Raw genomic sequence first — 69689 nt, 5'->3', positions numbered from 1 at the left:
CCTCGGACTCTAACCCCTCGGACTCTAACCCCTCGGACTCTAACCCCTCGGACTCTAACCCCTCGGACTCTAACCCCTCGGACTCTAACCCCTCGGACTCTAACCCTCGGACTCCCAACCTCGGACTCTAACCTCGGACTCTAACCCCTCGGACTCTAACCTCGGACTCTAACCCCTCGGACTCTAACCTCGGACTCTAACCCCTCGGACTCTAGCCTCGGACTCTAACCCCTCGGACTCTAACCCTCGGACTCTAACCCCTCGGACTCTAACCTCGGACTCTAACCCCTCGGACTCTAACCTCGGACTCTAACCCCTCGGACTCTAACCTCGGACTCTAACCCCTCGGACTCTAACCTCGGACTCTAACCCCTCGGACTCTAACCTCGGACTCTAACCCCTCGGACTCTAACCCCTCGGACTCCTAGCCTCGGACTCTAACCCCTCGGACTCTAACCTCGGACTCTAACCCCTCGGACTCTAACCCCTCGGACTCTAGCCTCGGACTCTAACCCTCGGACTCTAACCCCTCGGACTCTAACCTCGGACTCTAACCCCTCGGACTCTAACCCCTCGGACTCTAACCCCTCGGACTCTAACCCTCGGACTCTAACCCCTCGGACTCTAACCTCGGACTCTAACCCCTCGGACTCTAGCCCCTCGGACTCTAACCCTCGGACTCTAACCTCGGACTCTAACCCTCGGACTCTAACCCTCGGACTCTAACCTCGGACTCTAACCCCTCGGACTCTAACCCTCGGACTCTAACCCCTCGGACTCTAACCTCGGACTCTAACCCCTCGGACTCTAACCCCTCGGACTCTAACCCCTCGGACTCTAACCCCTCGGACTCTAACCAGTCGGACTCTAACCCCTCGGACTCCTAGCCTCGGACTCTAACCTCGGACTCTAGCCTCGGACTCTAACCCCTCGGACTCTAACCCCTCGGACTCTAACCCCTCGGACTCTAACCCCTCGGACTCTAACCCCTCGGACTCTAACCCTCGGACTCTATACACTCGGACTCTAACCCCTCGGACTCTAACCCCTCGGACTCTAACCCCTCGGACTCTAACCCCTCGGACTCTAACCCCTCGGACTCCTAACCCCTCGGACTCCAACCCCTCGCACTCTAACCCCACGGACACTAACCCCTCGGACTCTAACCCCTCGGACTCTAACCCCTCGGACTCTAACCCCTCGGACTCTAACCCCTCGGACTCTAACCCCTCGGACTCTAACCTCGGACTCTAACCCCTCGGACTCTAACCCCTAGGACTCTAACCTCGGACTCTAACCCCTCGGACTCTAACCCCTCGGACTCTAACCCCTCGGACTCTAACCCCTCGGACTCTAACCCCTCGGACTCTAACCCCTCGGACTCTAACCCCTCGGACTCTAACCCCTCGGACTCTAACCCCTCGGACTCTAACCCCTCGGACTCTAACCCCTCGGACTCTAACCCCTCGGACTCTAACCCCTCGGACTCTAACCCCTCGGACTCTAACCCCTCGGACTCTAACCCCTCGGACTCTAACCCCTCGGACTCTAACCCCTCGGACTCTAACCCCTCGGACTCTAACCCCTCGGACTCTAACCCCTCGGACTCTAACCCCTCGGACTCTAACCCCTCGGACTCTAACCCCTCGGACTCTAACCCCTCGGACTCTAACCCCTCGGACTCTAACCCCTCGGACTCTAACCCCTCGGACTCTAACCCCTCGGACTCTAACCCCTCGGACTCTAACCCCTCGGACTCTAACCCCTCGGACTCTAACACAAATACAATTCAAATACAATATTTAAAGCTTTTATTTATTCTCAAAAAAAAAAAAACATTTACAAGATAATAAATAATTACAGATATTTACATAAACAAAAACATGAACATTCATCCAAAGAGGGAAGAGTCCAAAAGTACATTACATCAAAGACACAAGATTAGATAACAAAACAACTATGGAAAAAAAAAAAAAAATTGATTATCTCTGGTGTTTTTCTCATGATTAGGGTTAGCATGATTCAGGGAGAAAATGGCAGGAAAAGATCACCAGGATGCAGGACCACAATGGATTTGGAAGACGGACAAGTGGAAAAGTTGAAGGTGAGGACCCAGGCTGAGCCAAAGGCCCAGGATGACACTGGCAGCTAAGGTGGCAACAGGTACTTTGCAACCCAAGAGGAAGTCCGTGTCACAAACAGGGTGTTGGTTAGGGTTAAGCCGGGGACACACCTAAGGATTAGCTGAAACATTCTAAGACTGAACTGAACACACATACCGATTGTTTCCTTTGACTGGAGCAAATTTATATACTCACACATGAAATTTGAACACAAAAACTGGCATACAGGAAGCCCAATCTAGTTGCAGCAGTAAACATTGAATAAATCAAAAGTAAAATACTCAGGGAAAGAAGAAAAATAATTATATGTAAAAACAGACAAGGAAATAAATGGAGTACATATATACAGACACCGAGTCAACAAAGAACTCAAGGCATAAAAACAAGGGTATAGAAGGGGGAAAAGGAATATGTGCACAGAAGAATACAAAAGGGACATGTGGACAAAGGCTCACGGTTGCACAAACAATTTCTGAAATAAAAAAGGAACACATGAAACTGGCTTAAAGTACTAGTGCAAAAATAACATAATACAAAAACCAGAGCTACAAAATATTTAAATAAATTGAAATAGATAAATGGGGGGGAAAAAGCCTTAGACACACTAAAAAAGGTACAAAAATATAAATTATGCAGACAGGTTTAACAGCAAATTAGACAGCAAATTACACCAACTATAACAGAAGTGATTCAAGACTGATTTGTCCACCAAGTCTCAGACACAAACAAGCACTGCTGGAATATAAAGCATTTGTACATACCAAAATATGCTTGAAGCTTTTTAGTGTACCTTCCTGAATGCATCTCTGCTGCCTAGATTTGTGCCACTTCCTCTCTGCAGCCCCGAGTCTAGACCGCTGCTCACGGAGAGCATCAGAGAGCCAGGGGGCAGAGGGGGTGGTACGGACTGGTCTGGTTAAAAGAGGACAGAAGTCATCTAAGCAAGATGTAAGAGTGGTGCAAAGAGTGTCAGCAGCATTGTTAGTGTCCAGTGATGAGAACTGGTTAGGGGGAGGAAGTGTGGATGAGACAAGAGGATACGTGGGATGGTGAGAGGGAGCGTAGGTTTCACCGAAAAGTAAAATGTGCTGGAGTGTGTGTTGAGTTAGGAGTCAGGTTGAGATTAAAAGTGATGAGAAAGTGGTCTGAGGTGTGTAGTGGAGTAACCAGTGTATTGTGGGTGGAGCCACAGCGTGTGTAGATGAGGTCCAATTGGTTACCTGATTTGTGGGTAGCTGAGGTGGCCACTTGCTTGAGATCAAATGAGGCAAGTAGAGTGTGGAAGTCAGCAGCCTGAGGTTTCCCTCAGGGAAGGATGAGAGTAACACATCTAACTCCTCCAAGAAGTTGTTTTTGGTGGTGTCAGTGTCCTCTGGTCAAATCATGGTCTCATTCAGACCCAAGAGAAGTGGAGGAGTGTGGTTACATCTAGATTAAAGTCAGCATCAGAACACAGACAGAAAGTGAAAGGTGTGGGTGAGGTACAGGAGAGAAGAAAATGGGATGCGAGACAGGAGTAATGAACTAAAAGGGGAAGTTAAAAAAAAAAAGAAGTAGATAAGTAAAACAAGTTAATTGACTTATCTGCAGCCTTGATCAGTGAACTTCTGCTGGTAGACCCTCAGTCTTCACAAGTTAGGTCTCCAAACAGAGAGGGTGTCACACAAAGGGCTGAACTTTATCAGTGCTAATGCTGTAAGGGCACAGTGATTAGAGGAAAGTGTATGAACAAGTTTACTAAAAAACATGAAATTACACTCAATTTTATTAAAACATGCATATATATAAAAAAATAAATAAATAAACCAAACAAGAAGAGTATAAATAAAAACTTCAATAAAAGGCTATATAAAATGATCCACCAGGTTATTTGAGTACGATGCAATGTTTCAAGTCCTATTATCGACAATGAGAGAATCCTTCAACGTCGTTTTTGGAGTCCTCCACCATGTGGGTAAAGGCCTTGATCTGTAACCTCTCTACCAGCTTGACTTAAACTGTAAGTGCTCCTACAATGAACACCATGATATGACACAAATAAAGTCCTTTCTAGAAATAAAGCAAGCAAATAGCTATCAATAGTGATCTTATTTCACAAATAACATCAGGAAATCAATCCATACTTACAGTAGAGCAGAAACTCAGTTCTCAAAGGACAGTAGAAGAGCAATTAGGTAGCTTGAGCTAAAACCATGAGGCTTCCCTCTACCAAACAAGCTAATTACTTCTATGGTGGCCAGGCTTATATGCTGGCTACCTCCAGGCACTAGCGCCCTCAAGCTGCTCCTAGTGGTACTACCATTGCTTTACCCACTACACACTAGGAAAACAACAATAATAACAGAGCTAAAATACAATAATAAAACCAGGTAATGTCTTTTCCATTACAATGTAAAGTATAAAGGTGTATAAGTTTCAGCATTCACCTGAATACACCTCATGCTGAAGTCATAAACTACAAATTGGCTGCAGTTAGGGCACAGGAGATCCAGCTTTTCCAAGACATCCAGCTGATCTGAGATTACAGCACAAGTTAAGGTTGATCTTAACTGCACTAAAAGCTAGTTAGTTGCATTGAAGATTATACCTCCAGGAAACATTTTGCCCCTTCCTTTCCAGTTTTTTGTGTGAGGTCTGGAATGAAGTGAAGAGTGGATATGTCATTGCATCCTCTGATAATAGATGAGCAGAGAGTGGCTTCAGCTTTGGGACTGCAGAACTGCCAGAGAGCTGTAAACAGATTTGGGTGAGGTGCAGAGAAAACTTAGATTAGTAGAACTGCATCATCTCCTTTATCTGAAGCAGAAGCAATGGCAAACAGCAGAGAGTATATAAGACATTATCTGCAGCCTTGTGTTTTTAGACCCAGGCATTCACATGAGTTAGGTATCCACATGAGAACAGATGCTTCTGAATTTGTGCCAAACATCTAAACGCACAAGTGAACACTGAAAAGATCAGCACCTTCTTAAAGAAAACTACAGCACATGAATAAAGCAAAACAGTTTTTAAGAAGAGTTGCATTATATGGAAAACAGATGATGCTTTAGATGAAAGTGCTTTAGATGAAAGTGCAAGCTGTAACTACCTAACTACCTAACCTTCAGATAGTGTACAACATGTGCTTGATTTTAAGTCAATTTGCTTCCATTAGTGTAGAAATTAGTTGAATGTTGCTAAAGCTGTTGACCCAGTAAAGAAACCAGTATGCACAGTGGGTCACAGGTGAGTCTTCAGCTCAAAGAGGACTCATCTGGGCAGCTGTTTATTCTCCTAGACAGTGTTCCTATGGCATTGTCAGGAACTGACTAAAAGCAATAAAAGCAACTATTAATGTCTCTACAGTAATAAGAATATTCTGATTGTTGTGTTAATTAATCACTGCTGTGAGCTGATGTAAAACCTGCCATTAAACATCAAACAAGTTTAGAAGAGCTTGAAATTCCGTACCATGAGGCTTCAAGGTGGATAGCAGAGTCAAAATGTGGACTTCCACTCTGAATGGAAGACTGCACACTAAACTCACCTAGAGGATGTGTTACATAAAGTTCAGTATTAGTAACAGCGTGAATTCAAAAGAACTCTAGAACAGAAGAGCATTTCCAAGAATCAGCAGCACACCTGTTCCTAAATCTCTTCAAGGTTTGATGAAGTTAGTAGAGAGAGAGATGGTGTCACTTCAAATCCAGGTTTCACTCAATCCCAAGATAAACCAAGTATGTTTTTGGGTAAAATGAAGTAAGTTTTGGGATTTTAGAACTGTCAGACAGCTGTAAAACAATGGAGGGGGTCAGATACAAAGTGTAGCTCCTCATCTGCAGTTCCTTATCTGCATCCTTGTTCAAACTGACATCAACAAGCAGTCAGTGCAAATAATCACAATCGCTGAAGAGCTTTAGTGCTCACATTGATAACTGGCTTTCTCCTGTCACTAAGTTTGGGGTACCCCATCTATCTGATATCAGAGTTCAAGTCAATCAGATGCCTTTCACATCCACAAATAATTCCTGCAACACCATAGGATAACATACAGTACCATTCACAATAAAAACCTGTCAAGATCTCACTGGAACAAAGCGATCAATTTGACTATTAAAGCACTTCAAAAGACATGGAGCATATTTGGAATGCAGGCGTTCAAATGGTACATGATACATTGTTTTTGTTTCATATCCTAACCATCCCTTTACAAACACCCAGAAATGTCACAAGCAACAGACCTTGGTAGTTTCTGGCCATAATTTCTAGAACCCACATCAGATCCCATCACATCTCAGACCTATATAGAGAAAACAGAAGTTAGCATTACACACGTTCAACAATCTACATTTTCCAAAATCTGTGTAAAAGCAGCAGGGGGGACCTTGACATAGGGAAGCTCCTAATAGACTGTAAAACACCCTTATTTATGCTACTATGGCTGCAACAAATATTTGTTGCACATTAAATCTTCATTACCTAGTAGCAAAGGTGTGATTTATAAGAGCAGAACACAAAGGGATTTTAACACTCTCGGGTCGGCGGTTATGCCGGCGTGATCCCCGCGTTTTTTTTCTAACCAGTGTGAAAGAGACTCAAAATACTCTGTTAATGTTGCACATACAATTAAGAGTTATACACCATTTTAATCTGTGGAATATCTTCTTTTATTTGTGTACACTCAGAGTAACAACAAAATGTTGTGCTTTTTGTAAAATAAAGAAAACTAACATAATGCGTGATTTCTCGTCTCCCTCTGAACGAACTACAATCTGATAGTTCTCAGAAAATGAACTGTAACTTAGTGAATACTAATGACAAAAAAATGACACTTATGTCTAAAAAAACATTGAAATATCAGGTTTTAAATCGTGTAAGTCAAATCGAAAACAAATATTCTGTGTTTATGTAATCTGTATGAAAAGAGAGCCATGTCAGAAATCGGTGATTCAGCTCATTATCTGCATATGCGGCCACGCCCACGGAGCCAGCGCTATTCAGACGCAAATTCAGAGGCAATACATGCATTCATCGTCTCAATCGTGTATTTATTGTCTTGAAAAGTGTTTTGAATAGCCATAGTTAGCGATCTCTGGCCTCTGTTAGTTCGGTTATTTCCTGGATTGCCTATTCTTCTTTAGTGCTCAGGCATTTGTGGACTAAAGGTGTACAGAGCGCCCTCCGGCTTCACGTATGAATTGTAAACACAGTATCCAGCACTCATAGTAATGACTATAAATCCTGAATAAATATTACTCCTCTGTATAGAAAATTGACAAACATATGAGAATCCATCAGTATTTCTCCAAATGTGCATGCTTTTAAGCTAAAAGCCTATATGAAATGCCATAGAGGTAACATAATTGTTCAGACACTTTGCATCACAGAAATACATTATATTTTAAAAAATATAATAGAATACCATTATTTTAAATTGTAATAATATTTCACAGTATTGCTGTTTTTTCTGTATGTTTGATTTACACCATGATGAACTTGCACAGCCTACCTGACTGAAAGAGCTCATTATTTAAGCAGCTCATTAGAGCTCTTTATGCAATTCTTTTGTCTTCTCAGGTGAGAATCACCCATTATTCATGATTATTTGTGCTGAATACAGTGTAATGACACTTTTTCCATTAATATGTTTATGAACAACTGAAAAAAGCACAAATGTCAGGGCATGTCAAAACTTCTCCAAGGCCCCAAAAATCCTCAGACCCCTGAGGGTTAACATGTAAGAGGATAAAAATGTATCACCATATTACTACAGTCAGGATTGAAGTTGTGTACTCCTACACAACATTCTATGTTATATAATTTTCTCAGATTTCTCTTGGGCCCAATCCCAATTCTACCCCTTTCCCCTTCCCCTTTGTTTCGCGCGTTCACGTGAAGGGGTAGGGCTGTCCCAATTCTCATTTGGTTGGAGGGGAAGGGGTAGGGGGAAAGGCCAGGTAGCCCTTCAAACGAAGATTTTTCGGGACCACACTTCAGACGAAGGGGTATGATAAATTTCCAACATGGCCGACCAAGCGAGCAGACAGACCCATAAATGTAAGTATTTTTTTTACGGTAAACAGTATTTTGGTAATAAATAATCACTTGTTTTATGTTGACTTTAATCTTGTGTTCATGTATACGGTTATGTTCTCCGAAAAAAAGATTTGTTAAAATCACTATGAAAACAGTTCGCTAATGTTTTTTACATTATGACAGTTCCACAACAATTTTGTTTATATTTTATTGAAACCCGCGTAGATTTGACAACATATTTCAAATCCGGTGGCAGCTAACTTGTCTTTTTGCCGCATGCCTCATTAATGTATTGTTCTGTTGTGGTTACGTCCATAAATACATGTACGTTACATGATATAAACAAAAAGTGCATTCAGTTTGCGTGCTTATTCATCAGTATTGTATGTTCTGTATCAACCAGGGACTCCTGAGGAAACACGCAGGTTCGTCTCCTTTGTCTTATGCGAAGAACTGAAGTCAAATGCAAAAAAATAGCTGTCGCCCAAGCAACAGAGATCACTACAGCTATCGATGGCATCTTAAAAGACCAATTCACACCGCACCAACAAACAATTTTTTAGCATGACCCTTTTTATTAACGAGACCCATAAGCATATACAACCATGTAGCTAAACAAGCCAAAACGAATTATTAAAAACGAAACTGAAGGTAAACCTGCGTTGCTCTCATAGTGGTTAACGTTACCTCTCTCTTTCGGTGAAGTGGAGCAGCTGCTCTTGCTGAATGGCACGGATTGCACTATGGACTATTGTACCTTTTGTATATTTTTTTAACAGTATTTTATTTTTTATAATGAACAAGCTGCGATGTCACGTTTCCACTGCTTTGTTGTGTGTGTGTGAGGCGCGGGCGCGATCAAACAGCTGTCTTTGCAGGGGACTTGCCTCATCGTCATGGCAACGGTTCGTGGCCAGGTCAGATTACGTCAGAGTTTGTTGCCGTCTGTTGGAAAACTGTTCACACCGCGCAGACATTCCATGACCCGACAAACGCCGATTAAACATGTTCAGTCGGGTGAAGACCGACTCCAACAGACGCCAACAGGGGATCACACCAATCCAACAAACTCCAACAGACAAGTGTTGTCGGTGCGGTGTGAATTGGCCTTTAGAAGTGTGTGATAAACATCGGCGCATCTATGACGTAGGAGCTAGCGACGACTTATGATGACGTGTAACGGTCTAGTAATGGTGTCCCAATTCTTAGGGGAATATTTTCAGCCCTACCCCTTGACACTCTGTTTCAAGGGGCAAGGGGAAGGGGTAGGCGTAGGGGTAAGGGTAAGGGGAAGGGGTATAAAATAGAATTGGGATTGGGCCTTAGTATTTTGAGACTGTATTTTTCACTTTACACTAGACACAATGGATTTAAACTTTGAAGCTGTTGACAACCTATTTCTGACAAAAGAAAAATACTGCATAACAAGACAAACAACATTCAACAAACTTCTCACACTCAATAATTCCAACATTCAGTAGCTTCTTTACTCTTCAACTTCCATCACAGACTGACAATGCTGTGATAGTTCAGCTAGTGGGCATTAATACTTATGGGCACAACCATTGGCAGACATGCAAGCAACCCACCAACCAGAAATTAAGTTCCCCAAATGAACAAACCTCAGTATTATAAGCTTTTAGTAGGCGCCCTAATTTAAAAAAAAATGCAACAAATTTCACCATTGCAAAGCTTTTCAATAATAAAAAAAATACCCATCAATAAAAAAAATCCCATTCAACCCCCACTTTGGTTTCTCCCACCTCCCATGATGCACCACAGCAAAGACATAAAAGTCCATTTCAGGAGCAGTTTTGGTTTTTCAACTGGCTCCAGCAAGCTGTCATGTGGGTTCTCAAGCAGACTGATTTTTGTTTGATTTTTTCCAACATAAATCATGTTTTAATCAAAATGAACTATTTAAAAATGATGTTGAAGTTAAATTTTTGAAAGAGCAATGACCTGAAAACTGGGTTATCATTTAGTTAATTTTGTCTTTATGATTCTAAAGGCTCTATTGTTGTATTACGATTAAAATGCTAAAATTCATCTTATTTCAATATGCTGTTTTTGGGCAATGATTGAATCAACAGTGGTCAGGTGGTATAGCCTGGTATTTGCTGGAATCTTGAAATGACAACACGTGACGTTATATTCGGAGCTGTTCACGTCCTTTTTGTTCTTGGACTGGGAAATAATGCGTTTCCATGGCCTAAATTAATCTACAGTGGTCAGGTGGTACAGCAGCAACGTGGTACATCTGACTTGGGTAAAGTTGGTTTTATATTCGCACATTCTGACTTCTGATAAATTCAGAGTTTCCAATAAATGTGCAATAAATTAATGTTTGCAAATTTTAAGCAGCGACATGATATTGACAACTAATGATTGTCAACTTACAACATTTTTCACAGTCAATCAAAATAGGCAAGTATTGTTGTGAGATTCTAGAAACATCTTGTGCCCTGTATCTTTTCATCATGTGATCTTTCTCTGTACACCCTAAAAGGATTCAGGCCTCACATCATAGTTATAAGTGAACTTATAGTCCTTTTATGTACTTCAGTTACTGAACTGTTAGTTTCACTTCATGTATTCTAATTATATAATGTATCCCTGGACAATAAACCGTGTGCCATGATTGAACTGCACTTTATGTGTCTGTCTAGTCATTGGTACCCTTGTATACCTGCTTTTCTGTGCTAGATCGCTCAACCTGAAAAGATTTTCTCAAAAAACTTGATTTCCAAATTATTTTATCTAACAATTGTTTTAATGGCATATTTACTTGTGAATCTCCACTGAATGTCCAATGTAGTGTGATTAACAAGGCTATTGAATACGGATGTCCGAATGTGCGAATATAAAACCAACTTTACCCAAGTGTACATCTTGTCTACAAGTCTACAGCCCTCAGAAAACTCCCATTTTACAAGCTGTAACTACGATCTCTACGAGGACTTTAACACTTTACAAGCTAGAATCTACAGGAATTATGAGGTGGCGTGAACGCACCTTCATTCAGACGGGCTGACGTCATGACGCACGAGTTGACCTGCGTCTCCAGATTATCACCTGCTGCTTGTCCTTCGTTTTCTTTTTCTGTCGGGATTCGGATGAAAGGTAGGTTGGAACTTTCTTTTGACTAATATATATATATTTGATAAAGGAGGTTTAGCTTTCTTAAACCTGTGGTTGTTTTATGCGGAGAATGTTTTGTATAATGTGTAGTTAATGTAAGCCAAACGTATATGTTTTGAACTGTTCCTATTCGTATCTTTATAAATTGTGCTAATCTAAGTTCACAAAATGATGTTAACGGAAATAGGATGGAAAACATGAAATTAATATGTTTAGTTATTTTTTGATTAATCACTCACCCTTACTGTTTTTCGTTATTTAGTGAATTTATAATTGTCCTCCTCCAACCTTACAACAAGCAGCAGGATGCAGTTTTTAGCATTCAAGCGCTGCTTATGTGGTTTATGTTTTTAAAAACATTTAACAAAAATGGAGGACCGTCGGTCTCACGCACATCCACTGTTTGTAGTTCTGAACCTCCTCCACAGTGCAAGTGGTTGCGAGGGTCTTTTGAACCGTTTGTCACCAGCTGTATTGATACTGAACCTCAAATACCACTAACTAATTATTGACCATAATAACAAAATATTTCGTTTCCTTCTTTCAGCTAAAAAAATGCAGCATTCTTCATGTGCAAATATCATGAAGACATTTGTAAGGATGACTTATTTTGCAACTCCTGGTTAGTCATTATAAAAAATACAATTAAAAAAATCTAATAATTGCAAATGACTAAGAAATTATAATGTTTGACATGATTTTATTTTATTATGTGGCTAAAATCAAGATGTTCTTCAGAAAAATAGATACTGTTGTCTTCTGCATTGTCTTGTTTCTCATTACTCATTAAACTACAGGTTTAATATAAAACAGCAGTAACATGTATTTCACTTTATCCTGAGCTGAAGGTTCAGGAAAACTCATCATTTGTGAGTCTCTCCTCAGTCTTTCATATTTCTGATGTGTGTCAGTGGATTAATTCTACTTCACTGGAAATATTCGTCATCCAAGACAGTGTGTCCTGAATGGCTAATCTTTTAATTTTGATGGCATAAGACACTGCAAATGATTGTTTTTTGTTTCATGTACACTAGGATGTGCAGCAGAAGAGCTGAAAGTGTCCTGGAGCAGCTCATCATGGCAGTGTTTCATGCGGACATTGGCACTGTTATTGAAGCAGTGTTCTGAGTGAACTGACCTCAGTCTCCTCTGCTTGTGTCCTGCTTCTTAAGCCCTATTCGGACTGGATTCATTTTGCATGGGGATGTGGAGTAATGCAATTTTACCTCAGGATGTCTGTAATATTAATTGGCCAATTCACACGGGACAAGACATCTCAGTAAAACTAGCAGAAGTGCGAGGGGTAACTCGATTTACGCACTGCCGTCACGTCCTTGTCGTCACGTGGGTATACCATGTGCGCAAACACATAATCTAAATATATAAACTATATATAACAGTTGGGTCCGGTCAAAAGATTTATTAATTAAATTCTGATTGGATTATGATGTAATATGCACATTAGTTTTGTGCCTCTGGGCTTTAGTTTGATAGACGCAAACTGGCTTATCCAAAACACATCCTGACATGGAGAATGAAGACAGGTAAGCTAATATTATCTCACTCTTTTTGGAGTTAAACTTTGTGTTCAAGACACGTGTAATTTGTGTTAAGTCAGGCCACACACAGTGGTGATTTTGACTGAAACTGAATCCATGTTTTTCACCATGTGGTTCGTCATCCGTCCTGTACAGAATCACTTCATATTTCAGCAAACAGGATTCCATTGGGATGCAGTTTGAATTTTAGCTTCTCACACTGAAACAACTGAGAAAGCCTTAGTATTTGTTGTACCCACATACTCCATCAGATTCACATACTAGAGTCAATCTGAAAAATGACAGATTAGAATATAAAACAAATCAACAAGGGATGTAAGTGAGTGTTGTTAGGCAGGGAAGGAGTTGGTTACAGCATTAGAGATAAACCTGCAGCTCAGAGATTCATAACAGATCTGGATCTTCTTCTTTGACAGCATTAACAGTCTGAAACAACAGTCAAAACAACAACCTCGTGAACAGATAACAGTTTGAGTTCTGACATCTTTTTGTGATAATGTCTACTAATTAATGGGAAGGAACTATGTAGGTGTGTAATCCAGGTGTGACTCCATTGATGACAGATTCAGATTGTGACGGAGCCGCAGCAGGCCTGTGTTACTTTGTCATTTTTCTGTCTGAGGACAGAAGAAAACAAATTTTCATGTATGTGTAAGTAGTTCGGCCCCTTTCATTTCATATTAGCTTAATAATAGCCTAATGGAGGCTAACAAGCATTACGTTTACTATGATAATAAAATTATCAATAAGGCATGTGAAATTTCAGCTGCAGCTCTTCTAATTCAGTTCAGTCTGTGATGTGCCTCAAAATGCCAGAACACACCAAGCCGACGCCGATGAACTAGTGGCGATGAAAGCAGACTGTGGGGTTGGTTCACGTCGGCAGCGTCTGTGTCCAAAGTTGCCCTTACACACCACGGCCAAGTAGCATGTCAGTTTTGTGCCTGCGTGTGATGAAATGCCTTTCCGAACCAGCAGGTGGCAGTAGCTGAACAGCCAATCAGAATGATCAGATGGCCCGACGGACCGACAAGCTCCAACGCGGATTCAACATTTCGAATCGGCCCGAAAAAAAGCCGACGAGGACCAACTTCAGCTAACGGTGCGGAACACACCGAGAAAACTTAGTCAGCCGACGAAGAAAAACTGCCCGACGGCCAACTGTCGGCTTGGTGTGTTCCTGACTAAAAATGAAATGGGGAGACAGCTTCCAGAAAGTTCATGTATGAATCGGGTGAGTCAGTGATTCAATGACTCGTTCATAAAGACAGTGGACCACACTTGAGGTTTTTACACTTGACCACTTGTCTACTTACATGACCTGTTTCCAGAGTTGGGCCAAAGTGTTCAATAGACGTGAAGACCGCAAGTGTTTCGAAGTTTTTGTTCACTCAACAGGACACACTAATTCACTGAGTGATTGTGGCGCTTCATTTTCAAGCATTTCACAAACTATATACATTTATTACTCACCCTCATGTCGTTCTAAACCCCCTAAGACCTTCATCCATCTTCAGAACACAAATTAAGGTATTTTTTTAATTTATTCAACAATTTACCCTGCTGTCCAGGAGATGGCCGCAGCACTGGGAATCTCTCAGAACAGAGGCAAATAAGGTTGATTGGACTGCAGCGACGGGCAAGAACATGTTCAAGCATTGGATGGGACATTTAAAATTGCAATAAATGAGGCCATCGAACAGGGCCACCAACCGTCACGGACAAGGTGAGAGTTGGGTTTAGCTGACCCTGACAGGAGGCATGCTCAGGCCTGTCAGAAAGCAGGGTTAACTTACTGTCACATATACCCTGAACTCTCGGTTGATTAACCCAAACCTTGCTTACTCAAGGTATGCTGGTTCCAAAAATGCGTCCGGGAATAAGTTCAGCCAACCCAGAGTATGTTCCCGGTTAACACACAAGACATTCTCAACAGAGCGACGAATCGATGATTCACCAGGCGCGCCATTCTACTTCATTCTTCTTCTTTTGTTTAATGGCGATTTACATAGCAATCTTTTTTTTTTCATTATTGTTTGATGCTAATTATTAAATAAGATATCACATATATGTATTTTATTCTAGAAATCATAGCATAGAAAATGTCCTGTTATAAAGGATAAAAAGCAGATCCATGTGTGAGATGACAATAAAATTCATATATTAGAATTGAATAAACATTTATATATTGTATAATATAACATTGTGTATATAACAAATTTAGATACATTAATATAACCATATTAATAATATTACACGCATCTGAATTCCTCTTAAACTAACCCTTTAACATAACCTGCTCTGGAGCAAGTTGCTATGGTTACTTGCATACCCTAAAAGTTACCTCCGTTTTTGGAACCGAAAGTTGAGGTTATCCGCTTATTTACTCTTAAACATACCCAGGTATGTCACATAACCTGCTTTCTGGAATACCCCCCTGATCTGCAACTCTCTGTGGCAAGTGTTGACTTTACTTAAACTCAGCTGTGTCAGTACATCACTAATGCCTTTATTAACTTCAGCTCAAGCAAACTTCACATTCATAGAAATATTCTGCTATTCCCAGATGTCCAATGTTGAATTTTCTGTCGAATTTGTGGAAGCGAGTTTGTAAAGTGAAATAAAATGGACTGAAACTTGCCTGTTGAATATTTTATGTTGTATTTTTAAGACTGAATATGTTGAAAGTGAAATCTGAAAGGTGAATATGAATCTTCACATTTTTAATGAAAATGTGTGAATGTTTTGAACTGAAATATTTACTGTAATACAGCTTGAATTCACGACCATGTTGGATTTCAGACTATAAAAATGCCCTAAATATACAATGCATTAAAATGCAAACATGGCTTAAAGCAATGCTTTTTTTTTAATTAGTGCAATTCAACAAGCTTTTTCTTTCTAAAACATTTGGCATTAATCAACTTCCATGTTTCTGTTCTCCCAGTGAAAAGTCTTGGTGACACCTGCTGGTGAAAACTGTACCTGCAACAAATACCCTGGCCAGAACATGCATAAAAACAGCTTTTACAAACACATTGCAAATGTTTTATTGACAGTATACATTAACAAATCAAACAGCATTGATGTGGTGTCAGGCCAACACGAGAGCAACTACTCTTCATTTTAATTACATATCTCATTAAAACAAATGTATAAAACTGTTCTGAGATCAGGTAAAACCCTAGACGCTGATCTCAGCGATTCATTGGTTCATGATGCACATAATATCTTAAAGGGACAGTTCACTCAAAATGGAGAAGAGAATCCAGGATTTATTAGATTTACAGGAATAAACTACAGACACGACTCAGACTGATGTTCATCTTCCTCTCTTGGAGCTGCCGCCTCGGCCTCGTCCTCGCCCTCCTCTGAACGCGCCGCCCTTGACCTTCTTCCTCACGCCGCTGGACTGCTCGCCGTCATCATCCTCCGCCGCTCGGGGCCGCTTCCTCTTTTCTGCGCTTTCCTTCATCTCCTGCCAGAAACACAGCCGTCAGACACACTCCTTCAAACCTCATCACACACACACACACACAGAACCAGGACGTACAATGCGTGCGAACCGCTGGGCTTCGCTCACTCGCTCCACTAGCATCATCACTTCCTCTTCCTGTGTGGGGAAGGCGGGCAGTTTCTTCCCGATCAGCGTTTCGATTCGCTGGAACAGCTCCACATCATACCTGCAGACAGACAGCATCAGGAGCCAACGCTCTTCATGTGCACAAACAGGCTTTACTCACACAATCAATACAGCGCTTAGTCAGTCACACACACACACACACACACACAGACACACACAGCACTCAGTCTCACTCACACACACACACACACACACACACACACACACACACACACACACACACACTCAGTCACACACACACACACACTCAGTCACACACACACACACACTCAGTCACACACACACACACACTCAGTCACACACACACACACACTCAGTCACACACACACACACACACACACACACACACACACACACACACACACACACACACACACACACACACACACAGCACTCAGTCTCACTCACACACTCACACACACACACACTCACTCATCTATAAAAGACTGATTTCATGAAATGTGAATTAAAATGAAGACTAACACTTTATTCATGCAGATCTGATAAAGCTTGAAATCTTTCACTGGTTCATCAGTTCTGAAGCTGATAATGGCTGCGTTTCTGTACAAATTTTACTTGTGCGCAAAACTGGAGGGTTTTTATGCACATCTTTAGAATTTATGTTTGCTTTTCCATCCAGTGTTTATGCAATATCCCAAAAATTCTCATAAAAGTAGGAGGATGGTAACATAGCTAATGTGACACGAGATGAAGATACAGCTAGCAAAATCGACAGCATCGAACACTGAATCTGTGGCATAAATCTGAAATAAGGCTTGAGATTCACAGCAGAATCATCTGACTGATGTAACATAATGGCGGTTAATCTGACGAACACAAGCACAGTGAGGACAGGAGGAGCGACTGACTGTGTGACGAAGGTGATGGATTTCCCAGATCTCCCCGCTCTCGCCGTGCGGCCCACGCGGTGGATGTAGTCCTGTGGAAAACAGCGTTAGCAAACAGACTGTTCAACAGAGACAACACTCCTTCAAATGACTTTAATAAAGTAGTTTAAATATGAACAACAGCATCTAACACAAGAAGTTATAACAAATAAACAGCCAGTCATCAAACACAGAGATAAAGCAAACGACAGGCAGTTTGTCAGTATTATAAAGTGTTCTATTAAATGTAAAATGTATTATATTTTCCGTGCTGTTAGATTATGATGATGTCACATCAGATGATTGACAGTCATTCAAAGGGGCGGTTCATCAGTTACTCGCCCTCACGTGTTTCAGATGTGTCATATATTCTCTCATCATCATCATCTCAGTTTCTGTTTACCACATGTGACGTGATCAGCGTTTATATGACTGATAAGAAAGATCATTCACTCGTGTTTCACATCAGAAAGAAGTGAAGGCGACTAACTGATGACAGAATGGCCAGTTTGTGTGAACGATCCCTTTAAATGACTGTTTTTATGAACACAGATGAATCTGAACAGGAAGTGAGACTCCTGAGAAAGACCAGAATCAGATTCAAGGACTATTCAGAGCACCTTTTAGTTCATATCAAGCACAATAAAGACAATCTGGACCATATCAAAGACCTACTGTACACTGCAGTGATGTTATGGCATATACTGACAACTGAACTCTTGTTTAAGGGTCATGTGACCTTTCTAAACACCCAATGAGAACGAGAGAGAGTTTACGTTTAACATTTATATTTCACTGAAAAAGAATAGAAATGTTATTCTGTGTAAAGAAATATGAAAAAAACAATGTACGCTGTTTTTAAAACAGCGCCACCACTCTCGCCCTTTAGTGCAACAGCAGCAGCTACGGGCACATGATCTAAAACTGCCCAGTGTGATCGGCTCCATAGGGATCTCGTTTCGATTCAAGAGTGTGAAAATATGACTCGATCTTCGTATTTGTCTGAACAGAAAACACACTGACTGAAAATGCATTTGATGGTGCTTATGGAACAGCAGAAATACAGCGGTGACCCCCGTTACCTCTGAACAAAGCTGCGCTGTACTTATATTAGGCTTTATTCGTTGGAGTTTTAAATAGAGATGCACAAATAATCGGTATCGGCCGATAAAACATTTTCAGACTATCGGTCGATCGTTTAAAAACAGCCAATGAATCCTGTCAATCAAAAGAGGGCAGAAACATGCACTGAATATGTGCTTCGTGTAAAGAAAAGTCTGATGTTCAATATTAATAGTAATTATATGAATAACACTCAGAAAGATTCAGTTAATCTTCAGAATTTAGTTAATGTGTGTTAATATTAATTTGAGCAATGTGTTTATAACTGATAGCAGTTACTCTGAAACAAGCTGATGAAATGGAGAGTTTTTATTCGCATTTCTTTCAAAATAATTAAAAATATAATAACGTAAATATCATTAATTTAAAAGATGGTATAAAAGGCAGAACCCCAAACTATTGTTATCGGCAGATATCAGTCTGAATTAACCCTATCGTGGAGAATTTATTATCAGTGCATCTCTAGAATAACTGATGTTTATGAAGCTCAATACTGAGCCAAGCGTCACTGAACGTTCCCTGATCCCGAGCTGTTTCTTGAGCTTCCTGCGTGGATCATGATCCATACACTCCAAACAGTAGCGCTGTTACAACAGCACCATGCTACTCTAACGACATTTATGTGAAGGTTACTTCAAGGACCCGTGTGTGCCGTCACAGCTTTACCTTTGAATGTGTGGGGATGTCGAAGTTGATGACGCAGTCGACGTGTGGGATGTCCAGCCCGCGGGACGCCACGTCCGTGGCCAGCAGGACCGAGCGGGACTTGGACTTGAACTTGTTGAGAGCGCCGAGACGCTTGTTCTGAAGAGAGAGAGACACACGTCAGTCGCTGACAAGACAGGAAACGCTCGAGACGCGGCTCCGGCTCCGTACCTGACTCATCTGACCGTGCAGAGGGATGGCTGTGATGCCCAGGTTCCTGAGCAGCAACGCCACACGCTGGGCATTATTACAGGTGCCGCAGAACACCATGAAGGAGTTTCCAGCCAGTTCATTCAGGATGGAGACCAGATAACAGTCCTGCAAGACAAACAGAGTTCGTAAGGGCTGAAGCACGTCTGATAATCATGTGTGAGCTCGGAGGCAGACGGAGACGCCGGAGGAACCTTGTACTTTGATGGGATGAATATGTAGTACTGCTGCAGTTTGTCCACCGTGGCGTATTTGGTGGAGACGGCGCACTTGACGGGGTTGCGTAGAGCCGCCCGCTCCAGCTTCTGCACCTGAAAGCAGCGAGACGCACGTCAACCGCCGCTAAACGCATCGGCGGCTGCTTCACACACACACTCAAGGTTAGGTTAGTGTGAAGCAGCCGTGTGTGTGTGTGTGTGTGTGTGTGTGTGTGTGTGTGTGTGTGTCCTACCTTTTTAGTCATGGTGGCCGAAAACAGGAATGTGTGTCTGTCGCGCGGGATGATCTTCAGGACTTTATCCACCTGACACACAAACAAACACCTGAGCTCATGTTCTCTCATGTCATTGAGCTCTATATATACAAATATGAGTGTGTGTGAGTGTGTGAGAGAGTGTGTGTGAGTGTGTGTGTGTGAGTGTGTGTGTGTGTGAGTGTGTGTGTGTGTGAGTGTGTGTGTGTGAGTGTGTGTGTGTGAGTGTGTGTGTGTGAGTGTGTACCTCCGACTCAAAGTCCATGTTGAGAATGCGGTCGGCCTCGTCCATCACCAGATACTTGAGCGCTCGCAGGTTGAATCCTTTGGTGTTCTCCAGGTGATCGATCAAGCGGCCGGGAGTTGCTGAGGGTCACAGGGAAAGATTCATTACCCATGATTCAATGGTTCACGCCACACATTCGACAGGAAACGTTCTCTTACCGATGACCACGTGAGGTTTCTTGGCTAGAACCAGAGCCTGAGACATCATATCAATCCCTCCGACGATGACAGCTGACACACACACACACACACACACACACACACACAGTTAGTGTCACATGACGTGTGGGGCTGCAACGATTAATCGCGATTAATCGTTTGCAAAACAAAAGTCTGTGTTTACGTAATATATATGTGTGTTTTCTGTGTATAATAATTATGTATATATAAATACACACACATACAGGTATAAAGTTTAGAAATATATACATGTATTATAAATATATATATTTATATATATTTTATATTACATATAGGGCTGTCAAAACGCGTTAATTTCGATTAATTAATCTGAGAAAAAATAATTAATCCATTCCATATTGACCTTTGAACCTGGAGCCGTTCTAGGGGAGACGACTGCTGCGCTGATGGACAGAACGAGCAGAGCTCCACCCTCGTGCGCGCGAGCTCTCTCTGTCTTCAAAGTAAGCACCGTCTTTGCACTCTCTCCATCTCACACATAACAATCTAAATCAACTGACACAATGCTAAAAGTTCGTAAGACCGAATCCATGTTTCACGAGGCGCATTCGGAGAGTGTTTTTCCTGAATAACCGCTGGGTGTAAATAGTGCTCAAAAGAACGTCACCTCATCTTCTCGGACAGGCGCCCTGCACGTGCAGCTGACATAAACCACACTTTCAGTAAACAAAAAGAAAATCCTATCCAGTGGTGAAGTGTTTTCTGTGTTGACAAATCTTTCGCAATGTCCTAATAACAGTCGCGATTCGCACGCAACGCTTCTCATATCACAGATGAATTGCCTTCGATAATGAACGCGATATTGCGTGGCTTGTCAGTGAACTACGGTTCTGTCTATTAAATGGCACTCCATTTGAAAGCAGGTGATGGCGATTTAGCGGTAATCAGGGAACCGGCTTTACTGACGAAATGCGCATGACAAAAGCATTCGATACATCGCCCAGCCCTATGTGTGTGTATTTATATATACATAATTATTATACACAGAACACACACATATATATTACGTAAACACAGACTTTTATTTTGCAAATGATTAATCACGATTAATCGCTGCAGCCCTAATGGCGGGATGTTACGTCATAGCGTCTGGTAACAGTGCTTTCACACTGGAGACGGAGTATACCGGTCTTGACGCCGATGCTGGAGCCGAGCGCGTCGAACTGCTCTGCGATCTGGAAGGCCAGTTCTCTGGTGGGCGTCAGGACGAGAGTGTGCAGCCGCTGCGCAGACGCCAGGAGAGACTGCAGGATGGGCAGAGCGAACGCGCCCGTCTTCCCTGAACCCGTCTCCGCCAGACCGATGACATCACGACCTGCGGTGGAGACACACACGCACGCGTTAGCTGCGGCATCACACATGTGTGTGAGTGTGTGTGTGTGTGTGTGTAGCTGCTCACCCTCCAGAGCCACAGGAATGGCCTCGATCTGGATCTTGGTGGGGTTCTTCCAGCCCAGCTGATCACAGGCTTCACACAGAACCTCCGTGACGCCCTGAAACAAAGTCAGTCACATGACTTCCGGAGCAACACTAGGTGTGTTCGACATCGGCTTCCCGTAGTGACGCTCGCGCTGCGTTTGCATCGGTTTGCATACTTTATCACAGCTGAAGTGAAATAAATGCAATATTTGACTAATACACTGATGTTTCAGAGACCTTTTCATTCAAAGCTTTAAGTACTGCTTACAGCGTCTGTTTTTACAAGAATAAAGTTCAACATAAGCATGTTATTGAAATAATATAGTGGGATCTACGAGCTTTAACTGTCATAAAACACAGATTTTTGAGCATTAGTGGAGCTGAAGGCGTGACAAACACGAAACACACATGATCGTTGTCATGCGGTGAATCCGGCCAATCATGAAACAGCTGTGTCGTCATCAGCGCTCGTGCAGCTCCTCTTGAGAAACTGCGCTGGCTAACTCAGGCGGCTGATCTCGAACGCTCTCGCGGTACTTTAAAGCCATACGTCACTGTCACATGACGTCTGCGCTGTCTCAAGTCGGACAACATTTCTTACCGGCATGCACTGCTTCAAGTCAGCCGCCGACATCACTTAGAGCAGTGATTCTCAACCGGAGGGCCTTGGAGCGCCATCTAGTGGGCAGCGTAAGCAGTGCTAGACTACACCCAAATTAATTTTTATATATTTTTTTTAACTGACAAATCTTGATATTTTCTAATTATCTAATTATTCTTATGAATTTATGTGACCAAAAACAAATATTATGTGACAGTCAAGCCAAGATGCATTATCTAAAAGGTAGGGGTGTAACGGTACACAAAACTCACGGTTCGGTACGTACCTCGGTTTTGAAGTCACGGTTCGGTACAGTTTTCGGTACAGCAGGTGGAGAGAAAACTAAACATAAAATTGCTTTTTTTTATTATTAAACAGAGGTTTACTGAACAAATTGTGTTTTTGTCTTTAAATATATTAAATTAAATTAAAACTAAAAGTTTCTTAAGGATAAAAAAAATGATCTCTGCTAATGCTATAAACTATGTAGGGAGCCCTAACCTGAAAGAAGCCCAAACTATTAGCCTAAATTCAATTGCTTTTTATTTTTAGATAAAATAATCAACACTCAAATAACAAATTGTATGCAAACCTGTAAGCTGCACCTAAGGCAGTTTTTGCATTAACTTCTAAATGTTTTCACTCCAATTTGTTGTTGAAATATAATCATTTCTACACAGTGGCTGTTATTTTAACATCAGATTTATTTAAACATACATTAAATAGCCTAATCAGGATATCAATAAAAGGTTAAGTAAAACAATGAATATATTGGCTAATACAGTGCATATATTAAGCGAAAGAGTTCATTTCTCTAGCGAACTAACAAGCTGTGAACACTGAATGGCTTTTCTGAGGTAAATGCATCATGACATATTGTTGAATACAGACGCTTTCATTGATGTCTTTCCACCGTTGAAACACTGAATGAGCGATTACATGAGATATGACCGTTTCAGTAAGTTGTACTGAATCTTGCAACATACCTTCAGATGTTCTTTCATGTTTATTCTGTAACTAGTATTAAGGAGGAAGAGATGAACACATTCACTTGCGCTCCGCGCTCGCGCTGTCGGTTGAACTGGAGCGCCTGTACAGTGATCCGTCACCCCACATCAAAGCACGTCAAAATGGCATTTTCTGTTTAAACTTCATGATTTCGTGGACAGAATTTGAAGGATGATACTTTGTTTCTTATCGAAAGTAACAAAACGCAGAGCTTATTGCGGTTATTGGTGGTGAATATTGGTTGCAATGTAATGCTTCGGTACACACGTGCACCGTACCGAAAGCCCTGTACCGAAACGGTTCGGTACATATACGTGTACCGTTACACCCCTACTAAAAGGTAATTTATTTTTAAATATCGCAACACCAATCACGTCGCAATGTCAAATTGAACATCTGTTCGATCAAATGCCGTAACATTATGTTACTATAAAATGGATCATTTTCTGAAAAGAAATGCAGATTTCCCCTCTTCTGGTCTATGTAGGCTATCCCTGCCTCTGCTGAATTATTTTTATCCACAAATCTGTGCATGTTGTTGACATGGTTTTAAAGCTATTGTTATCCAATTTGTTGGACTTTAAACGTCTTAAAAATGCACATACGTACACCAAAGAAATCTAAATTTTCTCGGGAACATGCCCCCGTACCCCCCTAGCAAACTACATTTTCTGACCTCGGTAATTACACCCTGTGTCTGGTCCAGCTTGTATTTTATCTAATAAAATCTGAGGTATACGTGTATGTAATATTTGTATATTTTTGTTCAAAACATTCTCCCCTCTGTTTTTTCACAAATCGCACCTTGTATATACAGTCATGTTCATATCACTAATAGTATTTGATAAATTACGTAAATTGGGGTGAATGACCTTCTGTAAATGAATAGAGAGAATGTTACAGGTATTTTAGCATGGATGTTATTATTAATTAATTTGTTAAAAGAGTGTTCCCCTTGTGTGTCTGAACCAGTCATTGATCCTACCTGCCCTGTTACAAGAATAAATGGTTAAAGTTACTAAGTAAACCTGCCAAGTCTTTTTTTAATGCAAGGACAGTTTTCATCTATATAGCTGATTTGACCTAGTCTGCTAGTGGCATAACAGATTAACAGTGGAGTATACCATTGTACTTTTTGAATTTTCTGTTATTCTTTGTTCATTTGGAAAGGTGGTCCTCGAAATGCTTTTAAACAGTCATTGGTGGGCCATGAATTGCAAAAGGTTGAGAACCCCTGACTTAGAGCACCTTTAATTCAAACTAGAGGGCGAGTAAATGATGACTGTCCCTTTAAGAACAAATAAAGAAAAACGTGACGCAAAATACAGCGCGAATAAAATAGAGTGAGTAGAGTAAAAACAAGAGATGATATTTGGGCAAAATATACAAAATTACTGAACACTGAGCGAAAATAACTTGACTAATCGTCACTATAAAGTGCTGAACTTACTGTAGTGAAAAACAACAAATAACAACACCGCTGATGTGCGCGCGCTTCTCTGTGTGACCAGCAGGCGGTGGGAAAGTGAACGCGCACCACAGTTCCGTGAACTCGACATGATAATATTAGCGTTTTAAAGCCCATTTTCTTCAGAAAGGGTCTTTTCGCCTCAGTAAAGAGGCGCTGACAGAGAGCCCGTCTGAATAATGACCGAGTCTGATGAAGACAATAATGACCGAGTCTGATGAAGTGAAAGGCGCACGCGCGTTCCTCACCAGGTCTCTGAAGGTCTTGAGCGTCTCCTCGGTGTTCGTGTCTTCACTCGGCTCCATCTCTGTCATGTTGGTGCTGCTGTCTTCGGCTGTGTGTGTGTTTTTCTGCTCTTCATCTGAAGACGCGTCTCTAGGATCCGCCATGTCTGCGGCGTGTTACCCACGTGCTGGAGCCCCGCCCACGAGCGGAAGTGACGGAGGATCGCGCAAACAGCGCGCGTGTGAAAGAACAGCAGTTCTAGAAATAATTTCGTTAAAGCTTATTCACAGATTTTATCCAACAGATCATTATTTACAAAAAAATAGGGAAAAAAGAAATAAAAGTGAATGGTACTTGTAACAAATATGAGGAAACGCCCTTGCACTTCTTTGCACACGTGCATAATATTAATGTCACATACTCTGTCACAGTATGGTGTATATTCACAAATTTATCAGTGTTTTAGACCTCTTTCACTCTTGGGTTTACTGAATATTCTGACCAAGAGGAACAGTACTTTTACTTAATTAATTTACTTACATTATTATATGGTTCACAAGAAAGCTTGTGAACTTTTTAATGCCTTTATTTTACTTTTATCTATGTGTGTGAGTATATATATATATATATATATATATATATATATATATACACACACACACACAAAGAACAGCAATACTAGTGTTTAAACTAATCAATATGATATGAAATTCATATTTAGAAATTACCCCATAAAATGACACAAACCCTAAACGAGAAGCTGTTCTGGCGAATCTGTACTTGAGTTCTGTTGAAAAAGAATACCATTACAGTTTAATGTAGATACACAGATCATAAGTACGTCATTTTAATATGTTTCCTTAATAACTTAATAAATAGCATTTCTATCTATCCTAATGTAACAAGCAAAGCTCATACACATCTATATTAAAAATCAACTGGTTGTTTAAATAAGTATTTTTTAGAAGAATTATTCATAAAATAAATATAATTTTCTGTACACAATATGGTTAAAAAAATCTTTAACACACTAATAATATTTCAGTAAAGGGTGAAAATGTCAGTTTTTCTAGGCTGGACAGTGCTGTATGTCCAGTTAAACATGGTTTACTCTGTTTATTTGACTCTTAACGTTAGTATCTGACCTTCAGTAGTTTCTCAGCACTCTCCACTATCCTCTTCTGAACAGATTCATCTCTTTAATCAACATATAATCATTGGCAAAGAGACACAACTGCTTGTAGCAGTGAAGAACAGCAGCAGGGTTTGACTTTTTTATTCATGTTTCAAGATAAAACACAATCCTGTGACACTAAGAGAAACGTACAAAAGAGCTGCAGAAGGGAAGCGTGTGGCTAGAGCAGGCCCTCCATCTCCCTCATGAAGGCCTCGTACATCTGGTCCTTGGTCTTCATGCTGGGCGGCGCGGCGCGGTCCGGCTGGCTCGGGTGGCTCAGGGTCTGGTGTTTGGGCTGCTCGCGCTCATCCTCCCTCCGGCCGGCCGCTCTCTCCATCCCTCCGGGCACCCCGGCCCGATCCCTGCGCACACGGAGCGCCGTGGGCACGAAGCGCGTCACCTCCGTCTTGGGGTTGATGATCTGCGGTTTGGCGGAGATGGTGGCGCCGCCCGCCTGGGCCGAGGCCGGGCCGGAGCCGCCCGTGATGTTGGCCCGCTTCTCGATGGTGGGGGCGAGCGGGTTGGAGGTGGTGCCGGGGGGCGGCGGCATCTGCAGGGCGGAGCCTCTGGCGGGAGGCGGGAGCGAGGAGCTCTGAGAGGCGTCGCCGGAGGACGCGGGCGCCGCAGGAGACTTCTGACGAATGCTGGGCGGGGCGCTGAGCACGTTGGGATTGAGCGGAGGCGGGAACAGAGAGAGGGGCGGGGCCATGCGGGGCGGGCCGGCGCGGGGTGGAGGGGGAGGCGGAGGCATTCCTGCAATCCAACAAACACACATTAAACATCAGTGTTCATTCCTGACACTGTTTGCTACCTCACGTCTGGTGTTACGGCACATGATCGCTCACCTGGCGGGGCCGGCGGCGGCAGGCGCGGCGGGGGTCCTCGGGGCGGCGGGCCGGGCGGCAGGCCCGGTGGAGGGCCAGGAGGAGGGCCGGGCGGGCGGCCCGGTGGGGGTCCTGGGGGCAGCAGGCGCGGCATGGGGCCCCTGAGGGCCGCGGGGAGTCCAGGAGGCCTCAGGAACGGAGGAGCGCCTGAATCACACACAGTCATCATCTCACTGAAACATTTACCACTTCACTAACGACTCCAAGCTTAACGTGCGGCTCATTAGCATATGATAATGAATAAGCGTGAGTGATGTAACGCACCGGGAGGCGGGCCTGGAGGCGGGCCGGATGGCGGTCCTGGCGGCCTCATTGGTGGAGCTGGAGGCGGTCCTAAAGGAGGAGGCCCTGTGATGGGCGGAGCCTGCATGTGTGGGGGCGGCTGCTGCGCCGCCATTGGTGCCGATGGAACAGGAAGTCTGGGATTGGCCAATGATGGAGTGGCTTCAGCAGAGCCCTGATCCTCAGCATCCGACTCGTCAGAGTCCGAGTACTCCTCTTCATCCTCCTCCTCTTCCTCCGGGACAGACTGCCCTGAACACACACACACACACACACACACACGTCACAACCCCTGTCTGACCCTTGACCCGTGATGCCCGTCAGAGACACACACCTGCCATCCGCAGCATCATGGCCTGCAGCGGCGTGATGCTCTTCGTCTTCACCACCCTCTTCTTCCTCTTGTCTTTGGGCGGCGGCATGTCAGCGAAGCGCACACTGCGACCTGAGAGAAGCAAACCTGATGATCAGAGTTCAGTCGGGTGTACGGCAGTGTTATTTGACACAACTCAAATCAAGACCTGTGTGTTTCTCGCCTCGCTCTCGCTCCTCGTCCCTGTCGTCATGGCGATCGGCCGTCAGTCTCGCGCCAGCGTCTGTGTTGTCTCGCTCTCCGCCGCTGTCGTCCTGAGAGTCGCTGTCGTCGTCTGTGTCGCTCTCGCTGTCGGAGTTTCTCCCTCCGGTGTCCATCATTTCAGTGTCTGACCCGCCGCTGCCCTCTGACACAAACACACATTAGTGACAGTGGAGTTAGCATGTATCTGGTGTGTAGCATGTAGTGTGTGTCTGGAGTGTAGTGTAGCTCCAGGTACCTGTGCGGCGCGTGTTGGCGTACAGCTGCAGGATCTGTGGCGGCGGCGGTCCTGGAGGGGGTCCTGGCGGTTTACGTCCCGGCGGCAGGCGTGGAACTCCAGCCAGAGCGGCTGCTGAGAGCGCTGAACCTTTCCTGAAACACACACAACACACATCAGCACACACACTCTTTCCTGAAACACACACAACACACATCAGCACACACACTCTTTCCTGAAACACACACAACACACATCAGCACACACACTCTTTCCTGAAACACACACAACACACATCAGCACACACACTCTTTCCTGAAACACACACAACACACATCAGCACACACACTCTTTCCTGAAACACACACAACACACATCAGCACACACACTCTTTCCTGAAACACACACAACACACATCAGCACACACACTCTTTCCTGAAACACACACAACACACACACTCTTTCCTGAAACACACACAACACACATCAGCACACACACTCTTTCCTGAAACACACAACACACATCAACACACAACACACACACACTCTTTCCTGAAACACACACAACACACATCAGCACACACACTCTTTCCTGAAACACACACAACACACACACTCTTTCCTGAAACACACACAACACACATCAGCACACACACTCTTTCCTGAAACACACACAACACACATCAGCACACACACTCTTTCCTGAAACACACACAACACACATCAGCACACACACTCTTTCCTGAAACACACACAACACACATCAGCACACACACTCTTTCCTGAAACACACAACACACATCAACACACAACACACACACACTCTTTCCTGAAACACACACAACACACATCAGCACACACACTCTTTCCTGAAACACACACAACACACACACTCTTTCCTGAAACACACACAACACACATCAGCACACACACTCTTTCCTGAAACACACAACACACATCAACACACAACACACACACACTCTTTCCTGAAACACACACAACACACATCAGCACACACACTCTTTCCTGAAACACACACAACACACATCAACACACACACTCTTTCCTGAAACACACACAACACACATCAACACACACACTCTTTCCTGAAACACACCAACACACAACACACATGAACACACACACTCTTTCCTGAAACACACACAACACACATCAACACACACACTCTTTCCTGAAACACACCAACACACAACACACATGAACACACACACTCTTTCCTGAAACACACACAACACACATCAACACACACACTCTTTCCTGAAACACACACAACACACATCAGCACACACACTCTTTCCTGAAACACACACAACACACATCAGCACACACACTCTTTCCTGAAACACACACAACACACACACTCTTTCCTGAAACACACACAACACACATCAGCACACACACTCTTTCCTGAAACACACACAACACACACACTCTTTCCTGAAACACACACAACACACATCAGCACACACACTCTTTCCTGAAACACACACAACACACACACTCTTTCCTGAAACACACACAACACACATCAGCACACACACTCTTTCCTGAAACACACACAACACACACACTCTTTCCTGAAACACACACAACACACATCAGCACACACACTCTTTCCTGAAACACACAACACACATCAACACACAACACACACACACTCTTTCCTGAAACACACACAACACACACACTCTTTCCTGAAACACACACAACACACATCAGCACACACACTCTTTCCTGAAACACACAACACACATCAACACACAACACACACACACTCTTTCCTGAAACACACACAACACACATCAGCACACACACTCTTTCCTGAAACACACACAACACACACACTCTTTCCTGAAACACACACAACACACATCAGCACACACACTCTTTCCTGAAACACACACAACACACACACTCTTTCCTGAAACACACAACACACATCAGCACACACACTCTTTCCTGAAACACACACAACACACACACTCTTTCCTGAAACACACACAACACACATCAGCACACACACTCTTTCCTGAAACACACAACACACATCAACACACAACACACACACACTCTTTCCTGAAACACACACAACACACATCAGCACACACACTCTTTCCTGAAACACACACAACACACACACTCTTTCCTGAAACACACACAACACACATCAGCACACACACTCTTTCCTGAAACACACACAACACACATCAGCACACACACTCTTTCCTGAAACACACAACACACATCAACACACACACACTCTTTCCTGAAACACACACAACACACACACTCTTTCCTGAAACACACACAACACACATCAGCACACACACTCTTTCCTGAAACACACACAACACACACACTCTTTCCTGAAACACACACAACACACATCAGCACACACACTCTTTCCTGAAACACACACAACACACACACTCTTTCCTGAAACACACACAACACACATCAGCACACACACTCTTTCCTGAAACACACACAACACACATCAACACACACACTCTTTCCTGAAACACACACAACACACATCAACACACACACTCTTTCCTGAAACACACACAACACACATCAGCACACACACTCTTTCCTGAAACACACAACACACATCAACACACAACACACACACACTCTTTCCTGAAACACACACAACACACATCAGCACACACACTCTTTCCTGAAACACACACAACACACACACTCTTTCCTGAAACACACACAACACACATCAGCACACACACTCTTTCCTGAAACACACACAACACACACACTCTTTCCTGAAACACACACACAACACACATCAGCACACACACTCTTTCCTGAAACACACACAACACACACACTCTTTCCTGAAACACACACAACACACATCAGCACACACACTCTTTCCTGAAACACACAACACACATCAACACACAACACACACACACTCTTTCCTGAAACACACACAACACACACACTCTTTCCTGAAACACACACAACACACATCAGCACACACACTCTTTCCTGAAACACACACAACACACACACTCTTTCCTGAAACACACACAACACACATCAGCACACACACTCTTTCCTGAAACACACACAACACACACACTCTTTCCTGAAACACACACAACACACATCAGCACACACACTCTTTCCTGAAACACACACAACACACATCAACACACACACTCTTTCCTGAAACACACACAACACACACACTCTTTCCTGAAACACACACAACACACCAACACACAACACACATGAACACACACACTCTTTCCTGAAACACACACAACACACATCAACACACAGTCATGTCAGACAGTGAGTGTGTGTGAGAGAGAGTGTGCAAGAGTGTGTGTGTGTGTGTGTGTGTGTGTGCGTCCGTGAGAGTGCGTGTGTGAGTGTGTGTGCGTGTGTGTGTGCGTGAGTCTGTGTGTGAGTCTGTGTGTGCGTGTGTGTGTGCGTGTGTGAGTGTGTGTGTGAGTGTGTGTGTGCGTGAGTCTGTGTGTGAGTCTGTGTGTGTGTGTGCGTGTGTGTGTGTGAGTCTGTGTGTGCGTGAGAGTGCGTGTGTGAGTGTGTGTGAGTCTGTGTGTGCGTGAGAGTGCGTGTGTGAGTGTGTGTGAGTCTGTGTGTGCGTGAGATTGCATGTGTGAGTGTGAGTGTGTGTGCGTGTGTGTGTGAGTCTGTGTGTGCGAGTGTGTGTGTGTGTGTGAGTCTGTGTGTGAGTCTGTGTGTGAGTCTGTGTGTGCGAGTCTGTGTGTGAGTCTGTGTGTGCGTGAGAGTGCGTGTGTGTGTGAGTCTGTGTGTGTGAGTCTGTGTGTGAGTCTGTGTGTGAGTCTGTGTGTGAGTCTGTGTGTGAGTCTGTGTGTGAGTCTGTGTGTGAGTCTGTGTGTGAGTCTGTGTGTGAGTCTGTGTGTGAGTCTGTGTGTGCGTCTGTGTGTGAGTCTGTGTGTGAGTCTGTGTGTGAGTCTGTGTGTGAGTCTGTGTGTGCGTCTGTGTGTGCGTCTGTGTGTGAGTCTGTGTGTGAGTCTGTGTGTGAGTCTGTGTGTGAGTCTGTGTGTGCGAGTGTGCGTGTGTGTGTGAGTCTGTGTGTGAGTCTGTGTGTGAGTCTGTGTGTGAGTCTGTGTGTGAGTCTGTGTGTGAGTCTGTGTGTGCGTGTGTGAGCGTGTGTGTGTGCGTGAGTCTGTGTGTGCGTGTGTGTGTCTGTGTGTGCGAGTGTGTGTCTGTGTGTGCGAGTGTGTGTCTGTGTGTGCGAGTGTGTGTGTGTGTGTGTCTGTGTGTGAGTCTGTGTGTGTGTGTGTGCGTGTGTGTGTGTGAGTCTGTGTGTGCGAGTGTGTGTGAGTCTGTGTGTGAGTCTGTGTGTGCGAGTGTGTGTGTGTGTGTGAGTCTGTGTGTGAGTCTGTGTGTGCGTGAGAGTGCGTGTGCGTGTGTGTGTGAGTCTGTGTGTGCGAGTGTGCGTGTGTGTGTGAGTCTGTGTGTGAGTCTGTGTGTGAGTCTGTGTGTGAGTCTGTGTGTGCGAGTGTGTGTGTGTGTGAGTCTGTGTGTGAGTCTGTGTGTGAGTCTGTGTGTGCGTGTGTGTGTCTGTGTGTGCGAGTGTGTGTGTGTGTGTGTGTCTGTGTGTGCGAGTGTGTGTGTGTGTGTGTGTGTGTGTGTGTGTGAGTCTGTGTGCGAGTGTGTGTGAGAGAGAGTGTGCGAGAGTGTGTGTGTGTGTGCATGTGTGAGAGTGCGTGTGTGAGTGTGAGTCTGTGTGTGAGTCTGTGTGTGAGTCTGTGTGTGTGTCTGTGTGTGCGAGTGTGTGTGTGTGTGTGTGTGTGTGTGTGTGTGTGTGCGTGAGTCTGTGTGTGCGAGTGTGTGTGAGAGAGAGTGTGCGAGAGTGCGTGTGTGAGTGTGAGTCTGTGTGTGAGTCTGTGTGTGAGTCTGTGTGTGTGTGCGTGTGTGTGTGCGTGAGAGTGCGTGTGTGAGTCTGTGTGTGAGTCTGTGTGTGAGTCTGTGTGTGAGTCTGTGTGTGAGTCTGTGTGTGAGTCTGTGTGTGAGTCTGTGTGTGAGTCTGTGTGTGAGTCTGTGTGTGAGTCTGTGTGTGTGTGCGTGTGTGAGTGTGTGTGTGAGTCTGTGTGTGCATCCTGACCCCAGCGCAGAGCTCTTCTTCAGGATGGAGGGCGGCTGGGCTCCGGGCAGCGGGATGTCCTGGATGAGGATGCTGGACGGAGCGTGAGGCATGTCAGGAAGAGGAATGCTGTCCACCTCCACCGACTCGGCGTTCTGGCGGACACAGGGACAGAAACAAGCGTCAGCTGCTGAACATACAGCGGTTCATATCATCACTAGCGACTCCTGCTAAAGTGTGTCTGACTCGCACCTTGACAGAGTCGAAGTAGAGCGACAGCTGCCCCCGCTTGGTCTCGTAGTCCACCTCCAGCTTCCGCAGCTCCTTGTACGTCTCCGGATTCTCCCGCTCGTACAGGCGGACGATCCGCTCGAAGGTCTCGCGCAGCTTCTTGCGTTTGTCGCGCAGCACTTTCTCGTTCAGCAGCGGCTGCTGCACCGGGTTGAACTCTGGAACCAACAGTCACATGATCAGAATCACACACACGATCGGTGCACTGAATTCACACGTGTCACATGACCCACACACCCATCTCGTCCAGCTTCTCCATGTCTCTGATGATCTGACGTGGGTCCTTCATCTTCAGCACAGCCGCTCGGACCATCATCCTCTGCTTCTTGTTCTGCCACACACACACACACGACAGCCATGATTTAACTGAACCAAAGTCATCACAAACCCGGGGTCAGAGGTCACGTACGTACCTTCTTCAGCTCTCTCTTGCGCGCCTCCTTCCCTGCACACACACACACACACACACAGAGGTCAGAGGTCATGTTCGCAGCACTGACACACACACATGAGCTGATCTAGAGTCAGTACTCACTGGCCTGGTCCGTGGGGTTCATGAACTTCCCACTCTTGGTGGAGGAGGTGGAGCGGCGGCCCATGATGGCTGACCGTCGGCTTCACCTGAGCAACACACACACAATCAGCAGTGACCTCATCAGACGGGGACAGCAGTGCGTTCTGGTGATTATTTAAGAAACTAACGACTCAAACAAGCCATGCAGTTACATTACAGCAGTATAACTATCCTACTACTGTTTCATTTCTAATCTAATATTTCATGACATAAATATATATATATGGTCAGTGAAACAGTTATGAGAGCAAGAACAAGTCTGAAAGCGTTTATTGTTGAGTCTAACCCTACATGTGCATCAAGAGACACCAGAAAACATGAGGGAAAGAAGCAGAAAACAGCAGAAGCAGCGCAGCATCACACTGAAACTGATTTCATCTCTGTTCGTGATCATCTGAGGATGTTTGTATCAGCTTTAGTGTATCTGTTCATATAATCTCAATTCGCTTCGGATAAATGAGTGTGCATGTGTCACATGAACGCGCCGCGCGGTGAACCAGCTTCACGTGATCAGAGTAAAAGTCAAACTCACCTCAATCACTTTGATTATTATCTAATATTCACGTTTATCACTGATCAACAAACGCGTCCGACAGCGCGAACCATCTCTCTGGGCGGAAGGACGTCACCGCTACTGGAACACGCGTCACTTCCGCCTTACGGACTCTTATTATTTAAATGGACAGCGCGCTGCTGAAATCTAGCGGTGGAGAGATGAAGCTTCATGAAGTTCAGAAGATTTCCAGCCTCATTCCTCGAGGGGTTAACTTTGAGATTTGATTATGATCGAAAACTGATGACATTTTAGTCAATGAAAATTGTATTTTAGTCTCTTTTTATTAATGCAATTCTATTTAACCCAGTCAATATAGTATACGTACCTAGTTCTAGTAGTATAGATGAAACCCATTTTAAACAAGGTTATCTTATTATATTATTCTTGTTATCTTATAGATAATACCTTATAATGCATTGAGATGTCTCTTAACCCTTTAAGACCTGAAGGCTTTTTTAGAGGGTTTTTTTCTGAGCGACACAAAAAAATGTAAAGACTCATAACGCCAAAACTGTAGCAAGGAGAGTCAAAAGGTAGGTATTATTTGATAGAACACTTTTTAATTTTTTAGAAAATATAAATTACATTACATTTTGACATTTTCATGCTGGAAAGCAATAAGATCAGAGAAAATTATTTTTTTTGGTGATGCTCTCCTACATGTGAGTTGCATCTGGTTTGTGGCATAAAGTGTTGTTCATTTTTTCGCAGCTAGATGGCGACCAAGGACGGTAAACTCATGCAGGTTTAAGAACTACTGAGAAAAGGGGCTTTTTGTTAGAAAACTTACACTTATGAATGTGAAATTTGACTAATAAAATTAACAGATTAATTACAAAAGCTTCCTTATTCACCCTGCTATCATACTTTATAAATCCAACAACTACATTTTCAAAATGCAAATCAAAAGTAAAGAGTACCTTTTTCTTAATAAACAGAGATACATCATACCATAGCTTTTTCACATGACTACAGTTCCAAAAAATGTGGGGCACCATTTCTAAACGCAAAGAGCAAAAAGAACAGTTAGAGCAAGACTTAGTAACAGCCTCCATTAGAAATAGAGAACGAATGGATTTGTTTTTGCTTTTGGACTGTGAAAAACAGATTTTACCGCATACTGTATCAGTTGGGTCAATTACGGACATATCAACCGGTGACAACACATCTCTACATAAAGAAATGATACCAGAAATGATTGCAGAGAATACAAGGGAGTATTCTTTGGGAGTCACAGGAAAATTTAAATGCACAAGAAACTCGTCATACGTCATAAGATATCCCTGAGTGTTAAACAGCTGACGAACTAAAACAATACCCTTATCAAACCAACTTTTTAAAAAAACACTTTTGTGCTTATACAAAATACAACGGTTATTCCAAACAAAGTAACGTTGTGGAGAGAAGTTGTGCTTGTAGATCGATTTCCAAGCCAACAAAGCTTGCGCATGAAAGGCAGATCTTGTCAATCTTGTAATCACACATTACAAAAGACCCCCAAGATGGTCAAAAATAAAATTCCATAAAGAAGGTTGTTTTAGACAAAATTTTAACCAATTAATTTTGAGGGTATTATTTAACGTAGAGAAATCTAGAAAATCAAGGCCACCATATTTAATTGAATTCATAACAACAGATTTGCGAATATAGTGTACACGATTCTTCCATAGAAAATTAAATAAAATCTGATCAATAGTTTTGATAGTGTTATTGTCTAAATGTATAGATGAGGTTAGTCTAGAAATACCTTCTGCCTTCGACAGAAGAACTCTTCCTCTAAGGGAGAGGTCTCTTAACAACCATAGATTAAATTTGCTTATAATCTTTATTTTTTTTATTTTTATTTATTTTTATTTATTTATTTTTAAAAGAGGACAATGCACATTAATTAACACAAGAAACAAGTCTCTTATGTAAATGTGCCAGATTTAGCCATTCTGGCTAATTTTCATCTGCAGTCCCTGGCAGGTTGATGGTAAACACACACACAAAAGCAAAAAAATACATACAAGACCAAAAAACAAACAAAGAACCACTATTTATGAATACATATTTGATTATCCAATAACCACCCTTTTATCCTTTTAGAGAAAGAAGAAAGATATGTAATATTTCTTAGTTCTATGGGTATAGTATTCCAAGTATGTACTGCTCTATAAGAAAATACTGACTGCCCAAAAGCACTTCTTCTATGAGGTATTATACAGTCCCCTCTAGTAGTGGCTCTAGTAGATAAGTTAAAATTTTGTTTAATAAATTCATTAAGTGGAGGTACAGGCAGGATCACAGGCAGGATCATAATTCAGAGAAACTCTATCTTTTTCATTCTTTGAGACTACTACGCCTAAATAATTAACAGTATCTTTAACAGGGATACCATCCACAGATACAATGGAGGAGTTTTTCAAGGCTAATATTTCACATTTTTTAATATTCAAAAACAAACCTGAAGCATTAGAAAACAACTGAATAATTTTAATTGCCTGATGAACCTGGCTAGAATTTTTTAAAAATAAGTCTGTGTCATCCGCAAGTTAACTAATTAAAATGTTTCTACCAGCAATATGTATTCCTTCTAGCTGACTATCTTTAATAAAATGACAGAAGACTTGTGCAACAATCAGAAAGAGATACACAGAGACTGGACAGCCTTGCCGAATCCCTCTTTCTAGAAAAAATCTTTGTGTTGTACCATGTGCTTATTTCACAGAGCTATTTCCCACCAGTATACAGAGTTTTCATAGCGTTACAAAAATAGGGCCCAAAACCAAATCGCTCTAGACAAAAAAAAGATGAATGGATGCTCAACAGTATCAAAGGCTTTGAAGAAGTCTAAAAAAATAATCAGGCTGTCATCCTCAATAAGACCTGAGTAATCAATGAGGTCAAAGACAAGTCTAATATCATTAAAAATATGGCGATTTTTCACAAAACCTGACTGATTCTCATCAATAATGGAGTTCAAAATCAACTTGAAACTCCTTGAGAAAATTAGGGCAAACAGTTTATAATCATTAAGAAGGCTGATAGGTCTCCAATAAAAGTATCCTTTTTAGGTTTAGGTACTAAACATATGACACCCTGCTTCATAGCTGTAAGCTCAGAGCAATTCAAGATTTCTGTGTAGACTTCAAGAAGAAAAGGGGATAGAAGTTCAGAGTAAAACTTATAAAATTCAGCCGTTATCCCATCATTACCAGGCGACTTGTTATTTTTTTATTGAGAAATTGCTTTGAATCACAGGCGAATCACAAACATTGACATAATCAAGATGCTTACAAAAAGAACCTAAATTAGCTTGATTAAATTTAGATTTATACAAATTTGAATAAAAGTTGTAACAAAATTGGGAAATTTCTTTAGGATTTTCTGAAACAGAACTACCAATATTTAATTGAGAAATAGAACTGTATTTAGCCCCATTTTTCTCAAGTTTAAAAAAATAAGACGACATCTGTTCTCCATATTCTAGGCACCTGTAACGGAAAGAGTCCACTGGAGGCGAGCGTAGTGAGAACCCAAGTGCAGTTTAATGGTATTAATCCAAAACGTGAACAGGAACAAAAACAAAGAAGTGACTTGACTAAATGACTCACCGACAGTGGGTTACATTTACAATACATGACAAAGGAACATGGGGAAGACAATGGCTGCGTCCGAAAACCTAGGTAGCTGTCTTGCTGCCTCGCTGTCTTATAAGAGAATGACTTGTACGGCAGCATTTGTGCATGAAGGCACCTCACGAAATTGATTTCGGACAGACTTCTGAGGCAGCGTAACAGTTTAATGATCTACAGCAATATCGCGCGAGCTTTGGTGAGAACTAAACAAATATTTAATTACTACAGTAGTAATTTCTCGATAGAAATTATATCAAAATTGAAATATGTTGATCAAAATCGTACATTTACACACAAACTGAGCAGCAAACGCAACTTTCGGACGCCATCTTTATTTTTCTAGCTCAACTGTCACAGAATGGAAAGCACAGGATTGTGGGATATCAAAGGCAGCTAAGGATACATCTATGCTTCCTTCAAAAATCGATCAGATGAAGGTATCTCATGAGAGAGGAAGTGAAGCTAACATTGGATTCGGACGTGCCTTGATGCCTTCTTACCTTGAAATGTGTCCTCGGAAGGCAGCATTTTCCAGTTTTCGGACGCAGCCAAAGACTATAAATACAAGTACTGATAGAACACATGACTAGGACAACCAATGGGGAAGTGACACAAGAAACAAGAGAACCAATAACAGAACTGAAAACCACATGACCATAAACAAACCAACAAGAACATGACACATGCCCTGCGTTCCATTCAGAAGGGCTCATCCCTATGCCCTAATCCCTTCAAAGGGTTTACCCTCCGGAGTGAGAGCTTCGAAGGGATGAAGGGTGTAGGGGTAAAAAAAACCTCTTCTTTTGGAACGCACTTCTGCGTCATCTTAACGAGACAATCAAAGAGGAGTAGATTGTGCAAGCTTCGCCATTTGTTTAGCGTTAGTTTATTTATTTATTTATTTTAGGTTTACCGCATGTAGGCTATATTGTGTCTATGTATTTTAAACATTTGAATGGACTGATAAAGGGAGCTGTAAAGTATAACAGTTTTGACCATAGTAATGTACCAAATCTAACTCGTATAAATATTACAGTAGTATAGAAAAATACTATACATACATTTATAGGTAAAATCGAACTCCTATAACCTCCGTACCCATTCTGTGACGTCCCTGTGCAAAGGATCATGGGGGCCCGAAGTGTCCATCAGTTGTTCCCTTCGAAATCCTTCATTCCGAAGGGCCCTTTGAAGTGGCCAGTTTTGAGCACTTCGGTTTGGAATGACCCTTCAACATGGCGGCCATGATTATTTTCACTCCGAAGTGCCCTTCGGAGGGCGATATATCCCGTTTGGAATGCACCGATGGACTAAGGGAGAACAAGAGGCTCAAGGGAAGCATGACACAAACAAGCAAAATGAAACAAACTACAAAATAAAAGACATGAAAACCAAAACATGAACACCTGTGACACGATTTTTGCCTTGACCTAATGAAAGCACCTTCCGCTCTTAATTTATACAAATCATCTAACTTAATTTGCAAGTCAACTAAATACGCTTTCTGACTATCCGCCAAATTTTCAGGTAAAATTTTGGTAAGAGATGAGATTTCACTAACAACATTCATTTCTTCTACACGTTTTGATTTGGCCAAATTAGAACAAAATTTTCTTTAAAATTTCCCTATTTCAAATTTTAACAATTCCCACTTGGTTCTAAATACATTTTCTTGTTTAGCTTTATTCCAATAAAAACCAATAAGTTTTTCCAACTCTGACTTGATCTCATTATGTTTAAGTAATGAGCTATTTATCTTCCAATAAGACGAGCCTCTGCTAGATCTGGCTTCAGGAGAAAGCAAATGATCTGTCAATGTTGTGTCGCCGAGATATCAACACAAATAGCATCTTTGTTGAGATTCCTAGAGACTAACCAAAAGTCAATTTGTGAAAGCCTAGATGAATTCTTATTGCTCCATGTGTACACTCTGTCATTTATGTTTTTTTCCTCCACACGTCTATAAGCTCAAACCTATTCATAAACGCTTTTTTAATTTAATTTTTTAAATTTTATTTACTGCTTTAGTACCTTATATACTGTAATAAAATTTGGCCAAATGTGCAGAGGATGCTGAATTTAGTTTTACTGTAATTGACAGTATACTGTATTGTGGTGCATACCAAGTTCATACATATCTACTGCCAGATCAATTTACAATAGTAAAATGAAAAAAATAAAAATAAATCACTGCTGCATTTTACTGTATCTGTAAATGTATTTTTGTATAGTGTAGTAGACAGTGAGCTGCAAAATAATTCCTGAATCCCAGTAAGCGGTATTTTTGTTACAGTGTTACATGAATTGATCTCACTAGTGTTCACTGGGCAGTGCAGTAGTGTGTATTTGTTAAGTTTTGTGTGTCATCTGAGGCCAAAGTTTGATTTTGTCAAACAAGAATAAGTTTTTGACAAAAACATTTTATTTTGACCTGGAAGTTTGAGGTTTGTACAAGTTGGTGCATAGTTTTGAAACTGTCTTTATATAGTTGTTAGAAAATGTTGAATTTTTTTATTTCAACTAGATTAAAAGTTTGAAAGACAAATTTTTGCTGGCATGTCATGAAGCCAACTTAAAATCTTGTTTAAAAAACATAAATAGTTTGGTCAGTTAGGCCAGAATATAGATGTTCTGGGTGATTGCTAAAGTGTTGCTAGGTGGTTGCTAGGAGATTCTAGGTGGTTGCTAGGCTCTTGCTGCAATTGCTGGGGTGTTGCTAGAATATGTAGTTGATAGGGTGTTCTGGGTGAACACACACAGACATTCCCACATCTGAAAATAACAGAAAACTTGTTATATATTTTGGCTAACTATACAAACTATACATATATAACTATATATTTGATGGGTTGTGGCCAGTTGAGTATGACTTTTTTCATCCATGGTGACTCCGTCAGGGCTGATGACGTAACCAAGGAAGGATGTGACTGCTTTATGGAATTCACATTTCTCTGCTTTGGTGTAAAGCTGGAACCGGATCAGTCTTTGCAGAAAATGACCTAAAGATTTTGCAGTTCTCACCTGTTCTCACCTGCTGGGAGTGACAAAAGGGCTCATTTACATCTCATTTAGATAAGCCATACCCCCTGTAAAGCTACATGGTTGCATAGCAACGACAGACGCAACGGGAAAAATCGGACCGCATACTATTAATAATAAAGGATAATGTCAAGTAGAGCTTAGATCGGGCCCAACAAATCAAGCCCGACCCTACCCGAGCCCGAGCACGTTGTGTCCGAGCCCGGCCCGGCCCGACACGTCCACTGTAATTATGAGCCCGAGCCCGATTTAAACCCGACCATTTTTAATATGTGGGCCGTTATAACCAGGGGCGGCGCCAGATTTTTTTTTTTTTTTTTTTTTTTAACGCAGGTGCTGCTGTGCTAGATTATTTAAGCTACAGGGGGGATCTGCGCAGTTATATAGGCTAAATTATATAAATACTATTAATAAATGAGCAAAAATTGGCCACTCAATATTAAATATTAAATTATTTTAATTATCATAATTAAAGTTTTAATTTTATTAAATTGAACAAGCTCAACATTCAGCATTCAATCAAATATTCTTAAAGATTAATTATTATTAATAATGTTACTTCAACATATTGTTATTTCAACATAATATGTGTGTGAGCAACAAGCAAGATGTACATTTGTAAATTCGGTGACAGCGTGTGTTACGAGTTTCAAATGGTGTAAGTGTGTCCGTGGCGCGCCGGCGCCTCCATGTCATAATTACGTTGTCTGCTATATTGCTTTTTATGTATTAAATCCAGGTAATTGGATGATGAAAAATGAATTAAAATTAAGATACAATTTATACTAAACGAAATTCACTTTAAAGAAAATCTTTCTTCAAAACAAAACTTAACAAACTTGAAACTAAATGTGCTTATTTAATGGCTAAAACACGTAGACTAAAGACTCTCTTTTTGTACAAATTGCAGCACATTCATTTAATTCTGAATTTTGCACATGTAAGTTGAAAAGCATTTGTTTGTGCATAGTAAACATATCTGTAACATTTATGCATCATAATTGTGCGTGCATTTATTAATTATTATCTTAATGAATAATACGACATGGAAGAAGCATGTAAACTGCGTTGTTTGTTTATTAAAACTAGTTTAAAATGTTTCCATACCTCCGATTTTCCTCCAGACTTGCTCAAAGTTAATTCTCCTGTTTTAATTTTTTTCTTTGCTTCTTCAAGCTCCATGTTGTACTTAAGCCTCGTTTACACTGTTCGTATGGCTCCGACAAGGTTTTGTTCCGTCCTCTGAGGGGTGTCAACTCACACCAGAAGCATTTCAGAAGCGAAGCGGCTGGATTCGCGAGACCACGATTTGCCTGGCCAACATTGTTTTCGTTAAATTTTTCATGTTTTTAATGGCTAAATGGTTATATTTTGTCCGGTTTGATTGTGTTTATTGCTATGCCATACTTTATTTTGCTGTAGCCATACAGATGAAGTTAACACACTTAAAATTCCAGTTATGGACAACAAAAACAAAGAAATTTCAAGTTTTTCAACTTCGAATCTCTTGTCTTCAGTTTCTGTCATTGTAGTGATGTGAAATATCAGCAGGAGTTTACAGGATTATTTTGACTTTATTTTGTATTTGAGCTGCGCGTCAAAAATAGGCGAGGCGCCTATCTTTAGCGAAGCGGCACAATGAGCCCCTTCTGGGACGCTTCTCAAACGCACCGCGGCGCGGCTGGTGTAAACACGAGCATTGACTAGAGTAGCCGCGAATCAGCTCCGGTAGCCGCATCGCACACGCGTGCAGTGTAAACGAGGCTTTAAGCTACTGAATAGTACAGCAAGCACAGCAGGTGTGATGCGTCACGCGTGCGAGACTGCGAGTGCGAGTGGACGAGACGCTGCGCATGACACGTGACGTGCTTTATCAAGGGCCCGACCCGGCCCGGCCCGAGGATGGTGGCGGGAAATATCGCCCGGCCCGGCCCGCGGGTCGGGTCGGGCCGAGTCCGGGCTCGGGCTCGGGCAGAGAATCTAAGCTCTAATGTCAAGTCAAGTCAAGTCAAATTTATTTATATAGCGCTTTTACAATTGGTAATTGTTTCAAAGCAGCTTTACATATTAGAAGCACAGAAAAAAAGGGAAGTGGTTAAAACTGTACAAGCAAGCGTGGTAATATGTAACATATACAAGATGGTGCTACATTAAGACAATGTCGGCTGACTTCCAGGGGTGGAAAAAACCCCCTAGGAGAAAAACCCAGCGTGCTAGCACTGGGAAAAAAGTCCTAGGAGGGAAAAAACCCCTTGGAAGATATATATATGTAAATGTATATGGAGATCAAAATCTGAATTGTACATTTTTATTATAGAGATTAAAAATAGATTATATATAAATATATGTAAGCGGATACGGGGATTAAAAATCTGAATTATAGATGCAGCCAGAATTGGATCTTTAGGCCCATTGTCTCCTGGGCTACGTTGTAGTCAGGTCCAGACGCAGGTTCTCCATCTGATCTGGATACGGCCTGGATCCAGCACCCGGCAAACCTCAGGATAAGCAGAGAGACAGATATTAGCGTAGATGCCATTCTTGTTCTGATGTACAGGTATATCTAGTGTTATAGGAAATGTTCTCGGTTCCGGCCGACCTAATTATTGCAGTGTAACAATCCTTTAACGGATTTGAAAAATGTTAATGTATTGATAATGTGTTATGTGTATGCAAGAGCAAAGAGATGTTTTTAGTCTAGATTTAAACTGACAGAGTGTGTCTGCTTCCCTAACAATGCTAGGAAGATTGTTCCAGAGTTTAGGTGCTAAATAGGAAAAGGATCTGCCGCCTTCAGTTGATTTTGATATTCTGGGTATTATCAACTGGCCTGAATTCTGAGATCGCAATAAACGTGAAGGACTATAATGCATTAAGAGCTCACTTAGGTACTGGGGAGCTAAACCATTTAGAGCTTTATAAGTAAGTAGCAAGATTTTAAAATCTATACGATGTTTAATAGGGAGACAATGTAATGTTGACAGAACTGGGCTAATATGGTCATACTTTCTGGTTCTAGTAAGAACTCTAGCTGCCACATTTTGGACCAACCTTAGTTTGTTTAAAAGCCGAGCAGAACAACCACCCAGTAGAGCGTTACAATAATCTAGTCTTGAGGTCATGAATGCATGAACCAACTGTTCCGCATTTGTCATTGAGAGCATATGTCGTAATTTAGATATATTTTTTAGATGGAAGAAGGCGGTTTTACAGATACTAGAAACATGACTTTCAAATGAAAGATTGGTATCAAAGAGCACACCCAGGTTCCTAACTGAGGACGAAGGTTTAATGGAGCACCCGTCAAGTGTTAGAGAGTATTCAAGGTTTTTTCGTGAGGAAGTTTTTGGTCCAAAGATTAGGATATCAGTTTTTTCTGAATTTCATAATAAGAAATTTCTTGTCATCCAGTTTTTAATGTCAGCTATGCATTCTGTTAGTTTTGTGAATTTGTAGGTTTCGTCAGGGCTCGAGGAAATATAGAGCTGAGTATCATCAGCGTAGCAGTGAAAACTAACACCATGCTTCCTAATTATCTCTCCTAAGGGCAGCATGTACAGAGTGAAAAGCAACGGTCCTAATACTGAGCCTTGTGGTACTCCATATTTAACCTGTGATCGATACGACATCTCTTCATTTACTACTACAGACTGATAACGGTCAGATAAGTATGATTTGAACCATGCCAAAGCAATTCCACTAATGCCAATATAGTTTTCAAGTCTTTTTAAAAGAATGTTATGATCGATAGTGTCAAAAGCAGCACTGAGATCTAATAACACTAATAGAGAAATACAGCCACGATCGGATGATAAGAGTAGATCGTTTGTAACTCTAACGAGAGCAGTCTCAGTACTATGGTATGGTCTAAATCCTGACTGGAAATCCTCACAGATTCCATTTCATTTCCAATGTGCATTGTAAATGTCAGTAATTTATCTTTTTTGACATTAGGACTTTTTGAACAGGATTCTGTAATAACCGTATAGTCCTGGTTTAGACCTCAGTTAGTGGTTAGACCTGGTTTGAGTCAAAGGATTAAAAAAATCCTGTACATTAAACTCTTCAATAAATACTTTTACTTTTGACTTATAACGCACATTTTACGGCTACGGATATTTTATACTTTTACTTACGTAGGAATTTAATCTGATACATTTACTATTACATTAGTTAATCCTTGTTAAGAAGTAGTAACTGGCTAAAATTATTAGTGTCACATTCAATTCAAGAATAGTAAGGTTTACATGAGCTAAGTCATTCACACCAGTCAATTCAAGCAGTTGAAGCGTTATTCAAATTAGCATGCTAACATTACCATCTAAAAGCCCATTATAGTAATGGGGGTTTTTGGCAAGTGATACGATGCTAACAATTACAATTAAAACGACAGTCCTGAGCTAGCTAATAACAATAGACACATGAGAAAACGTGTAGCCTACGTGTTCTTAGAACGAACACAAAACGACAAACTTTGATGTTTATGGAAACTCACCCCATAAGAAACAGAAAAGATCTTGTTGCCTCCAATGAAATAAGTTGTTCGGGCACACTTTAACCATCTCCAAAGTTTGCACTATGCATCTGTTTGCCTCTAAATGTCCAATAATTCGCATGTCCTGCCACTATTTTTCCGCAGCTAAAGAATCCAGCCGTATGTTGTACTTCAAAACATTTTCGGTGTAACGGCCACGGTTCAGCTCGTCTGCAATATTCTTTCAATCCATCTTCATTAAATTTTGATATCAGAGCCGGTCAGAGCGCTGCATAAATAAGTAGCCAAGCTTCCCTTGGAGGGCGGCGGCAATAACAAAAGAAACAAAAGCCGGCGTATCCGATTCCAGTATGGAAATACAAACAGACAATGACACGCCCCTACTGCGAGATATAATCTCTGAAAAACAAGACTTCAACCTCGATTTCAACCTCAAAATGTACGCTTTTAAATAAACCAATACTGCTATCTAAAACACGGAGATGCTTCTTCATGATCTAAACTAACAGATTCAGCAAAAAAACCAAAAGCACCAATTTTGAAAAAAAAAAAGCTTCTTTCTCAGTTTGCTCAATAGTTGTGCTGCCGACTTCTGTCCCTGGTTTCCGTAACGGGTCACATATGTTCTTCCATGTTGTTAGAATAGATCAGGATGTCGTCAATGTATACGATGACATATCTGTTAAGCATGTCTCTGAACACGTCGTTGATGAAGGCTTGGAAGACGGATGGACTATTGACAAGCCCAAAGGGCATAACAAGGTATTCATAGTGTCCAGTTGCTGTGGAGAAAGCAGTTCCCTTTCGTGGGAACTATCGACGCTACGTCGGATGACGTGATGGGAACCCTCTGTATTTTGTGTTCGTGAAGCACCTCTGTATCCAACCAATGAAAAGACGTGACGTCAGAGGCGGGTGACGTCACGGATCAGGAAGCTATAAAGCACACCTGAACACAAAGCACGCCAGCTTCTGTTGTCTTCAGCAAGCGCTCTCTGTATCTTGTTTGTCTTATTTATTGTTTGTCTGTCTGATATATTCACACAGTGATCTCTTCGTCCGAGGACAAGAGTTTCAAGCACATTAAAAAGACATATAAAGAATATTATGGCGGAAAAGCAGCAGTTCAAGAAGTGTGTTCCTCCCTGCCCACGCTTCATTGTGGAAGGGGATACACACGACATGTGTGTAAAATGCCTGGGGGTTGAGCACGCACAGGCGGCTCTCGAGGGAGCTGTCTGTGTGCACTGTGAGTGGCTCACCCTCAGAGTGCTGCGATCGCGTCGAGCGCTCTTCAAGGAGGGCGCCGAGGCGAGTGTTCCCCGCGGGTCCGGTCCCGCTGTTGCCGAGGCACAGCGTAGGCTGCGTTCGTGGGGTTCACAGATGGATCTAGCGGAGGGGGAAGAGACGGGCCCTGCCTTATCGCTTCCCTTACCCGCTAGACCCAGTGTCTCTCCTTTGGTGGTGGAAGCACGCGTAGCGGTTTCTTCCCCCCGAAGAGAGGCACCGATGCTCAATATATCTTCCTCCGAGGAGGTTGATGTAGAGAGTGTCGATGATGTACCGCCATCAACTTTACCGGCTTATGAGGAGTTATTAGAGGTAGTGACCAGGGCTGTTGAAAAGTTAAACATTGAATGGCCCGCGGAGAAAGCCGAGTCCAGAGTGAAAAGTAAACTGGACGAACGCTTTCTTCCCCCTCGGTCACTGCCTCAGCGCCGGGGTCTCCCGTTCTTTCCCGACCTCCATGCCGAGGTGTCGAGGTCGTGGAAGAGACCCGTACAGTATCGGCTGTACAGCCCGCAGACATCGCTGTACAGCAATATTGTTGGCCTAAAAAATCATGGCTATGGGGCGATGCCTCGGGTAGAGGAGACGCTTGCAAGCCATCTCTCGCCCGAGACCGCGTCGTCCCTTAAGACTCCGGCGCTGCCCACCAAGCCTCTGAAAACTACATCCAGCTTGGTGGGCAAGGCTTACTCGGCAGCAGGTCAGGCGGCGACATGCCTTCATACAATGTCTATCCTCCAGGCATACCAAGCCGACCTGCTGGGGGAAATTGATCAGAGCGGGGAAGCGTCCTTTGAGGCAATCCATGAGTTGCGTAAAGCCACAGATTTAGCTCTCCGGGCCACCAAGGAAACGGCCAAATCCATCGGCCGTTCTATGGCAGCCCTGGTGGCCACGGAGAGGCACCTATGGTTGAATCTGTCGGACATCAAGGAACGTGATAAGAACACGCTCATGGACGCGCCGCTGTCTCCTGATGGCCTGTTCGGCGACGCAGTGTCAACAGTCGTCGACAGGTTTCAGGAGTCACGTAAACAGACGGCGGCGTTTTCTAAAGTTATTCCCCGCCGCGCTCATCCCCCCGAGGCTGCTGGGCGGGAGCAGCCTCGGCAGACAGCCAGCTCCTCAGCAACATCCGCGCACAGAGCGCAGCAAAAAGCCAGTGTCGCTTCCCGTACTCCCCCACGCAGTGCCTGGGGACCGGGACGGGCGGCACAGGCGAAGCCTTCCGGAGGTAGGGCGGATCTGAGGACAGTCATTATCTCCCGGAAGGCTTCAAAGAAGAAGTCCTGACACTAGTGTCACAGGACTTCTTGAGGGCAGCCCCCTCCGGGAGGATTCGGATATCGGGTCCTCCTCGGTGCCTTCAGGGGACCGTTCTGCCAACCCTGCCACCAAGTGTGAGTCAGGGCGCAGCGGTCTCCACCGATCCTCCGAGGAGGGTCGGTCAGCACGTGATTCGCCTGTCTGCCGGTGCGCCGCGTCAGGTAGTTTTAAATCGATCTGTAAAGAAGCTGAAGTTCAAAATGCTTACACTCAGACAGATCATCACTCAGATCAGGTCCGAGGACTGGTTTGTAGCGATAGATCTGAAAGACGCATACTTTCATGTATCCATCCATCCTTCACACAGGAAGTTCCTCAGGTTTGCTTTCGGGGGCGAAGCTTACCAATACAGGGTTCTTCCGTTCGGCTTATCCCTCTCACCCCGCACGTTCACGAAGTGCGTGGATGCAGCGCTGGCTCCGCTGAGACTCCAGGGCATCCGCGTGCTGAACTATATCGACGATTGGTTGATATTAGCTCAAACAGAACAATTGGCAGTTCAACATCGAGATGTTGTTCTGTCGCACATGAAGAGGCTTGGGCTGAGGCTCAACGCCAAAAAGAGTGTGCTGGTCCCGAGTCAGGTTGCAAACTACTTAGGTGTAATCTGGGATTCCACCACGATGCAGGCGCAGTTGTCCCCTGCTCGTGTGAGTTCCATTCTCGGGGCCGTGAAAGGGGTGAAGTTAGGCCAGTCACTCACTGTAAAACAGTTTCAGAGACTGGTGGGCCTGATGGCAGCTGCGTCCAACGTTATTACTTTTGGCCTTCTGCACATGAGACCCCTACAGTGGTGGCTCAGGACCAAGGGGTTTTCCTCGAGGGGAAATCCTTTTCGCATGATCAAAGTCACGCGGCGATGCCTTCGTGCTCTGGTCATGTGGAAGAAGCCTTGGTTCCTAACCCAGGGACCCGTGCTGGGGACTTCTGGTCGTCGTGTAATGCTTACGACAGATGCTTCCCTCACGGGCTGGGGAGCGGTCATGAGTGGCCGCTCAGCTCAAGGTCTGTGGGAGGACTATCAGCTCTCCTGGCACATAAATCGGCTGGAGATGATGGCGGTGTTTCTTGCACTAAAACACTTCCTCCCCGACCTAAGAGATCATCATGTGTTGGTCCGCACGGACAACACTACGGTGGTCTCGTATATCAACCATCAGGGGGGTTTGCGGTCTCGCCTATTATCAAAGTTGGCCAGCCGCATCCTCCTCTGGTCCCAGGGGAAGCTCCTCTCGCTGAGAGCAGCTTACATCCCCGGGCGGTTGAATGTGGGAGCGGACGCCCTGTCGAGGCAGGGCGCGAGACCGGGGGAATGGAAACTCCACACCGAGGTGGTGGAGGTGATATGGAAAACTTTCGGTCGAGCTCAAGTCGATCTCTTTGCCACAGAGGAGTCAGCTCAGTGCCCTCTGTGGTACTCACTTCAGCACCCAGCACCTCTAGGGCTGGATGCCATGCTGCAGACGTGGCCGAGGCTACGTCTGTATGCATTCCCCCCAGTCTCAATGCTCCCAGGAGTTCTGGAAAAGGTTCGCCAGGAGAAGGTCGACCTAATATTGGTGGCCCCTTACTGGCCGACCAGAATATGGTTTTCAGACATAATGTCTCTACTACACAGCTCTCCCTTAGAGCTTCCTCTCAGGCAGGATCTCCTGTCTCAAGTGGGTGGCACGATTCTCCATCCCCGCCCAGATATGTGGAAACTGTGGGCCTGGCCCCTGAGGGGGCAAGGCTCATAGAAACTGGTCTCCCAACCGAGGTTGTGGAGACCATCCTTCATTCCAGAGCTCCCTCCACGAGGAAGCTGTACTTATACAAATGGAAAGTGTTCGCCTTGTGGTGTGAACAGCATAATTTGGACCCGGTCCATTCCTCAGTCTCAGACGTGCTTCGGTTCCTTCAGGAAAAGTTCTCGGAAGGTTTAACCCCTTCCACGCTGGAAGTATATGTCGCCGCTATTTCGGCTCATCACATCCCTGTAGGGGGCTCCTCGCTGGGTCGAGACCCCTTAGTAGTACGCTTCCTCCGTGGTGCACTCAGGTTGAGACCTGTGGTGTGCACGAAGACCCCGACCTGGGACCTCACTATTGTGCTCCAAGGGCTGGCTGAGGCTCCCTTCGAGCCAATAGAAGAGGTGTCAGACAAGTTCCTGACACTGAAAACTATCTTTCTCTTGGCCGTCTCTTCTCTGAAGAGAATTGGCGATTTACAAGCGCTGTCAGTCGCTCCATCCTGTCTCGAGTTCGCGCCTGGTATGGTGAAAGCCTTTCTACATACCAGGCCGGGCTATGTTCCAAAGGTTCCGACGAAGGTCCCAGGCCCCATTGTACTGGAGGCTTTCTGCCCGCCTCCTTTCACAAATGTGGATCAGGAAAGAAAGAATCTGCTTTGCCCTGTAAGAGCACTAGATGCGTATGTCCACAGAGCTGTGGAGGAAAACAGAACAATTGTTTGTGTGTTATGGGTCCCCTAAGAAGGGGGGTCCAGCATCTAAGCAGCGGATGAGCAAGTGGTTGGTCGAGGCCATCTCACTTGCGTATGAGACGGTGGGGCGCCCGTGCCCTTTGATGGTGCGGGCTCACTCCACGAGAGGTATGGCCGCGTCCAGAGCTCTTCTGTCTGAGGTCTCTATGGACGACATTTGTGGTGCGGCTGGATGGTCATCCCAGCACACCTTTATCAGATTTTATAATCTTTATCTTAATATCACTCCCGGGGCTAGGGTGCTACAAGATAGCAGCCAGGCACTTGGAGAGACGGCGTAGTTGGGATTGCGTTCCCATCACGTCATCCGACGTAGCGTCGATAGTTCCCACGAAAGGGAACGTCTCGGGTTACGAGTGTAACCCTTGTTCCCTGAGTAAGGGAACGAGATGCTACGTCACGTGGCCGTATCTCCTGCATACCTGGTGCGCTTGCTTCAGACAACCTACACTGCAGAGATCAAGCTTGATGAAATATTGTGCAGTGCATAGCTGTTCCAGGGCTGCAGGAACCAGAGGTAAGGGGGTAGCGAAACTTGACTGTAATTTTGTTTAAACCCTGGTAGTCAATACAGGGACGGAGACCCCCGTCTTTTTTGCTCACGAAGAAGAAGCCTGTGGATGCTGGGTAGGTGGAAAGGCAGATGAACCTTTAGACAGTTCCTCCTCTACAATATTTCATTCAACACAACTGTGTTCCTTTTTAGAAAGAAATGGAATCTGTGAGGATTTCCAGTCAGGATTTAGACCATACCATAGTACTGAGACTGCTCTCGTTAGAGTTACAAACGATCTACTCCTATCATCCGATCGTGGCTGTATTTCTCTATTAGTGTTATTAGATCTCAGTGCTGCTTTTGACACTATCGATCATAACATTCTTTTAAAAAGACTTGAAAACTATATTGGCATTAGTGGAATTGCTTTGGCATGGTTCAAATCATACTTATCTGACCGTTATCAGTCTGTGGTAGTTAATGAAGAGATGTCGTATCGATCACAGGTTAAATATGGGGTACCACAAGGCTCAGTATTAGGACCGTTGCTTTTCACTCTGTACATGCTGCCCTTAGGAGAGATAATTAGGAAGCATGGTGTTAGTTTTCACTGCTACGCTGACGATACTCAGCTCTATATTTCCTCGCGCCCTGACGAAACCTACAAATTCACAAAACTAACAGAATGCATAGCTGACATTAAAAACTGGATGACAAGAAATTTCTTATTATTAAATTCAGAAAAAACTGATTTCCTAATCTTTGGACCAAAAACTTCCTCACGAAAAAACCTTGAATACTCTCTAACACTTGACGGGTGCTCCATTAAACCTTCGTCCTCAGTTAGGAACCTAGGTGTGCTCTTTGATACCAATCTTTCATTTGAAAGTCATGTTTCTAGTATCTGTAAAACCGCCTTCTTCCATCTAAAAAATATATCTAAATTACGACATATGCTCTCAATGACAAATGCGGAACAGTTGGTTCATGCATTCATGACCTCAAGACTAGATTATTGTAACGCTCTACTGGGTGGTTGTTCTGCTCGGCTTTTAAACAAACTACAGTTGGTTCAAAATGCGGCAGCTAGAGTTCTTACTAGAACCAGAAAGTATGACCATATTAGCCCAGTTCTGTCAACATTACATTGGCTCCCTATTAAACATCGTATAGATTTTAAAATCTTGCTACTTACTTATAAAGCTCTAAATGGTTTAGCTCCCCAGTACCTAAGTGAGCTCTTAATGCATTATAGTCCTTCACGTTTATTGCGATCTCAGAATTTAGGCCAGTTGATAATACCCAGAATATCAAAATCAACTGAAGGCGGCAGATCATTTTCCTATTTAGCACCTAAACTCTGGAACAATCTTCCTAGCATTGTTCGGGAAGCAGACACACTCTGTCAGTTTAAATCTAGACTAAAAACACATCTCTTTGCTCTTGCATACACATAACACATCATCAATACATTAACATTTTTCAAATCCGTTAAAGGATTGTTACGCTGCAATAATTAGGTCGGCCGGAACCGAGAACATTTCCTATAACACTAGATATACCTGTACATCAGAACAAGAATGGCATCTACGCTAATATCTGTCTCTCTGCTTATCCTGAGGTTTGCCGGGTGCTGGATCCAGGCCGTATCCAGGTCAGATGGAGAACCTGCGTCTGGACCTGACTACAACGTAGCCCAGGATCCCCGTATCCGCTTGCATATATTTATATATAATCGATTTTTAATCTCTATAATAAAAATGTACAATTCAGATTTTGATCTCCATATACATTTACATATATATATCTTCCAAGGGGTTTTTTCCCTCCTAGGACTTTTTTCCCAGTGCTAGCACGCTGGGTTTTTCTCCTAGGGGTTTTTTTCCACCCCTGGAAGTCAGCCGACATTGGCTTAATGTAGCACCATCTTGTATATGTTACATATTACCACGCTTGTTTGTACAGTTTTAACCACTTCCCTTTTTTTCTGTGCTTCTAATATGTAAAGCTGCTTTGAAACAATTACCAATTGTAAAAGCGCTATATAAATAAATTTGACTTGACTTGACTCTATGTATTTCTTTATAGCCTCTGACTCAGGTTGGGATAGAGGAAAGATATGGCCTTTAGGAGGTGCAGCCCCTGGAATAAGATCAATGGCACTATCATAAGGGCAATGAGGTGGTAGTTGAGATGCACGTTCCGTACTAAAGGCCAAGGAGAGGGCTTGGTATTCGATGGGGAATGGAAAATCCAGAGTGGATTCGGCAGGCTCAGGGGATTTGGCGGTTTGGATGGTTCTAATGCACAGAGGAGGTGAGTGAGACAGACATTTGGATAAACAGTTCTTGTTCCAGTGGATAATTTTTGCCTCTCTCCAGCAGGCAAGGGGGTTATGGGTGCACAGCCAAGGCAAGCCTAAGATGATGGAGGAGGTTGATGTGGGTAAGACATGGAATTGGATGTTTTCAGTGTGAAATATACCAGTCTGCATGGTGATAGGTTGGGTTATGGTGTTCATGCATCCCGTGCCCAGTGGCCGGCCATCTATGGCTTCCACTGTGAGAGAAGAAGAGCATTCAATTGAAGGGATTTGATGATGTTGGGCATAACTTTGGGACATGATGTTCCCTGCTGCCCCGGAATCCAGTAGGGTGGTGGTTTCAAGACGCAAGTCGTTAATCAACAATGTTATGGGAACAGAAGCAATAGTAAGGATTGGCATCACTCACCAACCGTGGATTCTCTGGACGGGTGCAAACTGAATAGTTATTTCTCATATGACTGGGGTTACCACAGAACAAACACAGGCGGTGAGTTAAACGACGGCTTTTCTCCTCTTCAGACAGGTGGTAAGCATTTACTTGCATGGGCTCAGAATTGTCAGGGTCAACGGATAGTGGTTAGGGTTACATGTTTGTGTTTTTGAAGGAATAACATTTATGCGTGGTTATTGAAAAAACAAAAAACTTAAGTCACTGAAATAAGGCCAAAAAAAGTATAGTAAATCTGTGTTCACAAGACTTTTGGGTATTGGAGGTTGTACGCTAGAGTTTTTGCTTCAAAATTATGTAAAAATTATGCTGCCTATTCCTTCATGTAAAACAATATATTGATTTAGTTTTTGTAAGACACTTTTTGCCAAGAAACCTAGTATGCGAGGAGGTGTGAATCACCACTGAAAATGGGCCATTCTCACCTGAGAAGACAAAAGAATTGGATAGTAATGAGCTGAAATGACTTGCATATTAATGAGGCATTTCAGTCAGGTAGGCTGTGAAAAAAACCTTCTGTGATGTCTCAAGCTCATTATGATATATGAAACATACAGAAAAATATTATTACAATATAAAGTAATGGTTTTATATTATACTTTAAAATATAATGTATTTCTGTGATGCAAAGAGTCTGAATATAGGCTTTTAGTTTAAAAACATGCACATTTGGAGAAATATTGGATTCTCATATGCTTATATCAATTTTCTATACAGAGGAGTTATATTAATTTAATATTCATTGTCATTACTATGAGCGCTGGTGTTTTCAATTCATCCTTGAAGTCGGAGGGCTCTCTGTGCATTTTTAGTCCACAAATTCATCTAAAAGAAGAAGAGGCTATTCCATGAATGGAGTTTCCAATTCATACAGCAGCAGGAGGGCGCTAAAGAAACAAAAACTCATCTAAAATTAATCTGTAGAAGAAAAGTAAACAGGAAGTAACTGCATGTCTTCTAGAGATCGCTAACCATGACATTTACATCCAGATAAACACTTTTCAAGACAATAAATACACAATTGAGATGATGAATGCATGTATTGCCTCTGAATTTGCCTCTGAATAGCGCTGGCTCCGTGGGCGTGGCCGCATTAGCGGATAATGAGCTGAATCACGGACTTCTGACATGGCTCTCTTTTCATACAGATTACATAAGCACAGAAGGTTTGTTTTCGATTTGACTTACATGATTTAAAACCTGACATCTTAACGTTTTTTTAGACATAAGTTTAATTTTTCTGTGATTAGTATTCACTAAGTTACAGTTCATTTTCTGAGAATTATCAGATTGGACTTCGTTCAGAGGGAGAGGAGAGATCACGCATCATGTTAGTTTTCTTTATTTTACAAAAAGCACAACATTTTGTTTTTACTTTGAGTGTATATAAATAAAAGAAGATATTCTATAGTTTCAATTGATATATTACTTATGTCTCTATGACAAGAAATGACCGAGTATTTTAAGTCTGTTTTGCTGCAATGTGAAAAAAAAACTGCAAAACGCGCCGGCGCGTTTTTAGACCTCAGAGTGTTAATCCTCTCCTAAAGCAGACTTTTAAAGTGTCACTCACCCAGCTGGTTTGAGCCGCAAGTGTGTGGAAGGCGAGAGCGTATTCAGCCACAGTTTTACGTCCCTGTGTAAGCTCTATCAAACGATCACCGGCTCCCCTCTCATCACTGGGATGATCGAAAACCTATTTAAATCTCTGCAGGAAGTAATCATATGTGTTATAATTTATGACCGTTTTATGTGCCTGTCTGCACACCTTTTCGTTGACTTTTGGTGAATAAAGCAGTCAGTAGTCAAGCCGACCCTGTCCTCTTCCTTCCTGACACACAAACTCTGTTACAGTAGGCATGATGACACTCACCATAGGTCGCACTGGACAAGTGGGGCATTCAGAGATGTAATACCCAGGGCGGCCACAATACAAACATAAATTCTGGGTCAGCCTCCTCTGTCGCTTAGCAAACGAAAGACGTGACTTTTTGATTTGATAGGGTTCGTTGGCTGGTTCTGGATGACTGACGGATTCAGGCTGGCGGAGAATGGATGGAAACAACCACTGGTCCTGGTGCTCTCCGAGACACAGCTGCATACGAGTGGCGAATCTGATGGAAAGTTGGATAAACTTCTTGAGCCCGATGGTATCCTTGTATGCAGAGAGATGCAACCACACACGGGGATCCAGTCCTTGAAGATAAGTGGTAATGAGGGCTTGTTCGTTCCAACCACTTGCGGCAGCTAGGGTTCTGAACTGGAGAGCATAATCAGACACAGACATAAAACCTTGTTTGAGTTTACATAATCTCTCACCAATAGATGAATCCCAGGCTGATTTTCCAAAAACTTCCTTGACATGGGCAGTGAAGCTTGACAAGGACTGCACAACAGGATTATATTGTGACCAGAGTGGTTCAACCCAGTGAAGCCCTTTTCCGTCAAGTTGAGAGATTATGAAGGCAACTTTTGACTTGTCATCGGGATATAAGTGCGGTTACATCTCCTGGACCGGTGAGCACTGCAGGAGAAAACCGTTGCAGTCAAAACCGTTGCTGGTTTGGCCATGGGACTGGCAATCGTGAAGGAGATGCAGCGGGGAGTGCAGAAGTGGTCGCTGGTGGTGTTGGCGTGGAAGGGCTGGAGAGAGTGCGGCGAAGTGCATCAACAAGGTCTTGAAACGGATCCGGAGTGCTCATCATGGCTGTTCAGAACGTGATTGGGTGAGAGTAGAGCAAAGCTATGTCAGGGCACTGTAATGCTGCGGATACGCCTAAAACCACTGGAATAGAAATCGGAGACTTCTTGTATAAACTCAAGTGAACCCAAGAGCTGCTGTGCTCCCTGTAGCTCCAAAACACTCAGAAGACTTTCTCTTTCCCTATAGCTCTTAAAGATGGCTATCTTACACCCTTAGGAAAACTTTATGATGCTGAAAATATATCTTTGACCTACAGTGAGCATCTTGTCAAACGTGATGAGGTGTTTAGGGATATGTCAATCACAGATGCTCAGTGTAAGCAAGTTGAACAGAAGACATAAAAGATGTGGTTTACCTATAGATGTGGCAGAGTAACTGCTTCCGGGTTTGGTGCAGTTATAAAGAGTGATGAGTCACCAGGAGAACAAGGCAAAGGAGGCGTACATCAAGGCCATGCCATCAAAACACTGCAGTTTTCATGTAACCCAGACTGGACTCTGCTTTTCTTCACAGCACCCTTGAGTATTGTGACTGTTGTGGCTCTGGCTGCTTGGAGATCAAATGTCCTTACTTGGGAAAAGACAATACACTGTTAGAACTGTCAAAAGAAAAGGACTTTTGCTTGGTTGGATCCTCATCCTCAGACGTGCCACTGGAACTTAACAGACAACACCACTAGGCAAGGCTAGGCACTTTTATTTGTATAGCACATTTCATACATAATGGTAATTCAAAGTTCTTTACATAAAGAAGAATAATAAAAATAGAACATAAGGAATATAAATAACAGTAAAAGCAGATCATTTTGCCATCTGGAGGAGCTAGGAAGTCTTAGGGAGTTTTTTTTTTTTTGTTATTGTTGTTGTTGTTGTCCGTCAGAGTGGATCTAAATGGATCTTCCTAACACAACAGGACTGTTATCTGTTAAGGTACTTCAAACTGATAAACAGAGTTTCAATCTCCTCTTTTGCCAAGACACCTCAAACTGCGCCACACAGCCCTAATCCCCCTTCCAGAAATATCTTATTTATGCAACGCAGTTTAAATTTCCCCTTTGGAAATTTCCCCCTTTGGAAAGTGTCCTGACTGTAATCCAGAGATATCTTAACCATGCACCACAGCTCAAATTTCCCCCAAGGTTCCTCCCCTTGTCCAAATTTACCAAATTTTAACCTAATCACAAATGCTTTCTTCCTAATTCTCCCAGTTCTTTCAACCAGACAGCAATATTTAAAATGCATTAAAAGTCAGAAATAACAAGATGATACATAAAAGATATAAAATACATTAAAAATTAAATAAAAACAGGAAAAGGAATAAAATAATAAAAAGATAATACGTATAAAATAAAATGCAAACAGTTTGGACATAGCACAGTGCTCAATCAGCAAATGTTTAGATAAAAAAGATGTGTTTTGAGTCTGGATTTGAATGTGGCTACTGTTGAAGCACACCTGATCTCTTCTTTTCGCTGTTATGCCAGTTGCGGCTGAGAAGCACAGAAGAGGAGATGCTGGAGAGAGGGATAACGTGTCCGGTGAGAGGGGCTGTTGCTCTGGTGTTACCGGAGGCTGTAATATGTTGTCCTGGCTTCCCTGGCTGTTTTCCCGAAAGTCGTCCTTGGGTGCTGAATCTTGGAGCAGTTCTAACAAGTCACTTTCTCTCGGTGAGCTCTGTGGGCAGGGCTCAGTCAGGATTGTGTCCGTGAGCAGTGGTTCCCATTCAGTCGGTCACGTTCGACGTACGTCGGACAGACCGACGAATAGGAATCTCGCTAGTGAGGCCAATCTACTTCGAGTGTAACTAAAACGAGCCAATGCACATTGGCATGCAATCATATGCATCAGCTGCTCGCCTCGCAGCGCGGGTATATAATGAGCAGCAGGTGCGTTGCATCTTCAGCTTTTCGCTTCTGAGCCGAACGGTGTTTGTTCCTTTTCTCTGCAAGCGAGTGTCTGCTAGAAGACGAGTCAAGCTTTTTGGTTGAACTTCTCTTTTTTTCCGAGTGCGGGCGAACAGCACAGCAGCGGGGTCGAAGTCCTCTCTTTTTCTGTTTTTGTTTCGTTTGCCGTTTTTGAGCAAATAGCTGTTTGACAGCGTCAGAAGGCTGTTCTCACGGCCGGTACGGTGTGCTTTTGAGCGCTGAAAAGCCGTTTTTACGGCTGGTAAGAGTGAGCGCCTTCAAAGAGAGCGAAAGCACACGACAGGCTGCACACAATCCCTGTCTGTGTTGCGGTGGCCGTTCCCCTGCGTGTTTCAGCACTTCTAAAAGAGTAAAGTCCCTGAAAGAGCTTACACAAGTAGATTCGCGTCTTTTTAAAGACGACATCCTACTTGTGTTTCTGGATGCGGTCGTTCCTGTCCTCACTGACGGCCACGATCACCGTTTCACATGTCTGGGCGCGTGCTGAAGTGATGTTCGTGGGTGTTCATGTTTTCATATGAGAACATGATCACGTCGACACGCCGGTCGTGACTCTTCTTTCTCTGGGAAGCTTGAGTCCCCTCTGTTGTTGGCCAGCTGCCGCTTGTGTGTAAAAGCACAGCCGCGGGTCTGCCCGACACTCTGAGAGACCGTGGAGATCAACGAGAGCAAACCTCTCGCTCCTCTGCGTGTCGTGTGCCATTGAGCTGCCGGGCTGCAGCGCGGGTTGTCACGGCAACCCAGCGCTCGCTCGGCGCTCTAGATGCGTGGTTCCTTTGCGTAATCTCCATTGTAGCGCCCTCTCTGGTGCACCAGAAGAGGTTTACTTTGCTGATATGGCTTGGGTGACATGAGGTTGAGGGGTTCCTTCGGGGAACCAACCCCCTAGGGCCCCTCCCTCTCTAGCGCATTGCAAGCTGTGCAGTTTCTGGATTGAATTGTTGGTCCTTTTTATAGGGGAACCTAGCATTTCATTCAGAGCTCCAGCTGAGGGACAGACGTCGATTGCAGCATCGGAGAGAGTGCTGTTATGCTCTGGAAATGAGGGTGACGCTGCCCACTGTAATGGTGTGTGCTTATGCTGACTCAGATTCTGAGTTTACAGCCATGCTTTCCTGGGTCTTCCAGATGTGCATGGAAAACTTGGCAGTATGGGGGTATATTGGTGCCATAAATATGGAATGCCAAAGGTGCCAGAATCTGCATAAGTTTTTCCTCTCTCACTACCCTCTTGGATGGGGTGGTTGTACACAGACCACACCCAAGAAAAAAAAAGAAAAAAAAAAGCCCTGCATGTGAGGCCAAGGCACTCTTTTTGCATGAGGGTAGTTCTGTGCTGGGGTTGAGCTGCGCTTGTTGACTAACCGTGATCAAAGTCACGGCGCAGGCCCTCAGCCAGACGATGTCCACCTCAGTGGTCCAGAAGTGCCCCCTGGCTTACCTTGTGAGGTGTGAGAGGTTGTCAAGCTAAATGCTTTCTCAATGCTCCCATCTTACGAGGTGGCCTTTTCGGTGACACTGTCGAGGACTGAGCCCAGCGGTTCTCCTCAGTTAGTAGCGGATCGGGGAGCTTCCCATGACAAACCATTGAGTTCCTCTTGGGCCGCTCCTCAGTCTGCTCGTCGCCAAGGGTGTCGTCCCCTGCAAGAAACTCCGGCCCAGCAGGCTCTGCTGTATCCATTGCGGGGAGATGATGCCTCCCGTCTCTGCAGCTGTTTAACTGGTTGGTGAGAATCACCCCTGAGACGGGCGACCCAGAGATGGGTGGGGCTGCTCTTCCACCTCTGGAGGAGGGCCAGGTGTTAAATCCTTTTATTGGGTTTGTTTCTGTTCCGCCACTGACCCAAGAGGCAGCGGTACCCAAATTTAAAAGAGCAGTTCCTCCATTTCCAGGTCTGAAGAGGGTTTGGAGAGCAGTGGGAGGTGAAAAACCTCACCACTCTCATCCCCCTCTTCTGTCGCCAGCGGACAGCAGCGAGCAGCGGGCAGCCAAAGCCTCGACTGCTCCCTCTGTCCATCCGTGGAGCCAGGTAAGTGTTGCCTAGCACACTGTGACGCCGCTTCGGGCCGCCTCACAAAGAGAGCCCCCCGAGCCGCGTCCCTGTGTTCCACCTCGCTGCCCTGCTGCGGGTACACCGGTGGTCCCTTTGGTCCTGCTTGTACGGTCTCTGCAAGCCGGGTTAGCGCTCCCCAGTCTGTCTCGCTGGCTCCTTCGGACCATCAGGGTCGGCTTTGCGATTCAGTTCGCCCGGCTTCCCCCCCAAGTTCAGGGACGTCCTCTTCACTACAGTGAAAGATGCCGATGCCCCTGTCCTGCGTGCGGAGATCGCAGTCCTACTGGCGAAGGACGCGATAGAGCCGGTCCCTCCAGCCGATTTGAGGTCGGGGTTCTACAGCCCCTACTTCATTGTACCCAAGAAAAGCGGCGGGTTACGACCGATCTTGGACCTGCGAGTTTTGAATCGGAGCCTCCACAAGCTACCATTCAAAATGCTCACGAAGAAACGCATTTTCGAGTGCATCCGTCCCCGAGATTGGTTTGCAGCGATTGACCTGAAGGACGCGTACTTCCATGTTTCAATTCTTCCGCGACACAGGCCATTCCTGAGATTCGCGTTCGAAGGTCGAGCATATCAGTACAGAGTCCTACCCTTCGGGCTGGCCCTGTCTCCCCGCGTCTTCACGAAAGTCGTGGAGGGAGCCCTTGTTCCCATGAGAGAACAGGGTGTTCGCATTCTCAACTATCTCGACGACTGGCTCATTCTAGCACAGTCCCGGGATCAGTTGTGCAAACACAGGGATTTGGTGCTCAGACGCCTCAGCCAGTTGGGGCTTCAGGTCAACTGGGAAAAGAGCAAACTCGCCCCGGTGCAGAGGATCTCTTTTCTCAATATGGAGTTGGATTCGGTCGAGCAGATAGCACGCCTCACAGAGGAACGTGCTCGGTCGGTGTTGAACTGCCTGAATACGTTCAATGGCAGGACAGCGGTCCCACTGAAGTTCTTTCAGAGGATCCTGGGCATATGGCGGCTGCTGCGGCTGTAACACCGCTCGGTCTGCTTCATATGAGACCGCTTCAGCACTGGCTTCACGGCCGAGTCCCGAGATGGGCGTGGCAGCGCGGCACGTTCTGGGTGCCAATCACTCAGGAGTGCCGCCGAACCTTCAGTCCGTGGTCGGACCCCTTGTTTCTTCGGGCAGGAGTGCCCCTAGAACAGGTGTCCCAGCATGCTGTGGTGTTCACAGATGCTTCTGCCACCGGCTGGGGTGCCACGTACAACGGGCATGCAGTGTCAGGGGTTTGGACGGGACCCCATCTGCATTGGCACATCAACTGCCTCGAGTTGCTGGCAGTACGCCTTGCTCTGAGCCGCCTCAAAGGCCTGCTACGGGGCAAGCATGTACTGGTCCGTACGGACACTGCGACCGTTGCGTACATCAACCGTTAAGACGGTCTACGCTCCCGTCGCATGTCGCAACTCGCCCCCCCATCTCCTCCTGTGGAGTCGGAAGCTTCTGAGGTCGCTTCACGCCATTCATGTCCCCGGTGTGCTCAACCGTGTAGCCGACGAGCTATCACGAGCTGCGCTGCCTGGAGAATGGTGACTCCACCCCCAGGTGGTTCAGCTGATCTGGAGAGAGTTCGGAGAGGCTCAGGTAAGTCAGGGAGGATGAGGAGCAGGTCTTGTTAGTTGCGCCTTACTGGCCCAACCAGACCTGGTTCCCAGAACTCTCACTCCTCGCGACAGCCCCTCCCTGGCCCATCCCTCTGAGGAAAGACCTTCTTTCTCAGAGACGGGGCACTCTTTGGCACCCGCGTCCAGACCTCTGGAAACTCCATGTCTGGTCCCTGGACGGGACGCGGAGGTTCTAGGTGACTTACCCCCTGAGGTACTTAACACCATCACCTCGGCATGTGCACTGCCTACGAGACGTGCTTACGCCTCGAAGTGGAACCTGTTCGTCGAGTGGTGCTCTTCTCGCCGAGAAGATCCCCGAAGATGCTCGATCAGAGTCGTGCTTTCCTTCTTGCAGCAAGGGTTGGAGCGTAGGCTGTCCCCCTCCACCCTCAAAGTCCATACTGCTGCTATATCTGCTTACCACGACCACATAGATGGCAAATCTGTTGGTCAGAAGGACCTGGTCATCAGGTTCCTTATTGCATGCCAATGTGCATTGGCTCGTTTTAGTTACACTCTAAGTAGATTGGCCTCTCTAGCGAGATTCCTATTCGTCGGTCTGTCCGACGTACGTCTCCGTTCCCTCCTTCAGGGAACGAGGGTTACCTATGTAACCAAGACGTTGTTGTGGCTGCATGGTGTTATCATTGACCTTGTGGGATGTTTCAACCGCATGTCCATTCAGGTGCTGAAATGAAGTCCTGTGGTCAGTTGTTCTCTGTCCAGGTGCCATCATGTGTGAACATTTGTCTCTGACTCCAGAAAAGATTGAAGCTGTCGATGAAATTCAGTCCCTTTAAGTTGCAGGTTTTTTGCAGCCATGTGTTAAGCCCAAGCAACCGTGTAAATCTGTTGTTCCTCTTGCTGGGAGTGGTCCACTGATGAACAACTGAACTTTAGTCTTTTAAGCATTTCAAAAAGTTCATTGAAATCCCTTTTAAGGAGTTCTGACTGCTCCTTCTGAATATCATTCTTCCCCACACGAATGATTAGTCGATTTGCAGTCTTATATTTCATCAGAATGCTCTTAAGTTCCCTGTTTACATCAGAAACTGTTGCTTGTGGAAGGCAGCATGTAGTTGTATCCCTGCTGCTAATGTTTCTGATAATAGAGTCACCCACTATCAGAGTCCTGGGCTCGGCTGCTCTCTGAGCTGAGTGCCGCTGACTGCTCGAACTTGAGCGGCAGTTAGCATCGGTGTTAGCTGCTGGCTGATTTGATCTGTGTCCGATCATGTTTGGGGATTCCTCACCCACATTAGATTCCTCACCCACATTCATTTACACTTCAAATCTGTTCTCCAGATGTATTGGCGGTGGTAGGGGTAGAGGATGCTACTGCATTAATGTGTGATACTCGTGACAATCTGATGTCTCGAGTGCCTTTGGGTCTCGCTCCCTGTGTGTGCCATCGATTAATATGCTGATCAGTTCCGGCACTGAGTATGGTCTGTTTAGGGGCATTAGATTCATGGGACTCACCGACTGTGGGCTGAGGACGTCCATGACGAAGCTCTGTTGTGTGTTCCTTCTGGTTTGGTAGTCCCGCAAGTAACTTTGTTTCAAGAACTGCAATCCTTTGTAGAATTCTGTAGCAGTTTGTGCAGCAGGTAGATTCTTCAACCAGAGGAGGCATATTATTTATAATTCTTTTGGATGTAGGCAGCTGTGTTTTACCTTCTCCGGAATGTAAGCTGATGCAAAATCACTGTTCTGTGACTTGTGTGTGGACTCCTTCAGAATTACATACTGAGAGAATAACCCCAGATTCCAGTTTTGGAACATACATTATGAAGGCAACAAACTATTTCAAGAATGCAGTGTTGCCAGAATCACTGAGAAAATGGTTTAAATGCATTGCCACATGATGACCACAACTATGCCAATGTAACCACTGTTTGAAAAACTAAAACAGTCCAAACTGTTGGAAAAAACTGTCATCATCTTGCAGAGTATCACTTTTATTTGTCAAGCGTACTTTACAAATGTCAGTCACAATTATCACAATTATCTACAGGGATGTTTCAGTCACTTTTAGTTTTTGTTTATAAATACTTGTCAGCCAAAAATGTAAATATATTACATTACTGTGAAAATACTATATATAAAACACTGTGAAATATCATTATCATATTTAGAGTTATGACGGGTGGTTTGAAGAACACTTCACATGAACTAACACTCACTTCATTAATCTGAAGGCACAGCATGTTAACACAATCTTTTGTTTCGAATCAGTGGTTCGGAGCGTGTATCAAATTGCCAAAGTCACGTGATTTCAGTAAACGAGGCTTCATTGTGTCATCACTGTTTCAAAACGTTTAGAAATTTCAATGGTTGATGAGGATCTCTGTGAACCCAAGAATCCAACAGTGAAGCATTGAACAAAATCTCTGGGTTGTACAGATTTCTCTGATCTCTCATCTTTTTACATTTCATCACCCTAGAATTATTAGGTTCTATCTGACATTTGTCAAAATTGAGTTATTCACATAATCTTATTCTGTGAAAACTTGTTTATATTATGTTTTGTTGTGTACATTTTGGGACTTTTATTTAGGAAATAAAAAAATGTTCAATATACAATCGAATGCAAAAATCTTTGAAGCTCAATATCTCTGAACTGATCAGAATGCAGAACCTTATAATTCCAAGGTGGTGATTTGTAGATGTTTTAATTAAACATTAGCATAATTAAAATAAATAATAGTAGTTAATAGTCTCTTATTGGCCTGTTTAGCTGAGCCGTCCACTGAGCAAACAAAACAAGCCCTGAAAATTGATAAAAGAACACATATTACACAGATACTGGATATTAAATCTTATTAGATGATTAGTTAACTGCCTTTGATAGATTTTACTTTCAATAAAACATTGGCAATAGGTTTGTAAAAGGTGTTTTCAATCATGTTTGGTCTGAGTTTTTGTTGCTTTACACTGTTCTGACCAGACAGTGGCGTTTTGAACACTTCCAAACAATGAATCGGCTTGTGTAGCAATTGATTCAGTTGATTCAAAGCTTAAAAAAGCTTAATATTTTCCAATACTATTATCAATAACAGTAACGTAACACAAGAGGCACAACGAACTGGAGAAACAAGAGGGAAAGAGAGCACATTAGTGTCCTGTCTCATTTGAAGGCTTTATACGTCATCAAGGATGTCTTATTGAAGACGAGTAAATGTTGACAGAGACAGACTCATGTGATCAAGCATCACACAAACAGAGACACTGAACAACAACACGACAGACAGAACTGTCAAGTCAAGTCAAGTCACCTTTATTTATATAGCGCTTTTTACAATGCAGATTGTGTCAAAGCAGCTTTACATTGATAACTGGTATAATTTGGCTGCACAGCAGCTCTTAAAGAATAGTGTCAATGCAGGCAGATCAAAGCACTGTTGAATAAATAATAATAAACTGTCAGTCTGTTTCTGTTTCTCTCAGTCTTTCTCTTCATTATATAGTTACAGCTCTTCCTTTAATCATCATCAGCTCCTCCTGTGGTTGAGAACTTCCTCTGATCTGAGTGATGACATCATGCTAGAGTTGCTATAGTAACACTACACCACAGTGAAGTGTTGCTTTACATCTGTGTGAAACATGTTTATCAGATATTCTCACACACACTTGTGTTCTTCAGTCTCAGGGAAGTGTGTGAAGCAAACCTGGCCTGCGAGGACATCGCGGCCTACACTGCGTACTACGGGCCCATTCACTTCTAGAGACCCACCGCAACAACACTGTCAACATCACAGCGCATGATGAGCATCTGTCAAAAACCATAAAAAACATAACCAGAGGAGACATGCAGGATAATAATAAAGAAAGAAAGAAAACACTACAATGTTGTCTGCAGCTTCTGTTGAGTTTTTGTTTGGGATGGTTTACATGTTTGTTTCTCAGTTGATAACAAGCATCGGTCAAAACTGAAGCCACATGTTCAAAACTCTTCACACATTCACTCAAACAGAAGTCTGTGTGGACTGAACTGTCAATCATTTTTCATTGCTTTCACATTCAATGAGCCCCAAAATCCATTAACACGTCCAGTGGCGGTTCTACATTGAAATACACCCTGGGCGAGACCCCTTTCGAGCGCCCCCCGCGTCCTCAGATCCATCCTAGTCCGGAGGCTTTTAAATTCCTCAGAATTTAATGTATTCAATATTTCATTTAATCCTCAAATTAAATGCAGCCAGTTCTTATATTTTTGAACAGACTGAATATATTTAGAATACAAAAAAGAATTATAGCTCGTAATAATTCGCAAGGTATTTTAGGGAAATAGAGAAAGGGAACTCCCGTCTACTCAGATCCCTTAATATATACATACACATACACACACATGCATAATTACGGACACGTGATATATGCGCAGCCTCGGCAAACGCAAGACCCGAGCCGTATTTTCATTCTTGCAGACTTAATCTACGCGCTGCCTCGGCAACGCGAGATCCGAGCCATATATTCTTTAATGAAAACTCAGTCTACGCGCTGCCTTGGCAAGCGCGAGATTCAAGCTTTGCAATAGACTTTTATTCCCCTCGAGAATAAATCCAACAGGAGTGGAGCTACAAAACTCCCGCTAGTGCATACTTTTCTTCGGGACATTTTTATGAATGAACACTGTCACTGTCAGTTGTGAGCTGACGTGCATGCTCCACTCCCAGCAAACAACACATAAATCGTGTGTATCCCCACTCGCTTTGTAGTGTAGCACAGGGGGAAAAATCAAACTGCTGTTCACGATTGATTTGTTATAAACGTGTGATTTTGAAACACGATATGTGTGTGTGACTGTGAGGTGGCGATCCTCAGATCGATATCACAATATCCACCTCCTCAGAGCTGCACATGTGAGTATCGGTGCCTCAACCCGGGGGAAGAAACCGCAGAGCGTGCTTCCACCTGGGAGACGGCGCTGAACCTGGCTGGTGAGGGCAGAGAAAAGGCGCGCCCGTCTCTAATCCCTCTGTCAGATCCATTTGTGAACCCCATGAACGGAGCCTCCGCCCTGCCTCAGCAGAAGCGGGACCCGATCCGCGGGGAACACTGCAGCAGTGTCCTGAGAGCGAGTTTTTACAGTGCACACAGACGCTCCCTCGAGAGCTGCCTGGGCTCACTCCCATTTCACTGCTGTTTCTCGCCATAATACGTGTCTTTTTTATATATAAATATATGGATTGGTGTGAGATACTCTTGTCCTCAGACGAAGAGATCTTGACTTGTTTATATGTAATAAGACAAACAACACCAAATAAGACACACAAGATACAGAGAGCGCTTGCTGAAGACAACAGAAGCTGGCGTGCTTTGTGTTCAGGTGTGCTTTATAGCTTCCTGATCCGTGACGTCACCCGCCTCTGACGTCACATCTCTTCATTGGTTGGATACAGAGGTGCTTCACGAACACAAAATACAGAGGGTTCCCATCACGTCATTCGACGTAGCGTCGATAGTTCCCACGAAAGGGAACTGTGCAGCATGCCCTAACTCTGAATATGTTTACTCCAGGCATGTTGCCTGAGCATCTCCCGAAGATCCGCTCTTTCTTACTGAAACTGGAAGACTGGCAACAAGATTCTGGTTTAGCAAGGGCTTCTGTCAAACCCTCTGTATCACCAGAATATCTCCAGAACACTGTTCAATACATTCCTTCCGCATTGGAGCAGGCCAGACTAGATAGATCAGACGAGACGATCAGAATCTTCACAAGCATATCGCTCTTACATCCGTAACAATATCAATGATCTCTGTCAAGCCAAGCCTACCTCAGCTCTTCCCAATCTTTGGGGGTCCTAATCACTCAGCCAACATCTAACGGTCTCCCGGATACCCAGATCAACCGGATTACCATCCCTTTCCCCTTCCTCTTCATCCTCTCCCTACTCATCCCTAACTTTCTTTAATAAATAATTCTCCAACATTTATGGTTGTGGCGTGGTCCTTGCTCATGAACCTGAGTGTTTAAATCCTGCTAGAGTTGATATGTATTGACCCAAAGTGAACTGTGTTTTTACATTCCTGTGAAACGTGTGAGAAGAGCATATTGTAAACCACCCTGTCAACCCACATCTAACCACTAACCTGAGAGAACAGACTTTCACACAAAACTGATTGTGAAACATGTTGTTCATTGTGAGAAATGAATATTGTAAACCACACTGACTCAACACACATCTGATCTGAACACAGTTTATAGGAATAAATTAGTTAATTACATGAGCATCAGACTTTGCCTGTATAGTGTTTACTGTACTGTTATATTGTATTAAGACACACTGTGTCTGATGTGAGTAAATATCTTCATACTCAAACTTGATGCTGGTGATATTAATTTGGCCAATATCTGTATGTGTGACAATACCGAATGGAGAAAGATGTTAGTCACTATTTAAATTTTTTTCCGACTACGCCACCCTGGTGGGAGGCCAGGGAAATAACTCCCAATACCAGACACACAGGTAAGTTTTATCAACTGAAGGCAAGGAATTAAGGGAGACGTGAGTAACAATACAAAATAAACTTTATTATAAAATCACATTAATTAAAACTCTCTCGCAAACACACCCACATTAACAGAAATATCCAGGGCCAGGATTTGTGGGAACCAGGCAGGCCGGCTGCAACTCAAGAGGTCATCCAAAACCCACCTCAATTCACACCAGGCAAACACCACACACACCAACCAAAGATAAATTGTATCAGCACACAGCAGACTGTGAAACACCACAGAATGGAACAGCTAGCCTCCCCAGTTCCACACAGACGACTTCACTGGCCCTGGAGAGAAAGGAAAGAGCATTAAAGAACAAAAAACAAACACTTAAGACAAATAACAATTAAATGAAAAATAAACCAAACACGAAATAATAAAGTTACTGCAACAGTTCTAATGCTCAGGCCTCCAGAAACCACCACATAGGCCTATAAACGGATAGCAAACATCAGAATGGCACTGGAGCAAGGCATCAAAAATAAACAAACCTTTACAACAACACATAGAACAGAAAATGTATAAAGAAAATACAATAATGAAATAAAAAGAAAATCAAAACCAAAATAACCAGAAAACGAAACAAACAAA

At 43.5% G+C, this 69689-nt stretch overlaps 2 protein-coding genes across 3 annotated transcripts; both read right to left on the bottom strand.

The window, feature by feature from the left end:
- Positions 1–15655: 15655 nt before the first annotated feature.
- Positions 15656–25276, bottom strand: ddx47 (DEAD (Asp-Glu-Ala-Asp) box polypeptide 47). Its single transcript, XM_067380902.1, has 12 exons — positions 25108–25276; positions 21763–21856; positions 21490–21678; positions 20322–20393; positions 20125–20243; positions 19857–19928; positions 19600–19716; positions 19367–19513; positions 19157–19294; positions 17351–17421; positions 16392–16521; positions 15656–16316 (listed from the first exon to the last, which is right to left on the bottom strand). The coding sequence occupies exons 1-12, from the start codon at positions 25246–25248 to the stop codon at positions 16161–16163; spliced, it is 1446 nt and encodes a 481-aa protein (XP_067237003.1). The 5' UTR covers positions 25249–25276; the 3' UTR covers positions 15656–16160.
- Positions 25277–26315: 1039 nt separating this feature from the next.
- Positions 26316–34864, bottom strand: LOC137017014 (WW domain-binding protein 11). Of its 2 annotated transcripts, none has more exons than XM_067380901.1 (12): positions 34741–34864; positions 34170–34255; positions 34048–34079; positions 33872–33965; positions 33596–33792; positions 33365–33498; positions 28240–28373; positions 27964–28146; positions 27762–27872; positions 27410–27679; positions 27107–27292; positions 26316–27014 (listed from the first exon to the last, which is right to left on the bottom strand). In XM_067380901.1, exons 2-12 carry the CDS (start codon positions 34231–34233, stop codon positions 26440–26442), a joined length of 1980 nt encoding a protein of 659 aa, XP_067237002.1. In that variant the 5' UTR covers positions 34234–34255; positions 34741–34864; the 3' UTR covers positions 26316–26439. The 2 variants fall into 2 exon arrangements, with proteins under 2 accessions (XP_067237002.1, XP_067237001.1); XM_067380900.1 differs by having other exon boundaries at positions 26318–27014; positions 27949–28146.
- Positions 34865–69689: the final 34825 nt, after the last annotated feature.

Source organism: Chanodichthys erythropterus, chromosome 3 (genome assembly GCF_024489055.1).
Source record: "Chanodichthys erythropterus isolate Z2021 chromosome 3, ASM2448905v1, whole genome shotgun sequence".
Lineage (NCBI taxonomy): Eukaryota > Metazoa > Chordata > Actinopteri > Cypriniformes > Xenocyprididae > Chanodichthys > Chanodichthys erythropterus.
The sequence above is the reverse complement of the archived record's forward strand: the minus strand, read 5'-3'. Positions and strand labels throughout refer to the sequence as shown.

Coding starts and splice junctions, on each gene's coding strand:
- ddx47 (XM_067380902.1), bottom strand. CDS start 25,248: ATGGCGGATCCTAGAGACGCGTCTTCAGATGAAGAGCAGAAAAACACA. Junction 21,679..21,762: donor CATTCCTGTGGCTCTGGAGG/GTGAGCAGCTAC, acceptor TCTCCACCGCAG/GTCGTGATGTCATCGGTCTG. Junction 19,717..19,856: donor CGGCCACCATGACTAAAAAG/GTAGGACACACA, acceptor CGCTGCTTTCAG/GTGCAGAAGCTGGAGCGGGC.
- LOC137017014 (XM_067380900.1), bottom strand. CDS start 34,233: ATGGGCCGCCGCTCCACCTCCTCCACCAAGAGTGGGAAGTTCATGAAC. Junction 33,966..34,047: donor GCAAGAGAGAGCTGAAGAAG/GTACGTACGTGA, acceptor TGTGTGTGGCAG/AACAAGAAGCAGAGGATGAT. Junction 27,293..27,409: donor GCCTCCAGGCCCGCCTCCCG/GTGCGTTACATC, acceptor TGTGTGATTCAG/GCGCTCCTCCGTTCCTGAGG.